Consider the following 58748-nt stretch of genomic DNA (forward strand, 5'->3'; position numbering starts at 1 on the left):
CTCTCTCTTTCATTCTTTGCCATGTAAATACTTTAAAGATTTTTAACCTTCACCATCCTCAATTAGACACTAAAGACCCATTTATATACCGTTTAATTCCCTCAGGACCCACTCTAACCTAGAGACTTTACAAACATACCTATCACAGTCCCGTTATAAGTCGCTAATCAATGCCATTACTAGTACAAAAAAAAATTCCAGTATACATACTGCTATTTGTAAAAGCTATCATTTTCACACACTTTCACAATTCACATTGTCACAATTAATATACACGTATTGGGATTTTGTTTTTTACAAATAGCAGTATGTATACTGGAATTTTTTTTTGTACTAGTATGGCATTGATTAAGGTGCCTGAGGGAATTAAAAGGTATATAAATGGGTCTTTAGTGTCTAATTGAGGATGGTGAAGGTTAAAAATCTTTAAAGTATTTACATGGCAAATTAAAGAGAGAGTTGGTGAAGCTATATAGCTGGTATCTCCAACTTTCTAAATAAAGGGCCATTTATTGTTCTTCAGACTACAACTGGGGCCGATGAGAGGAGGAAATGTCCTACCATCAGTGAGAGTGAACAAAACCTTATTTTCTGGTCATTAGAGGGAATAGTGCTCCATCATTGGTGTCAGTGGTTAATGTGTTACGCAATACTCTCCACTTACTGTGCTGTTTATTCCATCTTTGAAAATCTCCCCTTTTTCAAGGAGCTACATTCACTGTAATGGGCCTAGCTTGATTCTTTGTCCAGTAACTTTGTATTAACGATACATGCGGTCATGTAACTTTACAGATATTTTAAGATATCCTAAGGCACATGTGTCAATCACAAGGCCCACGGGAAATATTCAAGTCACAGCAGTTGGCAGCACAGGACTCCTAAAGATCCTGCGCCTCTCTGTGCAGCCGCAGCACCCCCTCATCTCCGCCTCCCCTGGTCTCAGCATTCAGCAGACTCCGGCTCTCCTCTGGTCCCACTCCAGCTCTCCTCTGGTCCCACTCCAAACCCTGTACTTTCAACTTCTCAGCTCTGCCCTCCACGTCTTCCCAGCAGCAGCACAAAATAAGAAAATAAGGTGGGTGCACTGTGATGTAAGGGAGGGTAGGGAGAATCTTGACTTCTGACGGTGGTGGTGGGGGGAGAGGGCTCATGATATCTGATGTAAGGGGGTAGGGGTGCTCTGGATGTCTAGTCCTACAGATACACAACATCTTAGAAACCAGGGAATGGGGTCAGGTACACCTGACCTTAGCAGGGACATCTACTCCATCTGTCAGGGTGCTGCTGCGGTCTACAGGTTCCTATTCTGAGGCAGATTCTGTCATTGAGGCGTCCCCTGCGCTCTCATCGGACATGCTCAGAATCCTGTAGGCATCTTCACTAGAGTACCTCTCGTTGGACATTTTGGCCACTTAATTTATAGGTACATAGTGCGATTCATGGTAAAAAGAGGAACAGGCTGTCAGGGACTGCTTGAACCGCTACAAAAAAAAATTTACCTGCAAATGCTAACAGAGATCAGGCCTGATTCTGTGAACACTGCGGTTTTGTGTGTGCAATGTATCATGTGACAGCGACCTACTGACACTGCATTTGCTGGGGGTGAAGGGGGGGTAAGCGTAGGGGCTAAACGCAGGTGCTGGCATTTGCCAGGGCTGATCCTGCTAATGCTGCGTTTTTGGGAACACTATACTAAAGTGAATGCTAGTATAGTACTGATCTGATCAAACGTATTGATCCGTTCTGACACTATACTAGCAATGGAGGTTTATTGTGTATGAGCGTGTTCCTGGCAATCAAGGGTTTAAATGTGATTACTGGAGTATTGATGAGCAATCTGACGCTATCTGGGAGGGTTGTGAAAACCACGGGAGCGCAAATCACGTGTATGTATGTATGTATATATATATATATATATATATGATTTTGCGCACCCGTGCCACCCTGTAGCAGTATTTCTGCTATAGGGCGGTCCAGAGGCGGTTTGTGTTACGGCGCTACGTTACTTTAACTGACAATTGCGCGGTCATTCAATGCTGCACCAAAATGAAATTTACGTCCTTTTTTCCCCACAAATTCAGCTTTCTTTCAGTGGTATTTGATCGCCTGTGCATTTTTATTTTTTGCGCTATAAAAAAAAAAGACCAAAAATTTTGAGAAAAAAAAAACAAATATTTTGGACTTTTTGCTATAAAACATGTCCAGCAAAAAAATGTAAAAATAAAATTTCGTCATAAATTTAGGCCAAAATGTATTCTGCGACATGTCTTGGCTAAAAAAAATTAATAATGGCGCAATCAGCAACTTATAGCGGGACTGCGGCGGACATTCTGACACTGGGGGGGGAACTGACTTGGGGTAACTGACATTCCCAGTGACACCAATACAGTGATCAGTGCAAAAAAAAAACCCCACTGACACTGTACTAATGGCACTGGGGAGGAAGGGGTTAACATTTGGAAGCAATCAAAGGGTTAACTGTGTGAGGAGAGTGTTTTACTAGGGGGTGGGGGTGTGTACTTCACAGTAACACACTGATCCAGAAAGCTGTGCTCAGCAATCCGGATTAGTGTGCTCAAACTAACAGGCAAGAGAGCTGCACTGTAAGCACTGCAGCCATGCTCCGTCAGTGATTGCCGGTAATCAATCGGCAATCACTGATCATCAGATCGGCGGCACGAGTAGTACGGTTGCGCGTCTCCCACCCTAAATACAAAATCACGTATATATACATGTGATTTTGCGCAGCGGTGCCGCTCTGCCGCAGTAAATATACTGTGGCTGGTCGGCAACGGGTTAAACTGTTCTCTAAGTAAACGTTGTTTCATTGGACCTCACATCTATCAGTTGGGGATTAAAATTTGTTAAGTGAGAAGATGTCAAACACAGATGGGATGGGTGCAGTACTGCTGTGACTGGTCTTTACACACACACGCAATGTCTACTTCCAAAACACGTGTACTTTTTATGCACAGCTTTCCAATGCTGAATTACATAACTCTGGTCTAACCACTTACGTTCCTAATGGCAGAGCTGTTTAGATCTTTTCATATAATCTGTCAGTGCTGTCATTTTAGCTTCAGAAACTGACAGGGCTATTAATAAGCAAATTGGCAAAGCCCAGTCTTTGACCCCAAGGGAACTTTTGGCTTAAATGAGCTAGATATGTCCCAAGTGCATTGCAACAATGTTTCAGTTCATTGTTGTAAAAATCAGCTACAGCCCCACATCTATAGTCCATGGGTTTGGGCAGCGGCTGCACCCTCTCCTTGAAGCCCTCTAAGATTTCTATTTATCCCTCACTGCCGCACAGTTGATCTCTGTGGACAACCGTTGATGGATACCCATTGCCAGGTTCAATTCCCAGTTTCTCTCAGCACAAACTCCACACCCACCACTAACTGCACTTAACCTCTTGCCGCCCAGCCACTGCATATAAACGTTTGCAGGGCAGCACAGCTGCGCAAAAGCACGTTTTAAAACGTGCTCTGCGCTCCCGAGGTTTTCGTGGGCAGGGGGCGCGCGCCTTCTTCTGCCGACCCACGGGTGTCACGATTTGATCCCGGAGGGATCGATCATTCGATTTCAGCCTATGATGTCCGGCTGAAATCGGATGATCGGTCCCTGTCCTATCCTGTCCTGTGTTGACAGTTACACAGGACAGGATATGATGTCACTCTTCTCTGCCTGGGCACATTCGTCCCAGACAGAGAAGAAGACAGAAGAACTGTGAGTACAAAAGCACTACACATTCAGTTAGAACACACCCAGGACACATTTAACCCCCTGATTGCCCCCCCAGTTAACCCCTTCACTGCCCTGTCACCAGTGTCATTGATCAGTGAACAGATTTTTACTGATCACTGTATCAGTGTCCCTGGCGACTTCAAATAGTGTTAGCGCCCCTCCCAGATAGTGCCAGATTGCCCGCTAGTACACCAGTAATCTCATTTAACCCCTTGATCGCGCCCCCCCCACCCCCGTTAACCCCTTCACTGCCCTGTCACCAGTGTCATTGATCAGTGAACAGATTTTTACTGATCACAGTATCAGTGTCCCTGGCGACTTCCAATAGTGTTAGCGCCCTCCCAGATAGTGCCAGTTTGCCTGCTAGTACACCAGTAATCCCATTTAACCCCTTGATCGCCCCCCCCCCCCCAGTTAACGCCTTCACTGCCCTGTCACCAGTGTCATTGGTTACAGTGAACAGATTTTTACTGATCACTGTATTAGTGATAGTGTTAGCGTCAGTTAGCGCCCCTCCCAGATAGCGTCAGATTGCCCGCTAGTACACAAGTAATCACATTTGACCCCTTGATTGCCAGGAACACGCTCACTTGCACGCTAAACCTCCATTGCTAGTATAGAGTCTGATTGGATCAATATCTTTGATCCAATCAGCGCTATACCAGCGTTCACATTACTATAGTATCCTCAAAAATGCAGTGTTAGCGGGATCAGCCCCGACACCTGCCAGCACCTGCGTTTAGCCCCTACGCCCCCCCCTTCTCCCCCAGCAAGTGCAGTGTCAGTAGATAACTGTCACTTGATACATTACACACAAAACCACAGTGTTCACAGAATCAGGCCTGATCTCTGTTAGCACTTGTCGGTAAATTTTTTGTAGCGGTTCAAGCAGTCCCTGACAGCCAGGCGCTCTTTTTCCCGTGAGTCGCACTAGTTACCTGTAAATTTAGTGGCCAAAATGTCCAAACAAAGGTACTCTAATGAAGAGGCCTATAGGATTCTGAGCATATCAAGTGAGAGCGAAGGGGAAGACTCACTGGCAGAATTGGGCTCAGAATACGAACCTATAGACAGCAGCGGCACCCTGACAGATAGCTCAGATGACGGAGAGGAGGTCCCTGCTAAGATCAGGTGTACCTGACCCCATTCCCAGGTTGCTGAGGTGGTACAAATGCATGATGACACTGATATGCAGCAGAGTGTCAGTACTAGTGCCGCACTACCTTTTGGTGAACTGGCGAGCACCAGCGGCCTAGTACATCCTGGTCCTATACATACCAGCACTGCAGTATCACTTGGTGACGTGGCGAGTCCCATAAGTGCAGTACAAGCTGGTGCGGTGGCAAGCACAAGTAGTGTCGGTGGATGGCCTCTATGCTTCGGCATATATATTTTATATTTGTTGGCACATTTCATGTGTGCCCACCATTAGAAGTGGGTGGATGCAGGGAGGTTTTCTAATGGTGGGCATACCACACACTTTTCCTTGCAGAGATATTTCAATTATAAAGTTGTTTTATTGAGTTTGTTTTATTGTTAACCATTGTTGATTTCTTTGCAGGAATGTCAAACTGCAGCACTGACCTGTTTATTCTGACAGCAACAGGGTCTTGCTTTTGGAATAGACATAAATCATTGTGGACAGCGCTGTTGGATGAGATTTTTCATCCGCAGTTAAAAAAAAGAGAATATATGCCAAAGCATGGGGGCCTGGGGTGGCCAGTGGGTGGATGGCCCCTATGCTTCGGCATATATATTTTATACTTGTTGGCACATTTCATGCGTGCCCACCATTAGAAGTGGGTGGATGCAGGGAGGTTTTCTAATGGTGGGCATACCACACACTTTTTCTGGCAGAGATTTCGTCTCTTTTTTTTCATTCAACCCACTGGCTGCATAAAGAAAAAAAGAACATAGCATATACACCCAACAAGGACCAGCGACGTACTGGTACATCACTGGACTTTGAATGGTTATACCAGGGTGATGCCTGCAGCTGCAGGCATCATCCTGGTATCATTTTTTTCAGCCGGCAATGGGCTTTCATGTAAAAGCATTCCTAGTGGCTAATTAGCTGCAGGATTGCTTTTACAAGCAGCAGGAGAAAATGCTCCCCCTCCCTGAGATAGCATTAAAAGTGATAAAAAAAAAAAAAAAAAATTAAAAGGGACAGTGTAAAAATAAATAAATCAGAAAAAAAAAAAAAAAGAAATACCCTCGACCATCCGCGCACGCCTGCGGTCGTGAGCGTTGACCCTGGGCCAGTATGGAAACAGCGATTGCACCATGCATGTGAAGTATCGCCATGAACATCAAGGGCAGTAATTATAGCTCTAGACCTCCTCTGTAAATCTAAAATGGTAGCTTGTAAAGGCTTTTAAAGCGTTGACTATAGATATTAAAGATGTATGCAGTTTGTCGCCATTGCACAGGGCATGCGTAATTTTAAAGCATGTCGTGTTTGGTATCTATTTACTCAGCATAGCATCATCTTTTATATCATACCAAATAATTGGCCAATATATTGTGTTTTTGTGCATTAAAATTAAAAAAAAGTGTATATTTTTCAAAACAATTGTGTTTGAAAAATCGCTGTCTAATATGTGAGATAAAAAATTGCAGCACCCACCATTTTATTTACTAGGGTGTCTGCTCTAAAGAAAATATATGTTTGCGGGTTCACTTTAATTTCCTAGCAAAAATACTGATTGTTTAAATATGAACAAAAAGTGTCAAAAAAGGCTTGGTCTTCAGGTGGTTAGAAGAGTGAGTGATGTGTGGCATAAACTTCTAATGCTGGGCATAAAATGCCCCCACCCCCCAAAATGACCCCTTTTTGGAAAGTAAACACCCCAAACTATTTGCTGAGAGGCATCTTGAATCAATAGAATAATTTTTTTTTTACCACAAGTTTTTGGAAAATGACAAAAAAAAATAAAAAATTACACAAAATTGTCATTTAAATAATTTATTGCTCACACAAGCCATATGTACAGTGGGGCAAAAAAGTATTTGGTCAGCCACCAATTGTGCAAGTTCTCCCAATTAAAAAGATGAGAGAGGCCTGTAATTGGCATCATAGGTAGACCTCAACTATGAGAGACAAAATGAGAAAAAAAAATCCAGACAATCACATTGGCTAATTTGGAAAGAATTTATTTGCAAATTATGGTGGAAAATAAGTATTTGGTCACCTACAAACAAGCAAGATTTCTGGCTCTCACAGACCTGTACCTTCTTCTTTAAGAGGCTCCTCTGTCCTGCACTCATTACCTGTACCAATGGCACCTGTTTGAGGTTGTGGACAGGTGTCTTTTATACTGATAACAAGTACAAACAGTCACACTCCAAACTCCACTATGGTGAAGACCAAAGAGCTGTCGAAGGACACCAGAAAAAAAATTGTAGACCTGCACCAGGCTGGGAAGACTGAATCTGCATAGGCAAGCAGCTTGGTGTGAACAAATCAACTGTGGGAGCAATAATTAGAAAATGGAAGACATAGAAGACCACTGATAATCTCCCTCGATCTGGGGCTCCACGCAAGATCTCACCCCATGGGCTCAAAATTATCACAAGAACGGTGAGCAAAAATCCCAGGACCACACGGGGGGGACCTAGTGAATGACCTGCAGAGAGCTGGGACCAACGTAACAAAGGCTACCATCAGTAACACACTATGCCGCCAGTGCCAGACGTGTCCCCCTGCTTAAGCCAGTACATGTCCAAACCCGTCTGAAGATTGCTAGAGAGCATTTGGATGATCCAGAAGAGAATTGGGAGAATGTCATATGGTCAGATGAAACCAAAATAGAACTGTTTGGTAGAAACACAACTCGTCGTGTTTGGAGGAGAGAGAATGCCGAGTTGCATCCAAAGAACACCATACCTACTGTGAAGCATGGGGGTGGCAACATCATGCTTTGGGGCTGTTTCTCCACAAAGTGACCAGGACGACTGATCCATGTACAGGACAGAATGAATGGGGCCATGTATCGTGAGATTTTGAGTGCAAACCTCCTTCCATCAGCAAGGGCATTGAAGATGAAAAGTGGCTGGGTCTTCCAACATGACAAAGATCCCAAACATACCGCCCGGGCAACAAAGGAGTGGCTTCATAAGAAGCATTTCAAGGTCCTGGAGTGGCCTAGCCAGTCTCCAGATCTCAACCCCATAGAAAACCTTTCGAGGGAGTTGAAAGTCCGTGTTGCCCAGCGACAGCCCCAAAACATCACTGCTCTAGAGGAGATCTGCATGGAGGAATGGGCAAACATACCAGCAACAGTGTGTGCCAACCTTGTGAAGACTTACAGGAAACGTTTGACCTCTGTCATTGCCAACAAAGGATATATAACAAAGTATTGAGATGAACTTTTCATATTGACCAAATACTTATTTTCCACCATAATTTGCAAATAAATTCTTTCCAAATCAGCCAATGTGATTGTCTGGATTTTTTTTCTCATTTTGTCTCTCATAGTTGAGGTCTACCTATGATGCCAATTACAGGCCTCTCTCATCTTTTTAAGTGGGAGAACTTGCACAATTGGTGGCTGACTAAATACTTTTTTGCCCCACTGTATATGTGGAATTACTCCCCAAAATACATTCTGCTACTTCTCCCAAGTATGGGGGTACCACAGGTGAGAGACATTTTGGCAGTCTAGCCAAGTACAGGACCCCAAAATCCAATAAGCACCCTTAGGCTTTTAAAGGGCTTTATTTCCTCATTACACTTCCTGACTACCAGGAGGGAGTTGCAGTAATCGAGTCGTGATATGATGAGGGAGTGGATGAGCTGTTTAGTGGTTTCTGGGGTTAGAAATGTGCGTATTTTGGCGATGTTGCGGAGGTGGAGTCTGCACGAGTTTGTTAAAGATTGGACTTGGGGCTGGAAGGATAGGTTGGAGTCCAGAATGACACCAAGTACTCTGGGCGGGTTTGATGGTGGCGTTGTTGGACGTGATGGAGAAGTCTATGGGGGGTGGTGTCCGGGCTGGGGAGAAGACAAGAAACTCGGTTTTGGAGAGGTTCAGTTTAAGGAAGTGGAGCGACATCCAGTCTGATATGTTGCTCAGTAGGTGTGTGATTCGGGCGGAGACTGAAGTGGTGAGGTGGGGGGTTGATAGATTTGTGTGTCGTCGGCATATAGGTGGTAGTTGAAGCCGTGAGAGTGTATTTAATGTCCGTGATTATATGAAAGCTTAATGTCCGTGATTATAGAAGTCCATCCACCATCACAAATGAAAATTGATTCTGCAATCTTGTAATCAAACACAAAACACCGTGCAAAAATTCATCGAGAAAGCAGGGACAAGCCTTGCTCACTGCGATACCACCGCCGACAGTCTCGAGGAGCGTCCTGACGTCACATCCACTAGGCCCCGCCCTAGTGCTGATTGGCTACTAGCAGTATATTGCTCCCTACTTTAAGATACTTCTGCAGATCATCGCTCCCAGAGCAAGCGCTATTTTGCTGATTTATAATTTGATCAGCATTTAGCTCTGGTGAGTTTAACCATTTCATTCGGTAGTGGATTTTTGCATGGTGTGTTGTGTTTGATTACAAGATTGCAGAATCAATTTTCACTTGTGATGGTGGATGGACTTAGTTTTCAAATAATCACAGACATTAAGTTTTTATTATTTTTGAAGTTAATTATTTAGCGCATTCCTTTGTTTATTTATACTATGGTGTTTACCTTGTTTTCATATGAACCTTTTAAAAATCTTTTGAAATATAAAGATCAGCTACAGTATGAAAAGAAAAGGCTGTCCCCTGCCAGCAAGTTGTGAGTAAGAACTCATGCTCTGTATTGAGGCAGTGGTTTCTCTGCAGAGGCCTGGCACAGCACCTGCTAACTCAGCAGCTCTCACATCAGACCTCTGCCAAGAGACCGCTGCCTTCACGCAGAGAGCAAGGGTCCTTCTCTACAGCATGCTGACAGAGGACAGGCTTTTCGGCTCAGGCTGTGTCTGCTTTCTAAAAAAAATGAACTGTAAGACCTTGAACGTCTCCGTTTGTCAAACCTGGAACATATTTAGCTGATTCAAACTGAAAGTTCAGTTGGACTGTAAAATAAACCAGACAGTATCCTATTGGCAAGGCACTGTAACACCTCTTCCTGCATGGTCCTATGGTCAATAAGGTCACCCATCATAGTAGTAAGCAAATAGTAACATGTACGAGGTGATGGGCAGTCAAAAGGTATTATCAGTTTGACTTTAAAGTGAATCTGTGGGTACAAATATTGGAGCAGCCATTGCAATGAAGAACAAAAACAAAAGTGCACCAACCTTGCGCATTACCTCAGTAAAAAAAGAGTGATCTTATTGAATTAGGATATATACTCACAAAAGTGGCAATATATAAAGCATGCAAAATCCAACATTAGAACACTGGAGTAGGAGACAACTGCGAATCCCATCGAGAGGGGAGGTTAGCTCTGAGGAAGAAGGGATCTCCCTTAGAAATGCGTCAGCTTCACCCTGAGTCTCCACTTTCAATGGGATTCGCAGGTGTCTCCTACTCCAGTGTTGCGATTTGGGATTTTGCATGCCTTATATATTGCCACTTTTGTGAGTAAATATCTTAATTCAATCAAATCACTTTTTTTACTGAGGTAATGCGCAAGGTTGGTGCACTTTTGTTCTTCATTGCAGTTTATGTTGGGTTTCCCCAGCCTTGGGTAAGAGCTGCACAACCTTTAATCCGTTGATGGATAAACTTTCATAGTAATTGATCCATCCACCCCACTTCTGATCTGGGTCCCTGAGCGCAGGAGGTGTTTTTGTTTTCATTGGAACAGCCATTACTGACATTTTCTAAAGGGGCAGCCTCTAGGTCTGTCCTAATCCTGACTTCTCTATTAAGTCATTGACCTTTAAAGATTTTGTTGACTTTTTCATAAAAAACAAAAAGGTTGTCCGAGCCACAATACCATCGCTGCCCCTCTAGTTCTTACTTTATCGATCCCCATCTTCAAGTGCCCTCTCCAGTTGGAATAATATTCCAGCACTTTACAGCTTAACACTTGCAGCATATTGCTCACAATGGTGTGTGCATTAACCTCCCTGGCGGTTTTCCCGAGTGTAGCTCGGGGTAAAATTTCTATACCACAAGCGGTAACCCCGAGCTACACTCGGGCTTACCATGCAGCGCTGCTCTGGGGGTTCCTGCAGCACTTGCCTTGTCCTTCGCTCCCACGATGTGTCCCCTGCAGCGTCCCCGGCCATCTCCTCCGGTGGATGCCGGCATCCGGCTCCTATGTTCCGGTCCCCGTGACGTCGGGACGTACGGGCGCCGCCAGTGGCGGGAAATTTAAAAAATGTCATTTTTTTTTTTTAATTTTAAATAGTAAAACATTGCTGTTTCATCCCATTTCACATACATATTGTCCCTAGTGCTTTGTCCTGTGCCCTGCCTGCATTTTGTCTGTTCTTTCTGCCTGGAAACTGAGAAACGTCCATGGCGTCCAAAAAGCGTCCCTTTAGGTCAGACGCGGTTTTAGACCGGCTAGAGAACAGCGATAGTAAATCAGAACCACTTGCAGAATTGAGTGATAATGATTTGTGGGGAAATTTTCCTAAAAATTACAGCCTACAATAAAAAACTATTTCCATGCGAAAAAATGGTACCGCTTTCAGCACAAAAAATCGGAAAGAATCATACCGCCAAGGAGGTTAATCAGCGCTGGCCATGTGACTGCGCTCACCAATAAGGAGCTTTAAAAGGGTTATCACTGTTTATTGTGGCCATGCTTCCAGCAATGACTAGTGAGTGCTTGCCATTGCTGACATTTTGCTGTTATACAGCCTCCATTGCGGTGTAGTGATGTTTCAAAGTGCCTGACCATTATACTGGCTGGAGTGGCAGATGGAGATAACAAAGTACATGAAGCATGGACCAGAGGGATGTGGGGAGGGTATTGTGAGTTAGTTCACTTTTTTTGTAAAAGGTGAGCTAGCGCTTTAAAGCTGAGGACCACTAGGTGGTTACTTTTACTAACATTTTTTTTTAATATTTACTACATTATATTAGGAAAGATAATTGCATGTGATACATTTTAGGTCCCTTGGACATGGGGCATCTAGCCTGCTGGGTATTTATTTCTAAACATCTAGGGCTCTAAGCACGTGTACCACTCAATGCAGCATTCAGCTCTGTCCAGTCACAGCATATTTCAGCCTGCCATAGGCTATGACAAACTGCAGGCAGAGGGGCTGGATGCTGCACCCGTGCCTCTTGGGTGCAAGAGGTGTTCTGATGTCAGCCCAAATTCGGTATTATTCTTTTACTTTCATTTTCGATGATAATGGTATACATGACAAATAGAGATGGTAGGTCTCCCCAACACCAGCACAGACAGCAATAAAAAAAGTGACAGGTGTTCTAATCCCTCTCCACTGCACCCAAAACAATAAACTGTTTTGCCTTTAGTGACACTTTAAAATGATTCTAAACCTTATTTCTTTAAAATACTAAACATTTTATACTGACCTGCTCTGTGCAGTGGTTTTGCACAGGAGAGCCTCGATAGCCTCTTTTAAAGTCCCCCACTAGCACCCCTGGCTCCTTTTCTTTGGTGAGTCCCCTCATAGGAAGATGCTTCTTATGGGGGCTCTTGTGTGGGCACACTCCCAAGCCACGTTGCCTGTGTTCATAGACACAGACAGCAGGGCTCGGTCCTGCTCCCTCATCATAGGTTTTGATTGAAAGCAGCAGGAGCCAATGGCTCCCGCTGCTATAACTCGGCCCTGTGGGGAGAGAGAGGAGAGCTGCTGCTCTGTGTCACAGCTCTGGATTGAGATTGGGCTCAGGTAAGCATAAGGTGGGGCTGGGGGAGTCCTGGACACAGGAGAGATTTTACCTTAATGCAGAAAATACATTAAGGTTAAAAAACCCCCTTAAAGTGGAACTTTACCCATAACAACTTGATAAGCATATTGACAAAGGAACGCACCGATCCTCCAATCCTATGCATGCTCAGAAACACGTAGCATGCTTATGATGTCACACTCCATCGCCACTGCTCCAGAGTGCAGAGAAAATTGCCAGGCTTTCCCTTCCATCTCACAGTGCTTCAGCACTCCCTGCTGTCCAGCCGAAGTCCTAACAGACTTTCCAGGCTCACACCACAGGCTCCTCTAACATCCCTCCAGCGCTCCCTGCTGTCCAGACTGCACTCTTGTACTCTGGTCCAGATCATCAGGTGGCATTGTGCATTGTTAACCCCTATGAGCCTTATCTTTACCGTCTACATGTGAGTGGTTTTAATCATGTTCACCATTAAATACTTTTAACAATCTATACTCAGAGGTGCTGTTTTTCTCTTTTTACCTACTCCAGAGTCACTTGCTTCACTCTACAACAGCTTGCCGGGTGTCTCCAGACCGTTCGTTCTCCCGGCGGCTCTTCACCCCACACTCAACCTATAGACTATGCGGACTGCGTATTCCATGCGCCTGTTACTCCTTTTTTAATTTTAGATACTGGAATTTACACAGCTTTTACTTTCTGAACGCCTATCACATTTCTTGAGGTGCTAAAATGCCAGGATAGTACAATCACAACCCAAATGACCCCTCTTTCGAAAGTAGACACCCTAAGCTATCTGCTGAGAGGCAGGTTGAGACCATGGAAGATTTATTTTTTTCCCCAAATGTTTTTGGAAAATGACAAAAACAGTTTTTTTTTCTTTTACACAAAGTTGTCACTTAAATGATATATTGCTCATACATACCATGGGTATATGTGGAATTACACCCCAAAATACATGCTGCTACTTCTACCGAGTATGGAGATACCACACATGTGAGACATTTTGGAAGCCTAGCCACATACAGGAGCCTGAAATCCAATGACCACTTTGAAAGCCTGAAAGGTGTGTAAGTTCCTCATTTCACTTCCTCACTACCTATCACAGTTAGAGAGGCCCTGAAATGCCAGAATAGCACCCCCTCCCCCCAAAAGACACCTTTTTGGAATGATGACATCCCAAGGAATTTAAAAAGAGGAATGGTGAGTATTTTGCAGATCTCTTTTTTCCTCACAAGGTTTTGAATAATAAAAGGTAAAACTATGTTTTTGTTTTCTTTCTTCATTTTCTAAAATCTTGTGGCAACAAATGATATCTGCAAAATACTCACCATGCTTCTTATCAAATTCCTTGGGGTGTCTACTTTCTAAAAAGGGTTTATTTGGGAGGGTTTCTTACTATTCTGGCATTTCAAGGCCTCCGAAACTGTGATAGTCTGGAAGCGTAATAAGGAAATGAAGCCCATTAGAAGCTTGAAGGTGCTTATTGGATTTTGGGGTCCTGTACTTGGCTAGAGTGCCAAATTATCTCTCACATATGGTATCCCTACTCAGGAGAAGTAGCAGAATGTATTTTGGGGAGTAATTCCACATATACAGGTGAAAGTCGAAAAATTTGAATATCGTGCAAAAGTTCATTAATTTTAGTAATGCAACTTAAAAGGTGAAGCTAATATATGAGATAGACTCAATACATGCAAAGCAAGATAGTTCAAGCCGTGATTTGTCATAACTGTGATGATTATGGCTTACAGCTCATGAAAACCCCAAATCCACAATCTCAGAAAATTAGAATATTGTGAAAAGGTGCAATATTCTCGGCTCAAAGTGTCCCACTCTAATCAGCTAATTAAGCCATAACACCAGCAAAGGGTTCCTGAGCCTTTAAATGGTCTCAGTCTGGTTCAGTGGGAATCACAATCATGGGAAAAACTGCTGACTTGACAGTTGTGCAGAAAACCATCATTGACACCCTCCATAAGGAGGGAAAGCCTCAAAAGGTAATTGCAAAACAAGTTGGATGTTCCCAAAGTGCTGTATCAAAGCACCTTAATAGAAAGTTATGTGGAAGGGAAAAGTGTGGAAGAAAAAGGTGCACATGCAGCAGGGATGACTGCAGCCTGGAAAGGATTGTCAGTAAAAAGCCAATCAAAAGAGTTGGGGAATTTCACAAGGAGTGGACTGAGGCTGGAGTCAGTGCATCAAGAGCCACCACACACAGACGGATCCTGGACATGGGCTTCAAATGTCGTATTGACATTGAACAACAAACAATGTCAGAAGCGTCTTACCTGGGCTAAAGAAAAACAGACCTGGTCTGTTGCTCAGTGGTCCAAAGTCCTCTTTTCTGATGAGAGCAACTTTTGCATTTGGAAACCAAGGACCCAGAGTATGGAGAAAGAATGGATAGGCACACACTGCAAGATGCTTGAAGTCCAGTGTGAAGTTTCCACAGTCTGTGTTGATTTGGGGAGCTGAGTCATCTGCTGGTGTTGGTCCACTGTGCTTCATTAAGTCCAAGGTCAACGCAGCAGTCTACCAGATTTTGGAGCACTTCATGCTTCCTTCCGCAGACGAGCTTAATAGGGATGCTGATCCAGCAGGACGTGGCACCTGCCCACACTGCCAAAAGCACCAAAACCTGGTTCAATGACCGTGGGATTACTGTGCTTGATTGGCCAGCAAACTCGCCTGACCTGAAACCCATAGAGAATCTATGGGGCATTGCCAAGAGAAAGATGAGAGACATGAAACCGAACAATGCAGAAGAGCTGAAGGCAGCTATTGAAGCATCCTCATCTTCCATAACACCTCAGCTGTGCCACAGGCTAATAGCTTCCATGCCACACCGCATTGAGGCAGTAATTGCTACAAAAGAGGCCCAAACCAAGTATTGAGTACATATGCATGCTTATACTTTTCAGAGGTCCGATATTGTTTTATGTACAAGCCTTGTTTTATTGATTGCATGTAATCTAATTTTCTGAGATTGTGGATTTGGGGGTTTCATGAGCTGTAAGCCATAATCATCACAATTATGACAAATCACAGCTTGAACTATCTTGCTTTGCATGTAATGAGTCTATCTCATATATTAGTTTCACCTTTTAAGTTGCATTACTGAAATAAATGAACTTTTGCATAATATTCAAATTGTTTCACCTGTAGACATGGCATGTGTGAGTAATATATCATTTAAGTGACAATTTTGTGTAAAAAAAAAAAAAAAAAAAGTTTGTTTTCCAAAAAATTGTGCTAAAAAAAATATATTCTTCTATTGACTCAAAATGCCTCTCAGCAAATAGTTTGGGGTGTCTACTTTACAAAAAGGGTAATTTTGGGGGAGGGAGTGCATTTTATACCCAGCATTAAACATTTATGCCACACATCACTCACTATTCTAGCCACCTGAAGACCAAGCCTTTTCTGAAACTTTTGTGTTCACATGAAAAATCTGTATTTTTTGCTAGGAAATTACTTTGAACCCCCAAACATTATATATTTTTTAAAGCAGACACCCCAGTGAGTGAAATGGTGGGTGCTGCAATTTTTTATGGCACATAGTAATCACGCAGAGATTTTTCAAATGCAATTTTCTTTTTAAAAATACATTTTGTTACTTTTAATGCTCAAAAACACAATATATTGGGCAATTGTCTGGTAAAGTATAAAAGAAGACGGTATGTCGAGTAAATAGATACCAAACATGACATGCTTAAAAAAAAAACTGTGCACGCCCAGTGCAATGGCTACCATTTTAGATTTACTCAGAAGGTCTAGTGCTAGAATTACTGCCCTTGATGATGACATTTGTGGCGATACCTCACATGCATGGTACAACTGTTGTTTACATACCAGCATGGGGTCAACGCTTGCGCACACATGAGTGGGCAGGGCGAGGGTGTTTTTTTTAAATTATTTTTACACTGTCCCTTTCATTTTTTTATTTTTATTTTATTTTCACTTTTATTTTTCTCACAAAGAATGTAAATATCCCCTGTGAATGCAATAGGCAATGACAGGTATTCTTTTCTGAGAAATCTGGGGTCTATTAGACTCGAGATTAGATGATGTAAGGGCAGAGGAGATATCACCAAGATCGGTGTGATCAGATGCTTTCCCAATTTAAAAATGGTGCTGTTTATATCCTATGAAACTGAAGTGATGAAATGCTCGTAGCTTCCGATTTCTTAGACTGTAGAGATGATTGGCGCCATTCCAGTCTCCAATCAGCTCTATGGTCAGCCGGCAGAAACACCGGCTGCATTCTCATGTTCCCCCGATGGCACGGGGATGATGTTGCAGGCATCATTCTGGTATAACCAAAGTCCAGTGATGTACCAGTATGTTGCTGGTCCTTTGTTGGGTACATATGCTATGTTTTTTTTATGTAGGCTGTAGGCTGAATGAAAAAAAAAAAAAAAGGAGTAGAAATCTCTGCTAGAAAAAGTGTGTTGTATGCCCACCATTAGAATACACCACCCTGCATCCACCCACTTCTAATGGTGGCCACATATGAAATATTCTTTTTTTTTTTGTTTGTTCAGGCCGAAAAAAAGGAACCTAACAGCTTACTTTATTTACATCGATCGATGTGGATGAAGAACTCTCTGCAAAAAAAAAAAACATTAAATATGTCTGCCAAAGCATAGGAGCCATCGACCCACTGGCCACCCCAGGCCCCATGCTTGGGTATTTTTAACTGTGGATGAAAAATCTCATCCAGCAGTGCTGCACACACTTGTATACTCTGAGACCAAGACCCTAATGCTGTTAGAATAAACAGATCGGTGCTGCAGCTGAATGGCATTTCTGCAAAGAAAACGGCAATGGTTAGCAATAAAACAGTAACAATATAACAGTGACTTAATAATAAAACAACTGTTTTTGTTATTGGATAGCAGGTGAGACTATGCCGAAGAATAGGGGCCATCCACCCACTGGCCACCACATGCCCCCATGATTGGGTATATATGCTCCTTTTTTAACTGTGGATGAAAAATCTCATCCAACAGCGCTGCACACACTGACTTATATATATTCTGGGAGCAACACCCTGTTGTAGCCTTTTGGAAGAACAGAAGATATGCCTTTGTAAGAAAGAAATAGTCGATCCCTGAGTACTTTTGATGCAGAGCCGAAAAAAAAGGTATAGTCCCCGTCATCAGGGTAAATTGTGTGCCATGTGTCATGTAGAGTTAAAGTTTGCAGTTGCAGTCTGTTCTGAGGTAAGATTTTATAGGGCAAGACTGAGGCACAGGAGGAAGAATCTGCTTCTTACAACTAAGGTGAAGCAAAATATAATAAAAGAGGCAAATTCAATATATCTTTCTATCCAAGGAAGTCCAGCAGCTGAAAGCAATGTTCAGGGATGTTGAATTCATATCACCCGACACCCAGGACATGTAGTTTCAGGCGTCGTACAGTTTTTTTAATTTTTATCTTTTAGCCCTGCTGCGGGGCTCACCTGTCAGGTGGCAGCATTCAGTCGGCAGAGCTGCCAACCGATTTCTTCCACACAGTGCCAGTCTCTCTCCCCAGTGAGGACTTCCAGGCTCCGTTTAGCCATGTGCAGGTCCAGGACCGGCTCACTGCCATCGGCTACAGTGGAGGGAGGAGAGGGAGGCACATCCGCTCCCTTTCCCTTCTTGTCCTGACCCAGAAGTAACCTTATGATGTCACTTCCAGGTCCCCACTGAGAGATTTCTGGCCATGGAGGCCAGGAAAGAATGTAATGCGGTGCGATCTGCACTACCTTCAGGGGAGACACCCAGGGTGTCTCAATACACAGAACCTGTTTAAAATCATCACATGGGGAAAGAAAAAAAATAAGTTTTTTTTTTTAATTGTAAAAAAATAAAAATTACACCCAAGCACGTTAAATCCAACCCCCCTCAAAATTGAGGGCCCCCCTGCCCCACATATACGCACGTACAAACGTAAAAGCACACACTGGGGCACCTATGCATGAAAACGTCGACTTCGATACACATGTCACATATCTCCGCACTTGCCAGAATGAGAGCAATAATTCTAGCTGCAAACCTCCTCCATAACGCTAAACTGATGACCTATAAGGAGCTTCAGAAGCGTCACCTATAGAAAGTATAGGGTACTGATGATCATCGCAATTTCATGAACACGCACAAATTTAAGGTTTGACAAGTTGGATATCTATTTACTCAATGCATTCTCATCTTTTATATTTTGCAAAAAATAGGGCAATTTACTGCTTTTTTGTGCCCTAAAATTAACTTACTTACATGATATTACCGCATTTCAGTAAAAAAATATAACACAAATTGGAACTACCACTATTTTATTTTCTAGGATGTCTGCTTTCAGAAAATATATCATGTTTGGGGGTTTTATGTAATCTTCAGGCCTAAAATGATTTTTAAACTTGTGCAAAAATGGCTCTGGCAGTGAAAGGGATAAAGGATAAGCCCGACACTCCCCTTTTCTGACGAGCACCCAATCAGTGCTCATTACACTGCAAGGGAGGAGGAGAAAAACAGTGCAGTGGTAAAATTATTGCATGTTTAAGTCGCCATAAAGCTCCTTTTGATTTTAAAATCCCCAGACATTCCTAAAATCACCTCCAATTTAAATACGGTTTTAATTAAAAAGTTTGTTTTTTATTCTGGACAATTAGTTTGTCATGAGGGACAAGTAGATTGGGAAACTGATTTTGTCCCTGGACAAGTATTTTTTTTTCAAAACCCTTGAATGGTGGAATAGGCAACCGCTGGAGCTGTGTGTAATAGCAAGCATGTTCACCAACCTCCCAGAAGAGCAGAAACATGACCTAGAAAGAATGACCCTGTAGGGGGTGCTTTTTGTTTCTTTTTAAAAAATATCAGCTACTACAACGAGCATCCTGTATAAATAGGATAGATATGTTGTCATAAAATATGCAGCGCTCATAAAACAGGTCTCATGGTCCACAGAGACCTAATAGCATACAATTGCTCTAAATTAAGTATACCATTAAATATAAAGCATATATGACTAGTGACTTCTGTGGTGCATCCAGGGTTGGAGAACCGGAAAAAAGTTCGTGACTCTTGTGTTGAACAAGCTGAAAGAAGTTTGCACTAACCAGATATCTCAGCACATGGAGCATGGAGTAATTAAGACCTACTCCTGGTACTCTGAAAGGAAGCCACTGGAAGGGATGATGTCATCTGATCTCTCGCCACTAGATGTCATGTTCCCAGGACAGCAGGACGATGATTCCAGAAATGTACATCAGCCAATATAGAGATGAATCCAGCAAGCCAGCCAGCAACACACAGGAGACCAAGAGGAACCAGGCACCTTCAAAAAGCCTGGGCTCCCTCCAAAAAAGAGAGCCACAGGCCAGAAGCTTTGATAGTGTAGTATTGCATTTATTAAGTAGTAATTCAGAATGATAAAAATAAAGGTCACAGGAACAAGGAGCAGCTAAAAGATATGTCCAGACAGTGGGGGGGCACCTCCCTGACGCGTTTCGTGTCACACACACGTTTTCAAAGGGGCTATTTTTCAGGATAGATATGTTATACATGTGTACATTTATACATTTTTATAAAAAAAAATTCAGTGCATAAACCACTATAACTGCTACAAGCATCTTGTATAAAAAGAAAGGAGCTGTTAGGCCATACATATATACATTTATACTTTTGGGTTTTTTTTTCAAATCGACTACTGTAACTACTACAGACCACTGCAAGCATCCTGTATAAAAAGAAAAGATCTGTTTGATACGGATTAACACCAAATACAGAACACCATTTTCATTGTCAATGGCAAACCCACTGTTGATCATGTCTTCAAGGCTCAGTTTTGTTTATGCCCTCCAATGTGAGTATCCGGCGCTGGTGAGGAATAGCAGCTCGGCACATGGGACAGGTCGCACTTTGCTAAAGCCATTGTAGAATGCAGGTGGTGTGAAATTTGTGAGCGCAGGTCAAGATTGTAGTGTGCTGACTGTCTTCGTACCCTGCAAAACAAATGGGACACATTGCCTGTCTTCAAGGCTCAGGTTTTTTATGTCCTCAGCTATGATCTCTGGCGCTGTTGAGGAGTAGCAGCTCAGCAAATGGGACAGGTTGCACTTTCCTGAAGCCATTGTTGAATGCAGCTGGTGTTAAATTGGTGAGTGCAGGTCAAAAGTGTACTGCATCTTCATATCCTACAAAACAAATAGAACACATTGCCTACTCCTCGCCATGCTGCTCCATGGCTGGTGGTGGTGGTGCTGGATGATGATGAGCAGTCCTGTTGATGGCAGCGTCCTCCTGTCTCTGCTGAAGTAGCTGACTGGACCTTGACCGATGGGCTACTGAAGACTCTCAACTTTCAGGACATGAGAACCTTCCCCAGAATCTGCGACGTGCAGGTCTCGGCATCCTAATGGCGATGGATGAAAAATTACCTGGAAATACCTATAAAGATAAAATATTAATAATGATATTAATATATAAACAATATTATTATAATGATAAGAGCAGTATTTCTGGATAATAATAAGAAAAATCTCAGGAACTCGCTGTGAAAAGTGGTGGATCGCAGGAGAAATTCCAACGATGCTACTGTCGGGGCCACACTTGAGGCCTTACTTCATTTTTGCGTTGACCTCCACTGTTGGATTCCAGCTAATCCCAACAACCAAATGTAATATATTGCAGCGTTCCAGTCCTCAGATGGGCATTAGATTTCATGTTCACATTTGCTGGATGGATTAGATTTCATGTCCACCCCTTTCACCTGGTGATCCTTCAGTAACACTCTTCCTATCCAGCACTGCATGTACAAAGAGGGAGCAATCTTTAAAATGGTTTTAGGGCCCGTTCATACCACATGCAGTCTAATGCATTTTTTTCTGCATCAAACACTTTTAGACAGTAATTGACATGGATTCCAGTGGCATAGTTCTCACCAGTGCAAGCACGTTCCAGAACAGTCAAAAGTAGAACATGCTGCCTTTTTTCTGCATGGAACTGTGCTGGAACGCGGCAAAACACATAAAACACACCGGAATGCACATGTCACTAATTAGGCCCCTTAGGGGCCAGTTCCCACCACAGAAAAAGTCTGAATGCTTTTTTTTCATGCGTGTTCTTGATGCATTCCGATTCATTTTCAATGTGTTTCAGTGCATTTCTACCACTCTTGTTTTTTTCTCGAAGTTTCCTGTGTGTGTTTTGTTTTGGTTTTTGTCCCTGTAATGTGTTCCAGTGCAGTTCTTTGCATAAAAAATGCAGCATGTTCTACTCTTGTTGACTGTACTGGCACGTATTGCAATGGTGTAAACTGTACCATCCATTGATGCAGCAAATAAACGTACTGGACGGTATGTGGTGGGAACCGGCCCTCACACTAGTGCGACTTCTGATGGATTTGGGTTGCACACAATTGCAAATGAGGGAAATAACATTTTTCAGAGGTGCCCTTTTATTTCAGCCCTGTAGACTAATATACAGTGAAGGAAATAAGTATTTGATCCCCTGCTGATTTTGAATGTTTGCCAACATTACCTGTATGAAAGACACCTGGTAGCCAGAAATCCTGCTGAATGATAGGGGATCAAATACTTATTTTCCTCATGAACATGCAAATCAGTGCATAATTTGTTAGACATGCATTTCTTTTGAATTTGTTTTTGCTATTCTGTCTCTCAGTGTTACAATACACCTACCATTCAATTTTTAGACTGATCATTTCTTTGTGAGTGGGCAAACATTCAAAATCAGCAGGGGATCAAATACTTATTTCCTTCACTTTATAAATTCACCGAAGTCGCATCAGCATTAGATATTAAGTTATTCCTTTTTTTGATTTTGTGTGAATTTCACATGTAAACATATGTCACGCATAGGGCAGCCCATTTACTTACCAATGCTTATTTGTGGTGGTGGCTGCACTAGTCTTCTTTGTTCCCGTTATTTTCATCTGGTGATCGAGCCATTAAGTCTATTTTTCAACAGAACCAGCTGTCCTTCATATGTAGCAGTTAGAGGTTTGAGACTATTTGCCACTGACAGGGATGATTACAGTGATCAGCTTTTACTCATCCCAAAAGCTAAAAAAAATACAGTTTGCTGTAACTGATTATGAGACTGACGTGTAATCTGCGGTTTGACTTGGTTTGTTTGGTGTATTTAAATCTGCTAGTACATTTAACACTCCCCTCTCACCAGACTGACAACACTGCTGTCCAAAGTTGCCCCCTGTGCTCATCCATCCAGAGTGGGGACACTCTTAATACAGGAGGTGTGTTACTGGATTGATCACCAGGTGAAAGCTAAGGAAGGGGAAAAAAAAAAACTAATGCGGCCCCCACATTTAATGATTGGAAAGCTGCAATATACTATGTTTTGTTTTGGGTTTAAAACCACTTTAAAGTTCTATTTTGCCAATTGTATTCCTTCTTGAGTGGCAATGCTTACCTACTGCCATTCAACAGAGCAGCTTTGTTGTCATGCCTAGTGATCCTGTGTGCTTGTAGTCACTCCCTGTTGTCTTAAATGTCCTTTCATGCTGTACTGTGAAGAAACCCATTATGGTGATAGAGCAGTAGGGAAATTTCAGAAAACACCCCTTTCGGCCATCAGCTGAAATTTAAAAAAAAAAGCACCGATACAGGTACTGAAAACCCCGCCACCGCCCACCACTCGGTACTTCAGCCTTACCTGGGAAACCATCGATCCCGGCGCTGGGCATAGAGATGAGTGAAGGAAAGATAGCCGCCACACATCTCTATGCGCTTGGAAGACCGAAGCGGTCACTTCCTGTTCCGGACGTTGTTTTTTTGTTTAAAGCAGATCAATGCTTTTTTTTTATCTAATGCTTTACATTGCAGAGGAGAGATATGGGGTCCTTTTGATCCCATATCTCTCCATAAAGAGGACCTGTCACTAATTATTTCTATAATAAGCATTTCTTGTGATAAGAATAAAAGTGATTAAAAATTTTTTAAAGGAGCAGTGACAGAAAAAAAAAAAAAACATAACATTTTTTTAAAAAAAGTTTAAAATGCCCCTGTCCCCCCGTGCTCGGACATAGTGGTAAACGCATACATAGGTCATGCCCACATATGTAAATGGTGTTCAAACCACACATGTGAGATATCGCCATGAACGTCAGAGCAAGAGCAATAATTCTCTCACTAGAGCTCCTCTGTAACTTTACACTGCTAACCTGTAGAGATTTTTGAAGCATCACCCATGGAGATTTTTAAGTAACGCAGTATTGTATTTTCATGTGTAGGCGCCCCGATTCCACAAAATTTTTTAGGATTATAGTTGTTAGGTAACAAATATTTTTTATTGTACATTTAAAAAAAAATACACCCAAATAAAATCCTTCCAGCTAAAAAAATTTGAGGACCCCCCCACCGCCAAATATACACACTTACAAACGCACACATCGGGCCGGCTACACAAGAAAATACAATTGTGATACACAGGTTGAATATTTCTGTGCACATCAGAATCCACAAGACGCTAAACTGATGACCTATAGGGGGCTTTTAAAGTGTTGCCTACAGAAAATATAGGTTATAGGGTTTTATGCCATTTCACAAGTGTACGCAAATTTAAGGTTTGACATGTTGGGTATTTACTGGGTGCAACCTCACCTTTTATATTTTACCAAAAATGTGGTAATTATTGCATTTTTGTGCCTAAAATTAACTTTACTGTGTTTTTTACTAAAATTTTCCATTTTCTAGACCTTTATGCCAATACTGTGTGGCATAAAAAAAAAAAAGGAAGTACCACTATTTAATTTTTCTAGGGTGTCTGCTTTCAGCAAACATATGTTTTAGGGGTTTTATGTAATCTTTAGGTCTGAAGTGGTTTTGTTCAAACGTGTGCTAAAAAAATGTAAAGACGGCTCTGGCAGTGAAAGGGTTAAAAGACAAGTTCCTCATTTGAGGGTGGAATATGTAACATGTTCCCGCTCCTGCAGCGGATTAGTGATCCGAGTCCTTTGTGTAACAGCATTGCGTTCTGTGAATGAATCAACCACAAGCAGTGCCATCCTTTGCAGAGGAAGGCTTGTAGTTCTCAATGAACCACCATGAAGCTGTTAGGTACTCTAAGTAAATTCTACCTGTCAGTGTGAAACTGCCTGCCCCTACCATGTACAATGTATAGGAAGACAGATTACACTGACAGTCTGCAGGAGTCCTGCATTACACCCATGATCTGCTGATCGCTGGTGCAATGCTTTCTAGAATCCTAAATTTAAAAAAATAAATAGTAAATGCATATTTTTTTAACAGCAAAAAATGAGCATTTATTACTATTATTTTTTTTTAAAAAAAGGCGAACTTATTCTTTAACGGAGCGGACACCAGATGTTGATTTGGCTGCTCAGCATGCACTTGTACTGAGTACCCAAGTGTTTCTGAGTATGAGGGTAACCTGGGGGAATAAAGTTTTTTTTTTCTTATTGGAGTCAGCGCCTCATTTACTCGCCCAACAGACGCGCTTCTGGTGAGCGTTTAGAGAGCTTGAAACTTACCTTTCCTGAAAAGCACCCAATCGATGCTCATTACACTGCAAGGTCTCTCCCCTCCCTGCTAGTCCTCGATGATGGAAACAGGCAGGGAGGTAAGGAGGAGATAAGCAGAGCAATGTTAAAAATATTAAAATGTAATATTATATATGTATTAATATACTGCACTATAGTGGTGCAGCGAAATGAAAATTCTGGTGCCGAAACCGAAAATTCATAATGTACTTGGACGAAAACCGAAATGCGCAGTTTTTAAAAATTAATATATATTGTTTGGAAAAAAATACACTTTAATTAACCACTTGAGCCCCAGAGGATTTACCCCCCTTAATGGCCAGGCCTTTTTTTGCTGTTTGGCGCTGCACTAATTCAAATGATAATTGCGCGGTCATGCAATGCTGTACCCAAACGAAATTTACGTCCTTTTTTTCACACAAATAGAGCTTTCATTTTGTGGTATTTTATCACCTGTGTGCTTTTTATTTTTTACGCTATAAACAAAAAAACCACGAAACTTTTGAAAAAAAACAATATTTTCTACTTTCAGCTATAAAAAATATATCGTAAACTCAAAGTTAGTCATAAATTTAAGCCAAAATGTATTCTGCTACATGTTTTTGGTAAAAAAAATCCCAATAAGTGTATATTGATTGCTTTGTGTGAAAGTTATAGCGTCTACAAACTATGGTATAGATACTGTAATTTATGCCTTTTTTTGCTATACAGCGCTGCACTAATTCAAATGATAATTGCGCGGTCATGCAATGCTGTACCCAAACGAAATTTACGTCCTTTTTTTCACACAAATAGAGCTTTCTTTTGGTGGTATTTGATCACCTGTGCGCTTTTTATTTTTAGCGCTATAATAAAAAAAAACACGAAAATTTTGAAAAAAAAACTATTTTCTACTTTCAGCTATAAAAAATATATCGTAAACTCAAAGTTAGTCATACATTTAAGCCAAAATGTATTCTGCTACGTTTTTGGTAAAAAAAATCCCGTGCACTAGCGGGCAAACTGGCGCTATCTAGGAGGGGCACTAACAGTATCGGAAGTCACCAGTGACATTAATACAGTGATCAGTAAAAATCTGTTCACTGTAATCAATGACACTGGTGACAGGGCAGTGAAGGGGTTAACTGTGGGGGGGGGGAGGGGGGCGATCAAGGGGTTAAATGGGATTTCTGGTGCACTAGCGGGCAAACTGGCGCTATCTGGGAGGGGCGCTAACACTATCGGAAGTCGCCAGGGACACTGATACAGTGATCAGTAAAAATCTGTTCACTAATCAATGACACTGGTGACAGGGCAGTGAAGGGGGGTCAACTCGGGGGGGGGGGCGATCAAGGGGTTAGACGGGATTATTGGTGTATTAGCGGGCAATCTGTCGCTATCTGGGAGGGGCGCTAACACTATCGGAAGTCGCCAGGGACACTGATACAGTGATCAGTAAAAATCTGTTCACTAATCAATGACACTGGTGACAGGGCAGTGAAGGGGGGTCAACTCGGGGGGGGGGGGGGCGATCAAGGGGTTAGACGGGATTATTGGTGTATTAGCGGGCAATCTGGCGCTATCTGGGAGGGGCGCTAACACTATCGGAAGTCGCCAGAGACACTGATACAGTGATCAGTAAAAATCGCTTCACTGATCAGTGACACTGGTGACAGGGCAGTGAAGGGGTTAACGGGGGGGGGGATTAAGGGGTTAAATTGAATTACTGGTGTACTAGCGGGCAATCTGGCGCTATCTGGGAGGGGCGCTAACACTATCTGAAGTCGCCAGCGACACTGATACAGTGATCAGTAAAAATTGGTTCACTGATCAGCGACACTGGTGACAGGGCAGTGAAGGGGTTAACTGGGGGGTGGGCGATCAAGGGGTTAAACGGGATTACTGGTGTACTGGCGGGCAATCTGGCGCTATCTGGGAGGGGCGCTAACACTATCGGAAATCACCAGCGACACTGATACACTGATCAGTGACACTGGTGACAGGGCAGTGAAGGGGTTAACTGGGGGGGAGATTAAGGGGTTAAATAGGATTACTGGTGTACTAGTGGGCAATCTGGCGCAAGATGTCACTCTTTAAAACTGTGCACGTTCGTGGAATGGCGTGAAAGTGCGGTACTTAAAAATCTCCATGGCTGATGCTTTAAAAATTTCTACAGGTTACCAGTGTAAAGTTACAGAGGAGTTCTAGTGTGAGAATTATTGCTCTTGCTCCGACGTTCATGGCGATACCTCACATGTGTGGTTTGAACACCATTTACATATGTGGGCATGGCCTACGTATGTGTTTACCACTACGTGCGAGCACGGGGGGGGGGGGGGGGGGAGACGGGCACTTTAAACTTTTTTTTAATTTAATGGTTTTTTTTTCTTTATTTGCACTGTTCCTTTAAAAAAAAAATTGAATTACTTTTACTCTTATCACAAGAAATACATGCATCCCTTCTGATAGAAATTAGAGACAGGTCCTCTTTATGAAGAGATATGGGGTCAATAAGACCTCATATATCTCCTCTGCAGTGCAAAGCATTAGATAAAAAAAAAGCATTCATCTAGTGTTTAAAAAAAAAAAAAAAAAAAATTGTCCAGAACGGGAAATGACATCACTCCGGTCCTCCATGGGCATAGAGGTGTGTGGGGGCCATCTTTCCTTCACACATCTCTATGCCCAGATCGATGGTTTCTCAGGTAAGGCTGAACTACCGAGTGGAGGCGGCGGCGAGTGGGCGGCAGCGATGGCAGGCGAGGTTTTTTCGGCACCTGTATCGGTACTTTTTTTTTCATTTCGGCTGCTGGCCGAAAGGGGTGTTTTCCGAAATTTCGATGCATCCCTACTGCTCTATCACCATAATGGGTTTCTTCACAGTACAGCATGAAAGGACATGTAAGACAACAGGAAGTGACTACAAGCACACAGAATCACTAGGCATGACAACAAAGCTGCTCTGTTGAATGGCAGTAGGTAAGCATTGCCACTCAAGAAGGAATACAATTGGCAAAATAGAACTTTAACCGCCTCCCGCTCGCCATATAGTACAATGACGGGCTCAAGGCGGTTCACTCGTTCTGGGAGGACGTTGTATGACGTTGTCAGGAATGGACTCACCAATGGTGGTGGGACGCACCTACCTTGTGGGCTGCAGTACCAGGGCTGGCCAGCGGGTGCTCTCAGCAACCAGAGGCTCACTCCTGCAATGAGCCATCACCTGAAACGGATTACACAGGTGTATTTAAGGAATGGCCAGGCCTGTGTTCAGGGCCTTGGTGTATGTTTCCCATGTGCCCTGTCTCCTGCCTGTCTTCTGTTGCCGACCTCTGCATAGTTCCTGATTCTGCTGACCGTCTCCTGTTAACCCCTGGCTTGCCTGACCATCCTATTGCCTGCTCCTCTGTACCGTGCTGCCTGTGAGTTTCTGAACCCAGCTTGTGACCCTGACCATTCTCCCGCCTGCTCCTGGTACCCCGTTTGCCACCGACCCGGCCTGCCTGACTACTCTTTGTATTGTATGTATTGTTATCTGTGGGAGGTTTGGTTTGTTTGCACTGTGTTATGTTTAGTTTTGCACTGCGTTTTGTATTGTAGTCTCAATAAATTATATTGTTTACTATACCTGAAGCCTGCCACACACTTCTGGTCATACCTAGAATCCTGACAGACGTCCTCCCATTCTAACCACTCATGCGCCGCGATCATCGCTCAACAGAAAGAGCCAAAGATGTCGGCTCGGTCATGTAATCAGCTGATCGCATGTAAACAGGGAAATGCCGGTTTCCATAAACTGAGATTATCTGCATTTCTCTCCTCACGAGCTGTCACGCTGACAGCTCGTGAGGAGAGGAGAGCCGGTAATCAGCATTCCTCGAAGGGGACATCTACACTGATCATCAGAGCACTGATGATCTGTGTAGCCCCAGCAGTGCCACCTGTCAGTGTCCATCAGTGCCAGCTGTCAGCGCTCATCCAGGCCACCTGCCAGTGCCCATCAGTGCCACATTTCAGTGCCTACCAGTGCACAATGCCACATATCAGTGCCCATCTGAGCTGCCTTTCAGTGTCAAGGATCAGTGCCACCTATCAATTCCAGTCAGTGCCACCTATCAGTGCTGCCAATCAGAACTGCCTATCAGTGCCCTCCAGTGCCGCCTATCAGTGCCCGCCAGAGCCACCTATCAGTGCCCGCCAGAGCCGCCTATCAGTGCCATATATGAGTGCTGCTTTTCAGTGTGCATCAGTGATGTCTGTCAATGCCCATCAATGCCACCTACCAGTGCCTCCTAATTAGTGCCCATCAGTGCCATCTATCAGTGTCCATCAGTGCAGCCCAGGGACGGACTGACCATTCGAGCACTCGGGCACTGCCCGAGGGCCCAGGGTCAGTAGGGGGCCCCAAGAATGCCCCTGGTACCTTTTATAGGCTTTTTTGGGTGTGCTTTGAGTGTGGTAAGGGCACAGGGGCTCCATGATCCCCTATTGCCCGGGGGCCCCATGAGTTGTCAGTCCGCCCCCGGTGCAGCCTATCAGTGCCCATCACTACAGCCTCATTAGGGCAGATCAGTGATGGAGAAAAATCACTTATTTACAAAATTTTATAACAAAAACTAAGAAAAAAATGTTTTTTTTTTCAAAATTTTCAGTGGTTTTTGATTTAAGAAAAGATAAAAAACCCCAGAGGTGGTTAAATACCACCAAAATAAAGCTCTATATGTCACAAAAAATGATAAAAATGTCATATGGGTACAGTGTTGCATGACCGCGCAATTCTCATTAAAAATGTGACAGCGCTGAAAGCTGGAAATTGGCCTGGGCAGGAAGGGGGTATAAGTGCCCTGTAGACTAGAGGTTAAAGTGGTTTTAAACCCAAAACCAAACGTAGTATATTGCAGCTTTCCAATCATTAGCTGTGGGGGCCGCATTAGTTTTTCTTTTTTCCCCCCTTAGTTTTCACCTGATCAGTCCAGTAACACACCTCCTGTATTAAGAGCGTACCCACTCTGGATGGATGAGCACAGGGACAACTTTGGACAGCAGTGTTGTCAGTCTGGTGAGAGGGGAGTGTTAAATGTACTAGCAGATTTAAATACACTAAACAAACCAAGTCAAACCGCAGATTACACGTCAGTCTCACAAGCAGTTACAGCAAACTGTATTGTTTTTTAGCTTTTGGGATAAATAAAAGCTGATCACTGTAACCATCCCTGTCAGTGGCTAATAGTTAGTCTCAAACCTCTAACTGCTACATATGAAGGACAGCTGGTTCTGTTGAAAAATAAACTTAATGGATCGATCACCAGATGAAAATAAAGGGAACAAAGCCTATAAAAGAAAACTAGTGCAGCCACCACCACAAATAAGCATTGGGAAGTAAATGGGCTGCCCTATGCGTGACATGTTTACATGTGAAAATCGCACAAAATCAAAAATGGGAATGAGTGTTTCTGCTACAGCTTCTGCTCAGGATGTGAATGGAATGTGCTTGGGAGGAGGAGTGATTTTAGGCAGCAAGAATGACCTGGGAGGACAGGTAAGGGGAAAAAAAAATAAAAAACTTCTTACCAAAGTCACATAGGAGTTACTTCATATCTAATGCTGATGCCACTTCCGTGAATTTCTATATTAGTCTACAGGGCTGAAATAAAAGGGCATCGCTGAAAAATGTCATTTCCCTCATTCTGCAATTGTGTGCAACCCAAATCCATCAGAAGTCGCACTAGTGTGAGGGCCGGTTCACACCACATGCCGTCCAGTACGTTTATTTGCTGCATCAATGGACGGTACAGTTTACACCATTGCAATACGTGCCAGTACAGTCCACAAAAGTACAACATGCTGCATTATTTCAGCAAAGAACTGCACTGGAACACATTACAGAGAAAAAAAACACAAAACACACACAGGAAACTTCGAGAAAAAAACAAAGAGGGGTAGAAATGCACTGAAACACATTGAAAATGTATAAAAATGAATCGGAATGCATCAAGAACACGCATGCAAAAAAAAGCATTCAGACTTTGTTTCTGTGGTGGGAACTGGCCCCTAAGGGGCCTAATTAGTGACATGTGCATTCCGGTGTGTTTTATGTGTTTTGCCGCGTTCCAGCACAGTTCCATGCAGAAAAAAGGCAGCATGTTCTACTTTTGACTGTTCTGGAACGTGCTTGCACTGGTGAGAACTCTGCCACTGGAATCCATGTCAATTACTGTCTAAAAGTGTTTGATGCAGATAAAAATGCATTAGACTGCATGTGGTATGAACGGGCCCTAAGACCATTTTAAAGATCGCTCCCTCTTTGTACATGCAGTGCTGGATAGGAAGAGTGTTACTGAAGGATCACCAGGTGAAAGGGGTGGACATGAAATCTAATCCATCCAGCAAATGTGAACATGAAATCTAATGCCCATCTGAGGACTGGAACGCTGCAATATATTACATTTGGTTGTTGGGATTAGCTGGAATCCAACAGTGGAGGTCAACGCAAAAATGAAGTAAGGCCTCAAGTGTGGCCCCGACCCTTCCAGAGGATCGCACAATAGCAGTGGGTTTTAACACCTCAATGCACCAAAATTTTAGTTCAACTGCATTTTTTGCAACGTATTACAATGCACACTAGAGCAGCTGTATACAACGGCCACCAGCACTGGAGCCAGTGGACGCAATAAGAACTGCGCATCTCTGGCACCAGCGGATGCAATGAAAGCTGCGCACCTCTGGCGCCAATGGACACAAACAATGCGCACCTCTGGCGCCAGCAGATGCCATGAAAGCTGCGCACCTCTGGCACCAGTGGACACAAAAGCTGTGCAGCATAGGTCGGCAGACGCAATGAAAACAGCCCACCTGTGGCGACAGAAGACGCAATGATAGCTGTACACATCTAGCGCCAGCAGACACAAAGCGCACCCCTGGCGCCAGCGGATACAATGAAAGTTGCGCACCTCTGGCGCTAGCAGACGAAAGCAGTGCAGCATAGGTGTCAGCAGGTGAAATGAAAACTGCGCACCTCTGGCGCCAGCCGACGCAATGACAAGTGCGCACCTCTGGCGCCAGCCGACGCAATGACAAGTGCGCTCCTCTGGCGCCAGCCGACGCAATGACAGCTGCGCTCCTCTGGCGCCAGCCGACGCAATGACAGCTGCGCACCTCTGGCGCCAGCAGACGCAATGACAGCTGCGCACCTCTGGCGCCAGCAGACGCCATGACAGCTGCGCACCTCTGGCGCCAGCAGTCGCCATGACAACAGCGCACCTCTGGCGCCAGCAGACGCCATGACAAGTGCGCACCTCTGGCGCCAGCAGAGGCAATGACAGCTGCGCACCTCTGGCGCCAGCAGAGGCAATGACAGCTGCGCACCTCTGGCGCCAGCAGAGGCAATGACAGCTGCGCACCTCTGGCGCCAGCAGAGGCAATGACAGCTGCGCACCTCTGGCGCCAGCAGAGGCAATGACAGCTGCGCACCTCTGGCGCCAGCAGAGGCAATGACAGCTGCGCACCTCCGGCGCCAGCAGAGGCAATGACAGCTGCGCACCTCCGGCGCCAGCAGACGCAATGACAAGTGCGCACCTCCGGCGCCAGCAGACGCAATGACAAGTGCGCACCTCCGGCGCCAGCAGAAACCATGAATATTGCGCACCTCTGGCGCCAGCAAAGGCAATGACAGCTGCGCACCTCTGAGGCCAGCAGACGCAATGACAGCTGCGCACCTCTGACGCCAGCAGACGTCATGACAACTGCGCAGCATAGGTGTCAGCGGACAGCCACTTCTGGCGATTTGGGTCGCGGCTGGAATTACTGCAATTCCAAATCACACTGTAATCCTGGCAAAAAGGTGCGATTTTTGCTCTGCTCACCGCTTCGCACAAAGCTCGTCACCCAATAGAAGCTTCTGCTCCTTTTTAGGCGACAAGCGGATTGACGTGCGTTTCTCTTGCGCTGCAAAGCTGCACATTTGAGATGACATTAAAAATGAATGGCATACAAACGCATGTGGTGCGTTTTGCCAGGATTGCAGTGCGAGTTAGTGCAGTGATAGAACTGCGGCCATCCCTCCAGCGATACCAAATCGCCAGATGTGAATGGGGCCTACAGGAGAGATCATCAGCGCACTCCCAGCCGCAAATCCCACCACACAGGAAAGGAAAGCAATGAGCTCTGCCCTGTGCAGGCCAGGGATGGCAGACATGGATGGGGGAGTGATGGGGGGATCCAGGTATGTCTGCCCCCCGACTTTTCCTTTCATGACCACCTCTATAGCCGGCCACACACTCCATCCCCCTCCTCCTCCATCCAGCACATCGCGGCCTACACCACCCTGGCCATTCTCCTTACTCCCTCCGGCCTTCTATATCCTGCAACCTCGGCCCCTCCTACACAGCACACCGCGGCCTACACCATCCGCCATTCCCGACCTCCATTACACCTTACCGCGGCCTTCTCCTCACCACCCCCGGCTCTCTGTCCTCCTCACCTGTTATCTACCCGGAGGCCAGAATTCCTCCTGTCGGCTCACTGCATTCTCAGATAAGCAAGATGGCCGCCAGGGGAAAGAAAACGGAGCTGATTGGGAAGGGAGACATCAGTGGCGATGTGTGGGATTACCGCTGTGGAGGAGTGAGAATTATTGCAATTTTGCTGTCATCTAGTGGCGGAATTCGGTAATGACCATTAAAATGAACACATAACATAGAAAATGATATCAAATTTATTTAGGCATATGTTTCCATGACAATTCATAGTAGGCCTCAAAAGTGACAGGGGCGGGACTGGCTGTGATTGGCTGTGGCTGTGATTGGCTGTGGCTGGGATTGGCTGTGGCTGGCTGTGACTGGCTGTGATTGGCTGTGGCTGTGGCTCAAGTCACTCTTACGCTGGGAGTCGAGCTAGTAGCATCGTTGGAATTTCTCCTGCGATCCACTGCTTTTCAAAGCGATTACCTGAGCTTTTTCTGCTTAATATCCAGAAATACTGCTCTTGTCATTATAATAATATTGATTAAATATTATTATTATTATTATTATTATTAATATTTTATTTTATAGCTATTTCCAGGTGATTTGCCATCCATCACCATTAGGATGCCGAGACGTGCACGTCTCAGATGCCGGGGAAGGCTCTCACGTCAGGAAGTCCAGGAGTCTCCAGTAGCCCATCGGACAAGATCCAGACTGCTGCTTCGGCAGAGACAGGAGGACGCCATCAACAGGGCTGCTCATCACCATCCAGCACCACCACCACCAGCCATGGAGCAGCGTGGCGAGGAGGGGGCAATCTGTCCCATTTGTTTTGCAGGGTACGAAGACAGTCAGCACTCTACAATCTTGACCTGCAATCACAAATTTCACACCTACTGCATTCTACAATGGCTTCAGGAGAGTGCCACCTGTCCCATGTGCCGAGCTGCTATTCCACACCAGCGCCGGATAATCACATTGGAGGGCATAAACAACCTGAGCCTTGAAGACATGATCAACAGCAGGTTTTTCATTGACAGTGTAAATGGTGTTATGTGTTTGGTGCAAATCCGTATCTAACATGTATTTTCTTTTCATACAGGATGATTGCAGTGGTGTGTAGTAGTTATAGTAGTTGATGATTTAAAAAAAAAAAAAGTATAAAAATATAAATGTGTAGTATAACAGATGTTTTCTTTTCATACAGGATGATTGCAGTGGTGTGTAGCAGTTATAGTAGTCAGTGGTGTATTTCTGATTTGTGCTGCCCTAGGCAACACAAAAATTGCCCCCCCCCCAGCCCCGTGCACCCCCACTGTTTCAAGTGCACCAACGTTCCCTGGGCAGAACTTAGTGGTCTTTCGGTAAAGGTGTCAGTTAGTGGTATGAGCGTCGAGGTGTCAGTTAGTGGTATGAGCAAAGAGAAGGTGTCAGTTAGTGGCGTGAGCGATGTGAAGGTGTCAGTTAGTGGTATGATCAGCGAGAAGGTGTCAGTTAGTGGTATGAGCAGCGAGAAGGTGTCATTAGTGGTATGAGTGGTGAGAAGGTGTCAGTTAGTGGTATGAGCGGTGAGAAGGTGTCAGTTAGTGGTATGAGCGGTGAGAAGGTGTCATTAGTGATATGAGCGGCGAGAAGGTGTCCATTAGTGGTATTAGCAGCGAGAAGGTGTCAGTTAGTGGTATGAGCAGCGAGAAGGTGTCAGTTAGTGGTATGAGCAGCGAGAAGGTGTCAGTTAGTGGTATGAGTCAGCCACCTGGCAGTCTCTGCTCAGTCTTGGTCAGTGTCTGGTCAGTCACCTGGCAGTCTCGGTCAGTCTCCTGGCATTCTCTGGTCAGTCACCTAGCAGTCTCTTGTCAGTCACCTGGCAGTCTCTGGTCAGTCACCTAGCAGTCTCGTTCAGTCACCTGGCAGTCTCTGGTCAGTGACCTGGCAGTCTCGGTCAGTCCCCTGGCAGTCTCTGGTCAGTTTCGGTCAGTCACCGGGTAGTCTCGGGTCAGTCACCGGGTAGTCTCGGGTCAGTCACCTGGCAGTCTCTGGTCAGTCACCTGGCAGTCTCTGGTCAGTCACCTGGCAGTCTCTGGTCAGTCACCTGGCAGTCTCTTGTCAGTCTCTGGTCAGTCTCGGTCAGTCACCTGGCAGTCTCTTGTCAGTCTCGGTCAGTCACCGGGCAGTCTCGGTCAGTCTCTAATCAGTCTCTGGTCAGTCACCTGGCAGTCTCTGGTCAGTCACCTGGCAGTCTCTGTTCAGTCTCGGTCAGTCACCTGGCACAGTTGGTCAGTCTCGGTCAGTCACCTGGCAGTCTCGGTCAGTCTCTGGTCAGTCACCTGGCAGTCACTGGTCAGTCACCTGGCAGTCTCTGGTAAGTCTCGGACAGTCACCTAGCAGTCTCTGGTCAGTCTCGGCCAGTCACCTGGCAGTCTCTGGTCAGTCACCTGGCAGTCTCTGGTCAGTCTGCCTGTCAGCTCCCCCCCCCCCCCCAGTAGGCATGAAGATCACTCAACAGGCAGGGCGGAGACTGAGTTAGTGGCATGAGCGATGTGAAGGTGTCAGTCAGTGGTATAATCAGCGTGAAGGTGTCAGTTAGTGGTATGATCAACGAGAAGGTGTCAGTTAGTGGTATGAGCGGCGAGAAGGTGTCGTTAGTGGTATGAGTGGTGAGAAGGTGTCAGTTAGTGGTATGAGCAGCGAGAAGATGTCAGTTGGTGGTATGAGCGGAGAGAAGATGTCAGTTGGTGGTATGAGCGGTGAGAAGGTGTCAGTTGGTGGTATGAGCGGTGAGAAGGTGTCAGTTAGTCAGTTAGTGGTATGAGTGGCGAGAAGGTGTCCGTTAGTGGTATGAGCAGCGAGAAGGTGTCAGTTAGTGGTATGAGTCAGCCACCTGGCAGTCTCTGCTCAGTCTTGGTCAGTGTCTGGTCAGTCACCTGGCAGTCTCTGGTCAGTCTCGGTCAGTCTCCCGGCAGTCTCTGGTCAGTCACCTAGCAGTCTCGTTCAGTCACCTGGCAGTCTCTGGTCAGTCACCTGGCAGTCTCGGTCAGTCACCTGGCAGTCTCTGGTCAGTCACCTGGCAGTCTCGGTCAGTCACCTGGCAGTCTCTGGTCAGTTTCGGTCAGTCACCTGGCAGTCTCTGGTCAGTCTCGGTCAGTCACCTGGCAGTTTCGGTCAGTCTCTAATCAGTCTCTGGTCAGTCACCTGGCAGTCTCTGGTCAGTCACCTGGCAGTCTCTGTTCAGTCTCGGTCAGTCACCTGGCACAGTCGGTCAGTCTCGGTCAGTCACCTGGCAGTCTCGGTCAGTCTCTGGTCAGTGACCTGGCAGTCTCTGGTCAGTCTCTAGTCAGTCTCGGACAGTCACCTAGCAGTCTCTGGTCAGTTTCTGGTCAGTCACCTGGCAGTCTCTGGTCAGTCGCCTGGCAGTCTCTGGTCAGTCTGCCTGTCAGCTCTCTCCCCCCCCTAGTAGGCCTAGGAGTAGTAGGCATGAAGATCACTCACCAGGCGGGGCGGAGACTGAGGGGCGGGGGCATGTATTGCCCATGCAGCCGCATTTCCCTTCCCTCTTCCACCTCTGTGACAGAGATCCCTGTCTCCCCTGGACACTGCCGTCCTCCGGGATCATCTCTCAGACCTGGCTCCCCACCGCCATCCACTGAGGAGAGCTCCGACCCTCAGAGCAGCCTATAGTCTGGCTGGGCGCACTGGATGCTGGGAGTTGCAGTCCTTGCCTTGCACAGCCTGCCGGGATTGTAGTTCGGGGAGGCGGGGGAAGGACTACAACTCCCAGCATGCAGTGCACCCGGCCAGGCTATAGGCTGCTCTGATGGTTGGAGCTCTCTGCAGTGGATGGTGGTGGGCAGGCAGGGCTGTTAGATGATCCCAGATGATGGCAGTGTCCAGAAGAGGCATGATACTCCCACTCCTCACTGGATTCCTGCTGTAATGACATCAAATACATCCCTTCTTCCAAGGCGCGGCGCCGCCCCATTTTAAAGTGCCGCCTAGGCAAGTGCCTTGTTTGCCTCGCGGCAAATACGCCCATGATAGTGGTTGATGATTTGAAAAAAAAAAAAAAGTATAAAAATATAAATGTGTAGTATAACAGATCTCTTCTTTTCATACAGGATGTTTGCAGTGGTGTAGTAGTTATAGTAGTTGATGATTTGAACAAAACCATAAATAAATAAATGTATATATGTATGGCATAACAGCTCCTTTCTTTTTATACAGGATGCTTGTAGTGGTTTTGTAGCAGTTATAGTGGTTTATGCATTGAAAAAAAATGTGTATAAATGTACACATGTATAACATATCTTTTCTATTTATATAGGATGCTTGTTGTAGTATCAAAAAACAAATAAAATGTGAAGCACTCCACTAATATAACATTAAATTAAATATGATATACTCCAAAGATATATAAACAATATATTATTCAAAAAAAATATATTAAAAAAATATAGTTTTTAAAAAATGTTAAATAGAATATGAGTCCAGTTTAGGTATATAATCCTACTGCAAATCCATGCTTATTTCCACAACACAATCCGTGAAAAATACCAAATTATAAAATATATATATTCAAACAGTATTTTTTCTCATGTGCTCCTACACCAGTGTGTACTCACCTGATTTCTATGACCAAACCTTTAAGTGAGGTCAAAAACAGCTTGTGTCTCTTTAAATGGACTTGTAGATGAATGGAGATATATATATCCCTGTCCTAGATGGATGGATGGATGAGTGGAGTATTTCCCTTTTTCCAGCAGGGGTTCTTGATGTTTTCCAGAGACCTAGTTTCCTGGAGTCGGATGGATGAATGGACTTATCCCACTCTCCTCTAGGGGGTCTCTCCTCTTCTTTTAGATTTATCTCGCCATGTACGTGAATGTCATTTTATAGAATTCCTGTTCTCTTGCATGCAATTTGGCAACCTAGCAGCTTTTGCTTCAAACACACTGTTCAGTGCAAGTGACATGAGTTTGGATCACATCCACACCTTGTGGCCAGCGGACTGCCTCTGCTTATTAACTCCTCTGTTGTCATCTAGCAACTTACATGAAAGTCCATCCATCCATCCATCCATCCATCCATCTAGGACAGGTCTCCATTCATCTCCAAGTCCATTTAAAGGGACACAAGCTGTTTTTGACCTCACTTAACGGTTTCGTCATAGAAATCGGGTGAGCGCACACTGGTGAAGGCGCCCATGAGGAAAAATACTGTGTTAATTTTTTTTTTTTATAATTTTTATATATATAATTTATATATTTTTTTACAATTTCGTATTTTTCACGGATTGTGTTGTGGAAATAAGCGTGGATTTGCAGTAGGATTACTAAGCCGGACTCACATATGCTATTTAAAATGTTTAAAAAATTATATTTTTAATTTTTTTTTTTTTTTAATCATATATTATTTATATATCTTTAAAATATATTGTTTAATTTAATTCTATAGTAGTGGAGCGCGACTCGTTTTATTTGTTTTTTTTTATTCTAGTGACACACGTGTATGTGTATGGTGTAGGCGACCCACATATTTGATTTTCTTATAATAATTTTTCACATGACACACACACCGGGCGGGTTCTTTTATTTTCATACTTTAGCCATGCTTTTTTTTTAAACCGTAATAAATATGGCTGGCAAATTTTGCACTGAAGTCACTAAGTGGTGTTGCTCCATGAAAGTCTATGTGACATGTCTTTGCTTGTATCTGCACCATTTTTCCTATTGGAAGAATGCAGAGAACACTGTTTTCGTCCGCCGATACATCTGTGCTTCCCTAAACAGAGCCAATGTTCGCACAAAAGGCTTGTGACCTAGAGCAGCAGTTCTCCCCAGAGGAGTTGTACACTGCATTATAATTAATATGTATGAAATGTGTACGTGTAAATGTATAGTATAACATATCTTTTCTCTTTATACAAGATGGTTGTAGTAGTTTTGAATTAGTTGTAGCTCTTGATGTTTTGAAAACGTTTTAAAAAAATACATATATGTAAAGATATAAATGTATAAAATGTAAAAGCATAACTGTATGAAGTGTAAATGTATAAATGTAAATATCCGATATCGCTCCATTAGTTTCTTCCCCAGCCAGGGACACCAGAACCTGGAAATTATATTTTGATGACAGCGGGACCCCAGTAGAGAAAGTTCGGAGCTACTCTGTATAAAACCATAGGGAAGGTAAGTATACAGTTGCAAGAAAAAGTATGTGAACCCCTTGGGATTACGTGGAGTTTTGCATGAATTGGGCATAAAATGTGCTCTGAACATCATCTAAGTCACAACAATAGAAGAACACAGTCTGCTGATCATAATACTACACAAACATTAGATGTTGCCATGGTTAAATTGCACATAACATGTAAACATTCACAGTGAAGGGAGGAAAAAGAATGTGAACCTATGGACTTACATACACTCGGGCTTACCATGCGGCGTTGCTCTGGGGGTCCCTGCAGCACTTACCTTGTCCTTCGCTCCCGCGATGTGTCCCCTGCAGCGTCCCCGGCCATCTCCTCCGGCCGATGCTGGCACCTGGCTTCTGTGTTCTGGTCCCTGTGACGTCGGGACGTATGCGCGCCGGAACCGGCGGAAAATTTGAAATTTTTAAAAAATGTCATTTTTGCTGTCATTGCTGTTTCAATGCATTTCACATATATTTTGTCCCCACTGCTTTGTCCTGTGCCCTGCCTGCATTTTGAATGTTCTTTCTGCCTGGAAACTTAGAAAAGTCCATGGCTTCCAAAAAGCGTCCCTTTACGTCAAAAGCGGTTTTAGAAAAGCGATAGTAAATCAGAACCACTTGCAGAATTGAGTGATAATAATTTGTGGGGAAATTCGTCATCGGACACAATAAAAATAATACAATAAAAAACTACATATTTCCATGCAAAAAAATGGTACCGCTTTCAGCACAAAAAAATTGGAAAGAATCATACCGCCAAGGAGGTTAAGGTCATGCCACAGCATTTCAATTGGGCTGAGGTCAGGACTCTGACTGGGCCACTCCAGAAGGCGTATTCTGTGCTGTTGCAGTCATTGTTTTGTTGAATTACTTGTATGCTTTGGGTCATTGTCCTGTTGCATCACCCATCCTCTGCGGAGCTTCAGTTGGCGGACAGATGGTCGTACGTTTTCCTGCAAAATGTCTTGATAAACTCTGGAATTCATTGTCCCATCAATGACAACAATCCGTCCAGGCCCTGAGGCAGCAAAGCAGCCCCAAACCATGATGCTCCCTCTGCCATGTTTTACAGTGGGGATGAGGTTTTGATGTTGGTGTGCTGTGCCTTTTTTTCTCCACACATAGTGTTGTGTTCTTCCCAAACAACTCAATCTTGGTTTCATCTGTCCACAGTATATTTTGCCGATAGTGCTGTGGAACATCCAGGTGCTCTTTTGCAAACTTCAAACGTGCTGCAATATTCTTTTTGGACAGCAATGGCTTCCTCAGTGGTGTCCTCCCATGTACTCCATTCTTGTTTAATGTTTTCCTTATTGTAGATGTGTCAACAAAAATGTCTGAAGATTTCTGTAGGTCTTTAGCTGACACTCTGGGATTCTTTACCTCATGCATGCATTCTGCGCTGTGCTCTTGCAGTCATTTTTACAGGACGACCACGCCTAGGGAGAGCAGCAACAGTGCTAAAATTTCTCCATTTGTAGACAGTCTGTCTTTCCGTGGTCACATGAACATCAAGGCTTTTGGAGATACTTTTGTAACCCTTTCCAGCTTCATGCAAGTCAACAATTCTTGATCGTAGGTCTTCTGAGAGCTCTTTTCTGCGATGGTTTACATCAAGCAGTGCTTCTTGAAACCAGTAAACCCAAAACAGGTGTGTGTTTTTTAAGGGAAGGACAGCTGTCAGCAACACATCCAATATCATCACACTGATTGGAGTCAAGGTTGGCTCACTCCTGGCTCCAATTAGCTCTGGGAGAAGTCATTAAGCTAGGGCCTCACATACTTTTTCCTCCCTGCACTGTGAATGTTTACATGTTATGTGCAATTAAACCATGGCAACATCTAATGTTTGTGTAGTATTATGTTCAGCAGACTGTGTTCTTCTATTGTTGTGACTTCGATGACGTTCAGAGCACATTTTCTGCCCAATTCATGCAAAAATCCACGTAATCCCAAGGGGTTCACTTACTTTTTCTTGCAACTGTAACATGTTTGTTATTTTAATTAAAAAAAAAACTTTCCAACTGTTTAACAGGAAAGGCAGATAATCAAACAGACGTTTGCTAATCTCCCTCCCATCTCCCCGATGGCACACGCCATGCTGGTCCTGGGTTTGCTGATAGTGGCGGAGCCTGAAATTCTGGTGGAGGAAGAGCAAAGATCACTGGCGAGTGACCCCAAAAGAGGATGTTTAGGGCGGCTTTGTGCCATACCATTGCACAGAGAGGGTAAATCTAAAAGACCCCTGATGTCTCACCTGTATCCAATAACAAAAACAGTTGTTTTATTATTGAGTCACTGTCATATTGTTATTGTTTTATTGCTAACCATTGCCATTTTCTTTGCAGGAATGCCATTCAGCTGCAGCACGATCTGTTTATTCTGACAGCAACAGGGGGGTCTTGCTCTCAGAATATACATAAGTGTGTGCAGCGCTGTTGGATGAGATATTTCATCCACAGTTAAAAAAGAGCATACATGCCCAAGCATGGGGGCCTGGGGTGGCCAGTGGGTGGATGGCCCCTGTGTTTCGGTATATATATTTTATAATATTTGTTGGCACATATTTCAATTAAAAAGTTGTTCTATTGAGTCACTGTTATATTGTTACTGTTTTATTGCTAACCATTGCCATTTTCTTTGCAGGAATGCCATTCAGCTGCAGCACCGATCTGTTTATTCTGACAGCAACAGGGTCTTGCTCTCAGAATATACATAAGTAAGTATGTGCTGCTCTGTTGGATGAGATTTTTCATACGCAGTTTAAAAAGAGCATATATGCCTAAGCATGGGGGCCTGGGCTGGCCAGTGGGTGGATGGCCCCTATGCTTCAGCATATATATAATATTGTTTGGTACATGTTTCAATAAAAAAGTTGTTCTATTGGGTTACTGTTATATTGCTACTGTTTTATTGTTATCCATTTCTATTTTCTTTGCAGGAATACCATTCAGCTGCAGCACTGATCTGTTTATTTTGATAGCAACATGGTCTTGCTCTCAGTGTGTGCAGCGCTGTTCGATGAGATTTTTCATCCACAGTTTAAAAAAGAGCATATATGCCCAAGCATGCGGGCCTGGGGTGGCCAGTGGGTGGATGGCCCCTATGCTTTGGCATATATATTTTATTATATTTTTTTGGCACAGATTTCAATAAAAAAGTTGTTTTATTGAGTTACTGTTTTATTGTTGACCATTGCGGTTTTCTTTGCAGGATTGCCATTCAGCTGCAGCACCAATCTGTTTATTCTGACAGCAACAGGGTCTTGGTCTCAGAATATACATAAGTAAGTGTGTGCAGTGCTGTTGGATGAGATTTTTCATCCACAGTTAAAAATGCCCAAGCATGGGGGCCTGGGGTGGCCAGTGGGTGGATAGCCTCTATACTTTGGCATATATTTTTAATCTTTTTTTGGCAGAGATTTTTTCATCCACATCCATCGATGTGAATAGAGGAAGCTCACGGGCTGAACAAAAAAAAGAATATTTCATGTGTGACCACCATTAGAAGTGGGTGGATGCAGGGTGGTATATTCTAATGGTGGGCATACCACACATTTTTTTGGCAGAGATTTCTTCTCTTTTTTTCATTCAGCCCACAGGCTACATAAAAAAAAGAACATAGCATATATACCCAACAAAGGACCAGCGATCTACTGGTACATCACTGGACTTTGAATGGTTATACCAGGGTGATGCCTGCAACTGCTTTTACAAGCAGCAGGAGAAGGTGAGAAGATGCCCCCCCCCCCCCAGCTGCCTTCCACTGCTTTCTCGGGCAGTCCGTGCCATCGGGGGAACATGAGAATGCAGCCAGTGTTTCTGCCGGCTGACCATAGAGCTGTTTGGAGACTGGAATGGCGCCAATCATCTCTACAGTCTAAGATATCGGAAGCTACGAACATTTCATCACTTCAGTTTCACAGGATATAAACAGCACCATTTTTTAAATTGGGAAAACATCTGATCACACCGATTTTGGGTAGATCAGATGATGTAAGGGACAGGGAGATATCTAGAGTCTAATAGAACCCTGATTTCTCATAAAAGAATACCTGTCATTGCCTATTGCATTCACAGGGGTTATTTACATTCCCTGTGATAACAATAAAAGTGAAAAGAAAAGAAAAATGAAAGGGACAGTGTAAAAATAATTTAAAAAAACACCCTCGCCCTGCCCACACATGTGCAAGCGTTAACCCCATGCTGGTATGTAAAGAACAGTTGTACCATGCATGTGAGGTATCGCCGCGAACCTCATCATCAAGGGTAGTAATTCTAGCACTAGACCTCCTGTATAAATCTAAAACGGTAGTGTCAGGGATCGCTCCCTCGCCGTCACGCATCTATGCGCCGGATCCCTATTAGCCGCAGTGGTGCGAGTGCACATGCGCAAGAGCGTGCGGTTGCTCGCATGCGCACTAGCCTACACGTCCCCGCAAGGCGGGCTATTTAAATCACCAACACAGTTTAGCCTATGCCTTCTGGTCTATAACGTCCTGTACTTGATAACCTGATTCTGTTGTCTGTATCTGATCTGACCCTGACCAAAAAAAGAACTCCGCCTGCACCGATTCGGCTTATCCCTGACTATCCGTTTGCCTGCTCCCTTGTACCTGATCTGCCCGATTGATCCTGACCCGGCTTGTCTGACACTGCTGCACATATGTTCCTGTATCCTGGTTGCCACCATATCTACCTGCTGCTGCACCTACTTTCCTGCACCTGCACCTAGCCTACACCCTGGTTACCACCATACCTACCTGCTGCCGCACCTACACTCCTGCATCTGCACCTGGTCTGCATTCTGGTTACTGCCATACCTACCTGCTGCCGCACCTACACTCCTGCATCTGCACCTGGTCTGCATTCTGATTGCCGCCATACCTACTTGCTGCTGCACCAACATTCCTGCATCTGAACCTGGTCTGCATCCTGGTTGCCACCATACCAACCTGCTGCTGTCCCACGTTCCTGCATCCGCACCTGGCCTGTATCCCGGTTGCCGCCATACCAACCTGCTGCTGCACCCACGTTCCTGCATCCTCACCTGGTCTGCATCCGGATCTCCAGTGCTCCCTGCTGTGCAGGCTGCACTCTTGTACTCTTGTACTCTGGTCCAGATCATCAGGTGGCATTGTGCATTGTTAACCCCTTATGAGCCTGATCTTTACCATCTACATGAGAATGGTTTTATTCATGTTCACCAATAAATACTTTTTAACAGTCTACACTCAGAGGCGCTGTTTTTCTCTTTTTATAATTTCCAGTAACTATACCATAGTTTGTAGACGCTATAACTTTCACACAGACCAATTAATATGCAGTTATTGGGATTTTGTTTTTACCAATGACATGAAGCAAAATACATTTTCGCCTAAATGTATGATGCAATTTGAGTTTATTGCATATTTTTTATGACAAAAATAAGAAAAAAAATATTTTTTTCAAAAGTTCAGTCTTTTTTGTTTATAGCACACAAAAAACCCCAGAGGTGATCAAATACCACCAAAAGAAAGCTCTATTTATGTCAGAAAAATGACAAATTTCATCTATGTACAATATTGCATGAACGCGCAATTGTCAGTTAAACGAGCACAGCGCTGTAAAGCAAAAAAATGGTGTAAATTCCAATATCTATACAGCCATTTGTAGACGCTATAACTTTCACATAAACCAATTAATATACACTTTTTGGGATTTTTTTTTTTTACCAAAGACATGTAGCAGAATACATTTTGGTCTAAATGTATGAATAACTTGGAGTTTACTATATATGTTTAATAACCAAAAGTAAAAAATATAATTGTTTTTCAAACTTTTGGGTTTATAGCGCAAAAACTGAAAAACCCAGCAGTGATCAAATACCACCAAAAGAAAGCTCTATTTGTGTGAAAAAAAGGACATAAATTTTGTTTGGGTACAGCATTGCATGACCACGCAATTACCAGTTGAAATAGGAAGGGGGGGGGGTAAATCCTCTGGAGGGCAAGTGGTTAATAGTTTCTGCCTTATCTGATTTCTGCAGTGCACATTTCTCACCACTAGATGTCAATCTTGAAGAAAAGGATGTTTGTAAAGTAATACAACTGCTCCTTAACCCCTTGCCGACCGGGTACTTTTACCCCCCTCTTGCCCAGGCCGATTTTCAGCTTTTTTTCAATTTTTTTCACACAAACAGAGCTTTTTTTGGTGGTATTTAATCTCCACTGGGTGTTCTTATTTTTTACACTATAAATGAAAAAAGAGCAAAAATTCTGAAAAAAAAAAGTTTGCATTGTTTCAATTATAAAATTTTGCAAACAGGTAATTTTTCTCCTTCATTGATATGTGTTGATGAGACAGTACTGATGGGCACTGATAGGCTGCATTGATGAGGATTCACTGATGATGCTGAACTGATATGTGGCACTGATAGGCAGCAATGATGGGCACTGACTAGCAACACAGACTGATGGCACCGACTGGCAGCAGTGCTGGGAACTGATGGGCAGCACTGTTGGGCACAGATGAGCAGCACTGATTATCAGTTCAGATGTCTGCTTTGACAGTTGCCAGTTACCGGCAGTACTTTCTTCACACTGTGACAGCAAGAGGAAAGTACTGCCGATAACCGGCAAGTGTATTTACATAGAGGTCAGCTGTGATTGGACACAGCTGATCACGTGGTAAACGGCTGCTGTGAATGGCCTTTTGCCATGTCCAAAGGACACAGCGATCACAGCACCGGGTGCAAACCGCTAGAGGGGTGCAGGGGGCGCATTCTGGGAGGATGTCATGTCACGCCCTCACAGAACTGGACTACCGCGCTGTAGCCGTATAGCTCGATAGTAAAGTGGTTGAAGAGGAGCTTCACCCTAAAGGGGAAGTTCTGCTTTAGGACCCCCCCCTTCTCTGCCTAACTTGGCACGTAATTCTGGAGGGGGGGCACGTACCTAGTTTTGACAGGTACCCACTCCCACTTCTGCTTGCATCGCCTACACCAGGGGTCTTCAAACTTTTTAAACGGGGCCAGTTCACTGTCCCTCAGACCGTTGGAGGGCGGACTATAGTTTTAAAAAAGAAAACTATGGTCATCTCCTGTACTGTGTCCGCATTTGTTCAGAGACTGCGGAGATACAACGGCGGTGGGAATACTGGGCCGGCCGCTGTATAAGACGCACAGACATTTCCCCCCAAGTGTGTCTTATGGAGCGAAATAGTGTCCCATCATTGGTGTCAGTGGGATGAATAGTGTCCCATCATTGGTGTCAGTGGGAGGAATAGTGCCCCACCATTAGTGTCAGTGGGAAGAATAGTGCCACATCATTGGTGTCAGTGGGAGGAATAGTGCCCCATCATTGGTGTCAGTGGGAGGAATAGTGCCCCATCACTGGTGTCAGTGGGAGGAATAGTGCCCCATCATTGGTGTCAGTGGGAGGAATAGTGTCCCATCATTGGTGTCAGTGGGGGAAGGAATAGTGCCCGATCGTTGGTGTCAGTGGGGGGAGGAATAGTGCCCGATCGTTGGTGTCAGTGGGGGGAGGAATAGTGCCCCATCGTTGGTGTCAGTGGTGGGAGGAATAGTGCCCCATCGTTGGTGTCAGTGGTGGGAGGAATAGTGCCCCATCGTTGGTGTCAGTGGGAGGAATAGTGCCCCATCGTTGGTGTCAGTGGGAGGAATAGTGCCCCATCGTTGGTGTCAGTGGGAGGAATAGTGCCCCATCGTTGGTGTCAGTGGGAGGAATAGTACCCCATCGTTGGTATCGGGGAGGAATAGTGCCCCATCGTTGGTGTCAGTGGGGGGAGGAATAGTGCCCCATCGTTGGTGTCAGTGGGGGGAGGAATAGTGCCCCATCGTTGGTGTCAGTGGGGGAGGAATAGTGCCCCATCGTTGGTGTCAGTGGGAGGAATAGTGCCCCATCACTGGTGTCAGTGAGAGTAATAGTGCCCCATTATTGGTGTCAGTTGGGGGGGAGGAATAGTGCCCCATCATTGGTGTCAGTGGGGGGAATAATGCCCCATCATTGGTGTCAGTGGGAGGAATAGTGCCCCATCATTGGTGTCAGTGGGGGGAATAATGCTCCATCATTGGTGTCAGTGGGGGGAATAGTGCCCAATCATTGGTGTCAGTGGGAGGAATAGTGCCCCATCGTTGGTGTCAGTGGGAGGAATAGTGCCCCATCGTTGGTGTCAGTGGGGGGAATAATGCCCCATCGTTGGTGTCAGTGGGGGGAATAATGCCCCATCGTTGGTGTCAGTGGGAGGAATAATGCCCCATCGTTGGTGTCAGTGGGGGGAATAATGCCCCATCGTTGGTATCAGTGGGGGGAATAGTGCCCCATCATTGGTGTCAGTGGGAGGAATAGTGCCCCATCGTTGGTGTCAGTGGGGGGAATAATGCCCCATCATTATTATCAGTGACACCAATGATGGGGCACTATTCCTCCCACTGACAGCAATGACACTTAACTAGCCGACCCCTGTTCCAGCATGGTGCTGCTGCAGCCAGCATACCTGGTTGCAGCAGTACCATCTGCACGACACACTTACCGGGCAGTCAGCTGTCCTCCTTCCTTCACTTCGGCCTCTCCCTCCCTTGATTCCTGTGTGCCTTTCCTGAGCTACAGTACTGGCGCCCAATCACTGGTGAGGAGGCGGAGCTGAGCGGCAGCGCGGCGGACATCGAGTGAGGGACATTGAGTGAGGGAGTGGCCGGAGTGAAGGAGCTGCGCATCCTGGACTGGATCGTCGTGGGACTGGAGCCAGGTAAGAGATAGCAGCCCCCTGCCCGCCCCTGTACTTAGTGTCCCCTGCCGGCGGGCCGGATGAATGTGCTTGGCGGGCCGCATGTGGCCCGCGGGCCGTAGTTTGAGGACCCCTGGCCTAGACGATCTAAGCAGAAGTTCTTCTTCCCTCCTACCTGCAATCTTCTGGGACACATCACAGGGTTCTGAAGACTGCAGGACCATTCACAAAAATGCAATGGGCTTGCGCATGTGCAGTGGGCAGCTGGCTGTGAGGCAACTGTCCACAGATAAGATGCTGGTGCCGGGAACCCAGAGGCTAGTGAAAAACTAGCCCTGGTGAGGATGCCAGTGGATCCTTGTACAGGTAAATGTCCATTTATTAAAAGTTAGCAGCTACAGGATTTGTAGCTGCTGACTTTTAATTTTTTCTTATAGACTGAACTTCCTCTTAAAAGTGGTTCTAAAGACTGAAAGTGGAACTTTAGTCAGAAAATTAAGTCTTGCTAGATCACTTCAGGTTGGTACCTTTTGCAGGTACAGCTATATAAAACCTTAAAGATAAGTGCCTATATGGTTTAAAATCCAGTAACACACTGTCTCACCCTACTCTGCACATGCTCAGTTGCTCTCTATTTTTCCACATTGTGCTGAAAATATAGGAACTGATCTGCTGACACCCTAAAGATTTACTGCTGCTCAGGGGCTCTGGGCTTCAGCAGAACGGCAGCCTCCAGCAAGAAGAAACAGGAACAAAGCTGGAGGCAATTTACAACACACACTAATTTTGGTAGTGTAATTATTAATGTGGAATGTTTCTTGCTAAAGAACATTATTGCTTATCAAGTTGTTATGGGTAAAGTTCCACTTTAAGGGGTTTTTTTACATTACTATATTCTCTGCATTAAGGTAAAATCTCTCCTGTGTCCAGGACTCCCCCAGCCCCGCCTTATGCTTACCTGAGCCCAATCTCAATCCAGCGCTGTGACACAGAGCAGCAGGTCTCTCCTCTCTCTCCCCACAGGGCAGAGTTATAGCAGCGGGAGCCATTGGCTTCTGCTGCTTTCAATCAAAACCTCTGATGAGGGAGCAGGACCGAGCCCTGCTGTCTGTGTCTATGAACACAGGCAACGTGGCTTGGGAGTGTGCCCACACAAGAGCCCCCATAAGAAGCATCTTCCTATGAAGGGACTCATCAAAGAGGAGGAGCCAGGAGTGCTAGTGGGGGACTTTAAAAGAGCCTATCAAGGCTGCCTTGTGCAAAACCACTGCACAGAGCAGGTCAGTATAAAATGTTTAGTAGTTTAAAGAAATAAGGTTTAGAATCATTTTAAAGTGTCAATAAAGGCAAAGAGTTTATTGTTTTGGGTGCAGTGGAGAGGGATTAGAACACCTGTCACTTTTTTTTATTGCTGTCTGTGCTGTTGTTGGGGAGACCTACCATCTCTATTTGTCATGTATACCATTATCATCGAAAGTGAAATTAAAGAATAATGCTGAATTTGGGCTGACATCAGAACACCTCTTGCACCCAAGAGTCACGGGTGCAGCATCCAGCCCCTCTGCCTGCAGCTTGTCATAGCCTATGGCAGGCTGAAATATGCTGTGACTGGACAGAGCTGAATGCTGCATTGAGTGGTACACGTGCTTAGAGCCCTAGGTGTTTAGAAATAAATACCCAGCAGGCTAGATGCCCCATGTCCAAGGGACCTAAAATGTATCACATGCAATTATCTTTCCTAATATAATGTAGTAAACATTAAAAAAAAATGTTAGTAAAAGTAACCACCTAGTGGTCCTCAGCTTTAAAGCGTTAGCTCACCTTTTCACAAAAAAAGTGAACTAATTCACAATACCCTCCCCTCATCCCTCTGGTCCATGCTGCATGTACTTTGTTATCTCCATCTGCCACTCCAGCCAGTATAATGGTCAGGCACTTTGAAACATCACTACACCAGGATGGAGGCTGTATAACAGCAAAGTGTCAGCAATGGCAAACACTCACTAGTCATTGCTGGAAGCATGGCCACAATAAACAGTGATAACCCTTTTAAAGCTCCTTATTGGTGAGCGCAGTCACATGGCCAGCGCTGATTAATGCACACACCATTGTGAGCAATATGCTGCAAGTGTTAAGCTGTAAAGTGCTGGAATATTATTCCAACTGGAGAGGGCACTTGAAGATGGGGATCAATAAAGTAAGAACTGGAGTGGCAGTGATGGTATTGTGGCTCAGACAACCTTTTCGTTTTTATGAAAAAGTCAACAAAATCTTTAAAGGTCAATAACTTAATAGAGAAGTCAGGATTAGGACAGACCTAGAGGAACCTTTAGAAAAGGTCAGTAATGGCTGCGCCAATGAAAACAAAAGCAACACCTCCTGCGCTCAGGGACCCAAATCAGAAGTGGGGTGAATGGATCAATTACTATGAAAATTTGTCCATCAACGGATCAAAGGTTGTGCAGCTCTTACATAAAGCTGGGGAAACCCGACATAACTGCAATGAAGAACAAGAACAAAAGCGCACCAACCTTGCGCATTACCTCAGTAAAAAAAAGTGATTTTATTGAATTAAGATATATATACTCACAAAAGTGCCAAGGTTAGCTCTGAGGAAGAAGGGATCTCTCTTCGAAACGCGTCAGTTTCACTCTGAGAGTCTCCCCTCTCAATGGGATTCGCAGGTGTCTCCTACTCTAGTGTTCTGATTTTGGATTTTACATGCCTTATATATTCACCAGAGTAATATGCTGATTGTTAGAACCAGCATATAGCACTTGTTACTCTGGGAGCAATGATTAATATGGTGACAGCAACACTGAAGAAATGAGGGATGAACTCCAACAGAAGATGTTCTGCAAAGCTGAAAATCCAATCCAAAGGTGATTTAGTATCCAAACTGAGAGATGATCAGACCGTCACTCGAAAGAAAAAAAGTGAACAATCATGGTGCAGTATGTTTTAAAAAACATCAAACTTTAATGAAGAAATGCACTTACAAGCAAGGTGTCCAGACTGACACCAGTATAGACAGTGTGTGTAATGAATACAAGCGACTCAGACCCAGCTAAACATGCACATGCAACGTGCAAGCAGACCAGGAGCGTGCTGAACGTCACATCCAAAGGTACCGCCCTAAGCTTTTCATCATCGACGCCCTAAGCTTTTCGTCATCGACGTCCTCATGGAGAATGTCGATGACGAAAAGCTTAGGGCGGTGCCTTTGGATGCCTCCTGGAGCTTGCGAGGAGCGGAAAGGACGGTTTGAGTGATATTTGGAGACAAGATCGTTGATGTAATTTGGGGCAGAGTTATAAATGGCTTCATACGTTATTGTTAATGTTTTTTTAATTTTATCCATTGGACAATGGGAAGCCACTGAAGGGTATGGCAGAGAGGGGTGGCAGATACAGAACGGTTAGTAAGTTGGATAAGTCTGGCAGCAGCGTTCCTGATAGACTGAAGAGGGGAAAGCCTACTATTCAGTAGGCCAATGAGGAGGGAGTTGCAATAGTCAAGGCAAGATATAACAAGGGAGTGAATAAGTTGCTTAGTGGTATCCGTGGTTAGGAACGGGCGTATCTCGGAGATGTTGCAGAGGTGAAGTCTACAAGATTTGGACAGTGATTGGATTTGGGGGTGAAAGGAAAGAAGGGAGTCTAGGGTTACACCTAGTACCCTGGCATGAGGGGAGAGAATGATGATTGTGTTATTGATCTTGATGGAGAAGTCAGGGGAAGGGGCACGGGATGAGGGGAATACTAAGAGCTCAGTTTTGGAAAGATTGAGTTTGAGGAAGTGGAGTGACATCCATGCCAATATGTCGCTTAGTAGGTTAGTAATGTGAGGGGTAGAAAGATAGATTTGTGTGCCATCAGCATAGAGATGGTACTTAAAGCCATGAGAGTTTATCAAGTGACCAAGGGAGGAGGTGTAGATGGAGAAGAGAAGGGGTCCAAGGACAGAACCTTGAGGGACCCCTACAGAAAGAGGGAGAGAAGAGGAGGAGGCAGCGTTATAGGTAACGTAGAAGGAACGCTGCGATAGGTAGGAGGAGAACCAGCAGAGAGCAGAGTCTCTGAGACCAAGAGAGTGGAGTTTTTTGAGGCGGAGGGGATGGTCAACCGTATCAAAAGCCGAAGAGAGGTCAGGTAGTAAGAGTACGGAGTAGTGGCCATTGGTTTTAGCTGTTAGTAGATCATTAGTGAGTTTTACTAGGGCAGTTTCAGTGGAGTGGAGTGAGCGGAAGCCAAACTGTAAAGGGTCAAGAAGGTTGTTGTCGGTGAGGTGGGAACTCAGGCGATTGTAGACTAAGTGTTCTAGGAGTTTAGAGGTAAATGGCAGCAGGGAGATGGGTCTTAAGTTGTTCATGTTGGTGGGGTCCAGGGAGGGCTTTTTAAGTATGGTAGTGATGTGCGCATGCTTTAGAGGGGAGGGGAAGGCACCAGTAGAGAGGGAAAGATTGAAGATGTGAGTGAGGTAGCATAGGATGGAAGAAGAGGGCGACTGTAGTAGTTGTGAGGGGACAGGAACCAGGGAGCAGGTAGTGAGACAGGCTTCTAACCAAATGAAAAATAAAACCGAATGAACATTGAGGTGTGAAGTCCCTCCTTATTTGCCTGGAAAGTTCATATATCAACAACACAAGACTTCTTTTGTGATTCAGGAACCATCACCATCCATAATAGAGCTCCAATGTGTCTTGCAATATACATCAATCATGCCACCTCAGTGCTCACAGAACTCTCACCTTCATGGAGATATACATAGACCTATAAAGGTTAATACATAGGGGTACCTCCACTGGACGAATCCTCCAACCTCCATGCATTTAAAGAGAGACTTCACATGTTAATTTTCATTTGGTTTTATTATTCATTTGGTTATATTTATTTTCCTTTATTTCAGTATTGTTTATGGTCACTAACATTTTCTATTAACACCAAAGTGAGAGGTGTTTTAGAGCAATATTTATTTCACGTATCACTGTAGTAGTCTATAGTATTACACAAGTTGTTATAGAGATTATTTACTGGTTTTCTTGTATACTATTGCACATCACATCACATGTGAAGGTTACAGAATGCTGAAGGTATTGAATTGAAGGTACAACAGCGCAGCATTATACGATTTCATAAGTATCACTGATGTCTACCCTGACCACAGCCAGAAGAGCTTGCTGGCCTTTAGCATTTACTACACACAGCTCTGCTGCATCAACCAGTAAACTGGATGACCTAAGCTGGCCATACAGTTTTTTTTCCTTTTATATTAGTTTTTTGTTTGCCCTGATGAACAGATTTCTGCATCCACATGAGGTACATGGAGGAATCTCCCTGCTGAGACACGGTTTTAACAACATCCCCTGTTGCTGTCAGAATACATTGAGTAGTTGCTGCAGTTAACTGGCTGCATTTGCTGATAGTCCAAACATTTTCCAATATGTCCCTTCGAAAGAAATCTTTTAGATAAATGTCTTCTGTAAAGCGGGGAGGACAACACACTGGAACAGACACATTTTGATCAGTGTATGGCCAGCTTTAGACTAGTTAAAACATCCATGTATACTGCCAGTAGGGATCAGCTAAGTGATTTTGGAAAAATTGAATTTTGATATCAGCAACACTTTGCCAAAGTGGTAGCTCCCAATTTATCTTTTCATACTTTTTTTTTATTTTAATAGGTTGTTGTTTTTGGTGTATTTAAAGGGAAACTTCAACCAACAACAGAAGTTCTGCTTCCCCGCCCCCCACCCCCCGTTCTTTATCACATGGTGACAGCTACCCGCTCCCACTTCTGCTATGAACGTCTAGGTGATCGCAACGGAAGTTCAGACCCCCCCCCACCTGCAACCTTCTGGGAGATGTCACAGGAGGCTGCGGGACGATTCAGATAGCGAGGCCTGGCTGACGCATGCGTAGTGGGAAGTCAACTGTGAAGCTGCAAGTCTTGACTGACTTAAAGATAGTTTAGTTTACTAAAATGTAAACTCCAGTAAAATATTAGTATCATTAGCCCTTCACTCAAAAAGCAAGATTTAATTCCTTGTTTAGTTGTAGGGATTAACCTCCCTTGCGGTCTGATTATGTCCATATTTCTATGCTCAAAGCGGTACATTTTTTTGCATGGAAATATGTATTTTTTTATTGTAGGCCTGTCATTTTTAGGAATAACTCACTGAAATCTGGCCGAACAAGAGTCTATTAAATGTCCCGGGTAGGATAAAACTTGAAACACTGCCCACTGCCTCCGACTATTCTCCCCAACCCCCCTGAAGATTGCTGTGATATACCGGCCTCCTGGATCCATACCCCGCTTCCTGGATGACTTCTCCTCCTGGCTACCCTTCTTCCTCTCCTCTGAGCTACCCACCATAATTCTTGGGGATTTCAACATCCCTGTCAACCTCGACAACCTGAACACAGCCCGTCTCCTCCACCTAACCTCCTCCTTTGCACTTGCACAGTGCATACAATCCACCACCCACTCCGACGGAAATATCCTGGACCTTGTCTTCTCCAACCGCTGCGCTCCCCACAACCTCACTAACACCCCCTTCCCTCTCTCTGACCACAACCTGATCACCTTCTCTATCTCCTCGTCCTCCAACGCCTACCCCTCCAAATGTCACACTACTACCAGCCGTAACCTCCGCAACCTTAACCCTGCCTCCCTCCACTCTGCAACTGATCAACTCCACGACCGCATCCTCCCCCTGTCCTGCCCTGACTTGGCTTTGACCGCCTACAACAATGCGCTCTCAACAGCCCTTGACTCACTAGCGCCTTTAACCACACGCAACATCAGACCCCGACCGCTCCAGCCCTGGCAGACTGATCACACCAAAACCCTCAAACGACAAAGTTGTGCCCTGGAGCGACTATGGCGCAAAAGCAAATCCCAACAAGCCTTCACCCGCTACAAATCTGCCTTCCACACCTACACCTCCTCCCTCCATGCTGCCAAACAGGCCTACTTCTTGACCCTCATCAAGGCCCTCTCCTCCAATCCTCGCCGACTCTTCTCTGCCTTCAACTCTCTACTCTCTCCACCCCCACCTCCACCCAGCACCTCACTCACTGCCCTTGAGATTGCCAATCACTTCAAAAACAAAATTGACACAATTCGCAAGGACATTGCCGCAACTCACACACCCTCACAACCCGTCCCCTCTCACACAGCTACCCCCTTATCCCCCCTCCCCCTCGACATAACCCGCAGGGACTTCGTCGCTGCTCAAACTCTCTCCAACCCCCTTCACCCTCACTCAGCTACCCCCTCATCATCCCTCTCCCACAGCCCCACCACTGCTCTGACCTCCTCTTCCACCCCACCCTACATTCCTCATACTGAAGCTCCCCCAACACTCCACACCTTTGACCTTACTACCATCGAGGAAGTCTCCAAGATCCTCTCTGATGCCCGCCTCACCACCTGCCCCCTCGACCCTATCCCCTCACAACTCCTACGACCTTCCTCCTCCTCCATCCTACGCTCCCTCACCCACATCTTCAATCTCTCCCTCTCCTCAGGCACTTTCCCCTCCCCTCTGAAACATGCACACATCACCCCCATACTTAAAAAGCCCTCCCTGGACCCCAATGACCCGAACAACCACAGACCCATCTCCCTGCTCCCATTTACATCTAAACTCCTCGAGCGCCTAGTCTACACCCGCCTATGCTCTCACCTCAACGACAACAACATCCTCGATCCCCTACAGTCCGGCTTCCGTCCCCTACACTCCACCGAAACTGCCTTACTCAAACTCTCCAACGACCTGCTAACCGCCAAAGCTAATGGCCACTATTCAGTGCTCCTACTCCTTGACCTCTCTGCGGCCTTCAACACAGTCGACCACCCCCTCCTCCTCAAAAAACTACACTCCCTCGGCCTCAGAGATTCTGCTCTCTCCTGGCTCTCATCCTACCTGTCACAACGCTCTTTCAGCGTTACCTATAATGCTACCACCTCCCCCTCACTCCCCCTCTCTGTTGGGGTCCCTCAAGGCTCTGTCCTCAGGCCCCTTCTCTTCTCCATCTATACCTCCTCCCTTGGCCAACTCATACACTCTCACGGCTTCAACCACCACCTCTATGCCGACGACACACAAATCTATCTCTCAACCCCCCACCTCACCCCCTTGGTCTCAGCCCGAATCACACACCTACTGAGCGACATATCAGACTGGATATCGCTCCACTTCCTTAAATTGAACCTCTCCAAAACCGAGTTTCTTGTCTTCCCCCCAGCCCGGACACCACCCCCCATTGATTTCTCCGTCACATCCAACAACGCTACCATCAAACCCGCCCTGCAGGCCAGAGTACTGGGTGTCATTCTGGACTCCAACCTATCCTTCCAGCCCCAAGTCCAATCTTTAACAAACTCGTGCAGACTCCACCTCCGCAACATCGCCAAAATCCGCACGTTCCTAACCCCAGAAACCACTAAACAGCTCATCCACTCCCTCATCATATCACGACTCGACTACTGCAACTCCCTCCTCACTGGCCTGCCTCGCCGCTGGCTATCCCCTCTTCAGTCCATCCTGAACACGGCTGCCAGACTCATTCACCTTTCCAACCGCTCTGTCTCCGCCACCCCCCTCTGCCAATCCCTCCACTTGCTTCCGATTGCGCAACGGATCAAATTCAAAATCCTAACGCTGACGTACAAAGCTGTCCACCATACTGCCCCGTACTACATCTCTGACCTAATATCCAAGTACCGCCCAGCACGCACACTCCGCTCCTCACAAGACCTCCTTCTCTCTAGTTCCCTGGTCTCCTCCTCCCATGCCCGCCTCCAGGACTTCTCCAGGGTGTCACCCATCCTCTGGAACTCCCTGCCCCAACCCATCAGATTATCACCTACTCTCCTCTCCTTTAGGCGCACCCTGAAAACCCATCTCTTCAGGGAAGCCTACCCCACCCCCTGCTAACTTGCCGACCTCCTCCACTCTTCCTACCACTCCATCCCCCACAGCTATCTCCTCCTGTGCCACCACCCCCTCCCTCCTAGATTGTGAGCTCGAAAGAGCAGGGCCCTTGATCCCCTCATGTTTTGTATTGTATTGGTATTGTTCTGTCACATGTTCTATCTCCCTTTGTAATGTACAGCGCTGAGCGAACTATTGGCGCTTTATAAATACTGTATAATAATAATAATAACACAAAATCATAAATTATAATTTAATAAATAATCCTAAAAATAATAATATAATAATACATTTTATTCAATAATATAATCAAACCAAAAACACTGAAATTTGAAATATAGCGCCAAATTCACGCATCACTGAGCAAAGTCGCAAAATCGTTTTCAGTGTCTGATGACGAATTTCCCCACGAATCATTAACACTCAATTTTGCAAGTGGTTCTGATTTACTATCGCTGTTCTCTAGCTGGATTAAAACCGCTTTTGACCTAAAGGGACACTTTTTGGACGCCATGGACTTTTCTCAGTGTCCAGGCAGAAAGAACAGTAAACATGCAGGCAGGGCACAGGACAAAGCACTAGGAACAAAATGTATGTGAAATGCTTTGATACAGTAATGTTTTACTATGTGATTGTAGTGATTTTAGTGAATGTCACTTTTTGGCATTTTCAAATTTCCCGCCGTTCCGTCCCCATACGTTCCGGCGCTCGCAGGGGACAGAACCCAGATGACAGATGCCGGCATCCGCCAGATTACATTGCCGTGGACACTGCAGGAGGGACATCGTGGGAGCACAGGTCAAGGTAAGTGATCGAGGGATTGCGGAGCAGCGCCACATGGTAAGCCCAAGTGTAGCTCGGGGTTACCGTTTGTGGTACTGAAACTTTACCCCAAGCTACACTCGGGAATACCGCCAGGGAGGTTAAGTAGAATCGAGAAATACTTAAAATGTTTCTAAAGTCAAAAAGGTTTTTACCTTAATGTATTCTCTGCATTAAGGAAAAAACCTTCTTGTGTCTGTGCCTCCCCCCATCCCTTAAAATACTTACTTACCTGAGACCAATCTCGGTCCAGTGCTGTGCCCTCTGCAGCAGCTCCTCTCTGCTCTCTGTCTTCACACAGGAGACTCAGCAGAAGCTGGAGATGCTGGTTCCTGCTGTTCTCATTTAAATACCAAGAGAAGGAGTGGGGGGAAGGGTTGAGCCATGCTCTATCTGTCTATAGACTTACACAGCCCGTCCCAGGATTGAGCCTGCTTGTTTGGCCCCATAGCAAGCAGTTTGCAGATGGAGAGGAGAAGGAGCAAACCGCAACAGCAGGAGACCCCAGAAGAAGAAGTTCGGATTGCTCTGTTCAAAACCAT

At 44.9% G+C, this 58748-nt stretch overlaps 1 long non-coding RNA gene across 1 annotated transcript; it reads right to left on the reverse strand.

Moving 5' to 3' along the window:
* Positions 1-19935: 19935 nt before the first annotated feature.
* On the reverse strand, positions 19936-33618 carry LOC149474296 (uncharacterized). The gene is made up of 2 exons (XR_016308851.1): positions 33549-33618; positions 19936-20997 (listed from the first exon to the last, which is right to left on the reverse strand). It is a non-coding gene; the product is annotated as an uncharacterized LOC149474296 (long non-coding RNA).
* Between the last annotated feature and the right edge of the window lie 25130 nt (positions 33619-58748).

This window comes from Staurois parvus, unplaced genomic scaffold (genome assembly GCF_062004578.1).
Source record: "Staurois parvus isolate SC_StPar_1 unplaced genomic scaffold, SC_StPar_1.0 ptg000006l, whole genome shotgun sequence".
Lineage (NCBI taxonomy): Eukaryota > Metazoa > Chordata > Amphibia > Anura > Ranidae > Staurois > Staurois parvus.